A 72,089-nucleotide genomic window follows, 5' to 3' on the forward strand; every position below is an offset into this window, starting at 1 on the left:
AATAGGAAATAGCAAGCCGAAGTTAGGAAACCAGAAAATTAGAAAAGTCAACTACAAAGCTGGGTCGGTAACGAGAAAAACAAATGACTACTTCACAGTAAGCACTCTCGGGCACAATAAACCACGACAGGGCAATGATCTTCAGAAAGAGGAAAGTTTAAATAAGGAGAACAAAGATCTTATTAGACAACATCATCACTCTGCACCAAATCACACAAAGGGGTGTGACCTGTGAAAGGCAGATCATGTGTCTCAATAATATGACCTGTCACTTTAATGCTATAAAAAGCCTGCACCCCACAGGGTTCTGTAATTTCCAAGGACTCCTGTAGGTGGCGCAAGGCTGCCAAAAAGATCAGGAAGTCTTGCCAGAAGACACAAAATGCAGGGCTGCTCTGCACGTGGTGCAACCAAACACTGCATGGTGTTTACTGGCGTGGGACCGGAGACTTCGTGGCTGCTGCACAGCACCCCCTGGAAGCTGCATGTGCCGCGCCGCATACCGAGGTATGACAGAAATGTAGTAAAAAATAGCACCAGTTCTCACTGTGTTCTTCACAGACATGCACTGGTAGCTAAACATATTTCAATCTCACTTAAAACTGTGCTAGACCAATCAGTCCAGATTAGTAAAAAGTCGACCATTACCGTCACGACTATTGAAAATTATATTTGAATATATGGGTAGTCACCACTCTGCTCTTCAGAAGTCCGTTGGCTATCACGAGGTAAAGTCCTTGTTAGAATGTTTAAATTGGGTCAAGAGTTGTTTGCATATTTCCAGGATCATAAATTTGGATTATCTGATCGATTAACAAACACTCTGTGGTTATCTAAAGTAGCATATCTTGCAGACATATTCACAAAATAAATTACGTATGTTTATCACTCCAAGGAAAAACATTAAAAATTTTAATGCAAGAGATAAAATATTTTCACTGTCTCGGAAGTTGCCGTTTTGGACCTGATCTGTTGAGCAAAATAATTTGAACTCTTTGCCAACACTTAAGGATTTTCTTGAAAGATCAGAAATTGAACTTGAACATGAAATTCGCAACGAAATTGTGGATCATCTTCGCAATTTAGTCACGTCTATTAATCAGTATTTTCCATTCTTGAATGAAAACAATAATGACTACAATAATAAAAGACAAGCCAGCCAATTTTTCTGATGTAGATTTTGAGAATCTGATCGATATAACTTCTAACAGTCAACTAACCCAAAAATGTGAAGATTTTTTTCCTACTGCTTTTTGGGTTGATTTACACTAAGAATACCCAGAATTGTCCCAGCAGGCAATCAATCAAGGTTCTGTTGCCATTCACCAGCACGTACGCATGTGAAACTGGATTCTCGCTTTACTCTGCAGCAATAAAGAAGTATCGAAATCCACTTGACACAACTGCAGACAACGGGAAACCCTGTTCTAGCATTCCATGCTACGTTGTACTCGTTTTTGTTAAAGGAACACTATAGTCAGGGGTCAAGTCCTGGGGGGAAAAGTGTGGGAACTCACCCGAGATCCCTCCCCCCCCCAAAGATACACTTGTATGGATAGACGCGCGCACGCACACACACATACTGATGACATTCATGCGCACACACTCTGACAGGCTCAAACACAAATACACTCACAGACAAATACACACACACTCACAGACACACAGACAAACACACTCACAGAAAAACACTCACAGACAAAGATACATACACTCACAGACAAAGACACATACACACACTCACAGACACACACATACACTTCCAGACACTCACAGACAAACACTTCCAGACACACACACTTCCAGACACTCACACTCACAGACACACACACACTCCCAGAGAAAGATACATACACTCACAGACAAAGACACATACACACACTCACAGACACACACTTCCAGACAAACACTTCCAGACACACACACACTCACAAACACACTAACAGCCACACACACACACACATAAGCTCACACTCACAGACACACACACACTCCCAGAGAAAGATACATACACTCACAGACAAAGACACATACACACACTCACACTTGCATACACTAACAGACAAACACACACACTTCAAAAACACACACTCACAGACAAACACACTAACAGCCACACACACACACTCCCAGACACACACTCACAAACAAAGATACATACACTCACAGACAAAGACATACACACACAAACACACTCAGACACACACACACAAACACACACACTTCCTGACACACACACACACTCACAGACAAACAAACACACTAACAGACACACACACATAAACTCACACTCCCAGACACACACACACAAACACTCCCAGACACACACACACACACATACACTCACAAACATACATTTTTACAAAATGCTTAAATGTCCACCCAGCCTCCCTACCTGGAGAGCTGGCGTGGACTTGTCCCTGGGGTCCAGTGGGGCTAAAGCCCGGCGGGCGGCTGTGGTGGCTGATACACGCGGCGAGGCAGCTGCTGGTCTGTCTCATCTGCTCCCTTGCGGGCTGGGACGTCATATTCCGGCTTCTGTAGACAGCGCGCGAGGGAGCAGAGGAGACAGACCAGCAGCTGCCTCGCCGCGTGTATCAGCCACCACAGCCGCCCGCCGGGCTTTAGCCCCACTGGACCCCATAACAGGGGGAACACGGGGGTTTCTGTAGGAGCAACGGGAACGGCGTTCCCACTGTAAAAAAAGTGCAGGAACGCCGTTCCCACGTGTTCCTGCAGGACTCGAGCCCTGCACACACTCATTCATTGACAGAGAGACACACACAAACACACTGACAGACACACACTAATAGTCACACACACACTAAATGACAAACAGACTCTCATTGATTTGACAGACACTTACAAACATACACTAACAGAAGCACATACACGCAAACATGCACTAACAGAAGCACATACACACACACGTGCATACACTAACAGAAGCACATACACTCATACGCACACACACATGCATACACTAACAGAAGCACATACACTCATACACACACACGTACATACGCTAACAGACGTAAATACACTCATACATACACACACACTGACACAAACACACACATACACTAACAGACATAAACTAACAGACATACACACACATACATAGACTAACAGACATACACACACACACACACTAACAGACATACAATAACAGACACATACATACACTAACATACACTAACAGACACACACATACACTAACAGACATACACATACACTAACAGACATACACTTACAGACATAAACTAACAGACATACACACACATACATAGACTAACAGACATACACACACATCCACTAGCAGACATACACACACATACACTAACAGACATACACACACACATACACTAACAGACATACACACATACACTAGCAGACATACACACACACATACATACACATACACTAACAGACATACACACATACACTAACAGACATACACACACACATACACTAACAGACATACACACACACATACACTGACATACATATATAAAAATTACTAAAATTAACATTTCCCACCCACCCACCCACCCTCCCTACCTTTTAGGAAAGCTGGCATGGATGGGTCCCTGGGGTCCAGTGGGGCTGCAGTGAGGCGGGCTGCTCTCTCCCTGTCATGGGGGGGGCCACCTGATTGCCCCCCTCCTCCCCCCCCCCCGGCGGGCGGCTCTCTCCCTGTCACACGCGGCGAGGGAGCTGTGTCCTCTCTGCTCCCTCTCGGCGCGTGGGTTGTCTGCTGATGCAGGGAGCCGGAATATGACGTCATATTCCGGCTCCCTGCATCAGAAAACGGCACGCGGCGAGAGGGAGCAGAGAGGACACAGCTCCCTCGCCGCGTGTGACAGGGAGAGAGGCTGAGCCGCCCGCCAGGGGGAGGGGGGAGAGTCAGGTGGCCCCCCCATGACAGGGGGAACACAGGGAATTTGGGGGCGGCATTTTTTGCCGCCCCCTGAGTGCCTGCAGGGGGAACGGCGTTCCTCCTCTGAAAAAAGTGCAGGAACGCCGTTCCCACGCGTTCCTGCAGGACTCGAGCCCTGACTATAGTCACCTAAATTACTTTAGCTAAATAAAGCAGTTTTAGTGTATAGATCATTCCCCTGCAATTTCACTGCTCAATTCACTGTCATTTAGGAGTTAAATCACTTTGTTTCTGTTTATGCAGCCCTAGCCACACCTCCCCTGGCTATGATTGACAGAGCCTGCATGAAAAAAAAACTGGTTTCACTTTCAAACAGATATAATTTACCTTAAATAATTGTATCTCAATCTCTAAATTGAACTTTAATCACATACATGAGGCTCTTGCAGGGTCTAGCAAGCTATTAACATAGCAGGGGATAAGAAAATCTTAATTAAACAGAACTTGCAATAAAGAAAGCCTAAATAGGGCTCTCTTTACAGGAAGTGTGTATGGAAGGCTGTGCAAGTCACATGCAGGGAGGTGTGACTAGGGTTCATAAACAAAGGGATTTAACTCCTAAATGGCAGAGGATTGAGCAGTGAGGCTGCAGGGGCATGTTCTATACACCAAAACTGCTTCATTAAGCTAAAGTTGTTCAGGTGACTATAGTGTCCCTTTAATGTTCTTGATATATACAGACGGGTGATTCAGAGTTTAACTGATATCCAATGGCTCACTTTCACATACAACTTTGATTTCAATCCCCACATAAGGTATTTAAGGGGGTGCACATTTTTTATATTTTTAAAATCCATCTCACGCCTATAGTAATGTGTATTGACTCTCATCCACAGGGTACAGAAAATCCACAGATAATTCATCAACGCAAATTGTAACCCTGTACACATACAGCTACGTAAAATATGTTGATCTGCAAAGAGTTTATCAGAGTCATTTGAGGAGAAAATCAACGCAAAGTGCATAAATATAAAAAGCTAAAACAAGTCTAGCAAACCATGAAGATTTAAAAGCAATGCTTTGCCTGACCTTGGTGTATGCCAGCGTAAGATGTTAGAGACATAAATATTGTTTGCTTCTTAGAGGAGAAGAGATTGTGTTCCTGTATTTTCCCATAAAATGTACTAGCATTCATGGCTGTTTTATTAGCTCATACTTGTAAATGTAGTGGAATAATGCATAGATTGCTGAGATCTGTACCTTAGTAACACACAGGATAGGAAGCACACCTTAAAGGACCACTCTAGGCACCCAGACCACTTCAGCTTAATGAGGTGGTCTGGGTGCCAGGTCCTTCTAGGGTTAACCCATTTTTTCATAAACATAGCAGTTTCAGAGAAACTGCTATGTTTATGAATGGGCAAAGCCTTCCCCCTATGTCCTCTAGTGGCTGTCTCATTGACAGCCGCTAGAGGCGCTTGCGTGCTTCTCACTGTGATTTTCACAGTGAGAGCACGCCAGCGTCCATAGGAAAGCATTATGAATGCTTTCCTATGTGACCGGCTGAATGCGCGCGCAGCTCTTGCCGCGCGTGCGCATTCAGCCGACGGGGAGGAGAAGAGGAGGATCGGAGGAGGAGAGCAGGAGGAGATCTCTCCGCCCAGCGCTGGAAAAAGGTAAGATTTAACCCCTTTCCCCTTTCCAGAGCCGGGCGGGAGGGGGTCCCTGAGGGTGGGGGCACCCTCAGGGCACTCTAGTGCCAGGAAAACGAGTATGCTTTCCTGGCACTAGAGTGGTCCTTTAACCGTATTTCAATTCAGTATGTTCTCTTCTGTCATTTAATATGTATACACTTCAACATGAATGCCACAGCATTTAATATTTTATGGAATTAAAAGTACAATGATGATATAACAAAGATTGCATGCAATGGGTTCTCATTGACTACAAAATACTATTGGGGAGATTCAAACAATGAAACAGGAGATGGAACAGAGAAATTAAAATCTCCAATTCTTTACTTTTGTTTATTTTTTACTTTCAGAACACAAGAACAAAAAAACAACCTTGGGTCCTGGCATTCATGTGGATGTTACTTTGACACATACCACCTACCTAGAGATTGTTGCAGACCATGTACACCCTTTTAATGGCAAAGGTGGCTCCTTCGGGCAATGCATCTTTCAGCAGGACAATGCATCCTGCCACACTGCAAAAATTGTTCAGGAATGGTTTGAGAAACATGACAAAGAGTTCAAGGTATTGCCTTGGCCTCCAAATTTCCTAGATTTGAATCCAATTGAGCATCTGTAGGATGGGCTGGTGTGCAACCTTGCAAAACTTAAAGGACCTGTTGCTATCATCTTACACAATATTAGGCAGGGGGTTATAGTGTTGTGACTGCTCAGTGTATTTGGAAGTCCTGGCCAACTTCCTTGGTATGCTTCCTTGGTAAGTGGACTAACATCAGAAATGGGGTATATTGGTGTTGTGGCAGGCTTATGAGATGTATGATCATATACTGTAACTAAATACCCATCATTTTAGTCGATTGTTGTTTTTTTAAAATACTATAAAATTTTGTGAGCTGGTTAAAAAAAGAGGACACACTCTTCACAAACAAAGATTTTCAGCAAGCTAAAGTACTTTAGGGGTCTGGATTGTCCATTTAACCATGGTGGCCTGTCTCTGAGGCTGACATGGGTGACATATTGACAGGTCTTATTGGTCATGTTGGTAGAAAAAAGAAGTCACATAACAACATAGTTAAAAGGTATTCTAGATCTCTTTATGTTCTCGATTATTTATGAGCACCTAGAGCAGCAGGAGTCTATGATTTCTGATTTGTACCCATTTAGGCACACAGGGAGTCTATTGGTAAAATATCGTTCCATATTATTGGTGGCCTTCCACCACAATGGTGATTGAATGGTAGCTCAACAACTGTTGTAAACATATACCTCCCATGATGCTTCAGCAGCCTAAGGGTGGCAAAGCATCTTATAAGTTGTATTCACACAAAATCTGGAATTTTTGGCCACCTCTGATGTACCATTAACAGGGTGAAGATTAACTTGCAGAAAAAATGTAGATAATGTTATTATGTAAGAGTGCAAAGCCCTGCAGCAAATGTTCCATTTAATGCCCTATCGTCAGTCAGCAAATGGCTTGTTTTCACCTTTTATCGATACACGGGATTGCTATGGATTGGTATAGCAGACACCTGTGAGCTTTTTATTGCCGTTCCAGAGCTCTCCAAATATATCACCATCATTTCACTCTCAAAAAAATAAAAAAAATAATAAAAAGGTAGTCGTTAGTTAAGTGTAAAATGTACTATGCACTACTTTGGTCAGACATGTATTACAAACGTCCTGATTAACTTGCCTCTGCGCAGGCAATAAATGGCATTCCTACTCATGTAACTGATAACAGCGCCTCTGCGTAGGCGATTACCCGCTTAAAAACCAAACTAAGTTTGAAATGGAAGTTATGATGTGATAACAATAAACAAATATATCACCAGACTGTGCCTAATAAACCTGCCATTTGCTTTATGTCAGCAGACGTTTTGTGTGCACTTTATTTTAAAATACATTTATACAGAAACTTACAAAAGCAGAACTTGTGGATAATTATGCCCATTGTTCAGTAGGCTACACCTAACGCCCAGAACCAAACTATAAGCAGTAATTTTTCATGTTTTACTCATACAGGACATGGGGTTAGGTTAATCCTAAGATATTATCACAGCCCTGGCACATTATATAGGGTTAACTATAAAATTTCAGCAAAGCAAACACATGTGAGCAGGGTTAATTTTTGTGGTGAGTGGATGGGCTGTTGACAAGTTTCAACTTCAGATAACTTAAGATATTGTACATTTTTGTGTTAAACTCATCAAACATTTATTTATTATTTTTAAATACTGTAAGTCTGTAAGTGGAAAGAATTGGCTGTGATAGTGACTGGTGGTACTTAGTGGGAGTGAGAGTGGAGTAAAGGGAGGAAAAATGATGCGGAGACAGGGAAATAGTGGCAGGAGTGTACAGACAGAGAATTCTAGTTTAGTGGATCAGGGTGAAGCCTGCAAAAGGGTGCCGATATACTCAGACAGGTACATCTAGGCCCAGGCACATCAGCACTAGCTGGGTTCTAAAGCAGCTCTGGCACGTTCATGGTCTTTGCATACATTACAACAAAAAAAAAAACCTGACATGTACACTTAGTGTGGGGCAGCCCAGGGGAGACGTGAAATGGAGATATACTTGCCTGAAGCTTTTTTTCATGGGCACTAGCTGCCATCTTTCTTATGAGGACCTTCTCAGGCGCCTCTGGCACTGTTGTTGTCACAAGGGCTCTTGTCACTATTTCGGCATTATGTTATTGATAAGAGCATGCAGGACAGAGGAACTACATACACTATATGCAAGATTCACAGCCATTGCTAGCCAAAACTGCTGGGATTTGACCAACGTTGATGGAGGACCTTCTATTTTCGATGTCTCTAGGGCAAAGCCAAGGCTGACAAAACTTCAAGAAAAACAAATACAAAAAAAAAGCAGAACAGAAGTCAAAGTAACCTGAAGCAAAGAAAGAAAAATAATAGCAAAATAAAATAACAAAAAGTGATATAAGTGGAACAAAAAGAAAAGAAATCGGCAGAGCAAGTATAAAAAGGACTTAGAATGACAACCTGATATAAAAATACATGAAAGGATAAAAATGAAAGGAACACTATAGCGTTAGGAATACAAACTTGAATTCCTACTGTTTTAGTGTTCAGCCAACTGGTTAGATAAACGCCCCACTATGCAGTAAAAAAGAAATATTTAATTACCTTGTAGCTCTTGGCTCACTTTTGCCCTACCTCATTGGCCGAGATTATCAATCTTAATTATCTCAGCTAATCCAATACTTCCCCATAGAGAAGCAGTGACAGGCTATGCGCATGCACAGCAAATTGTCACACTGCGCTAATCAGCGTCTCCTCATACAGATGCAGCGAATCAATGCAAATTCTATGGGGAATGAGGAGATGCTGAATGTAGATCCGGCAAAGGTTGCAGGACTGTGTACAGGAAATTTCTCTACTGGCTGCCCGAGTGGCTGCCACTAAAGCGTGGACTTGGGCAGCTGGTAAACTTTTCCTATTCTCTGAAAGGCAGCTTTTACACGGCTGATCTTGCAGGTAGCGTCTATATACCCCTGAACCACTTCATTGAGCTGTATTGGTTCTGGTGAGTATAATGTCCTTTTAAGCAGGGCTCGAGTCCTGCAGGAATGCATGGGAACGGCGTTCCTGCACTTTTTCCAAAGCAGGAACGCCGTTCCTGTTTCCAGTCCTGCAGGACCTGCCCTGCTACCTGCACACAGGGACCATCACACGCTGTGTTCCCTCTCCGGCTCTAACTTTCGCGAGACCCGCTCCGCACAGGCTAGTCTCGCGAGAGTTAGAGCTGGAGAGGGAACACAGCGTATGATGGTCCCTGTGTGCAGCGGCTGGCTCCCTCCACCGGACCACCAGGCGATCTCCCCCTTCCCTGACAAGGTAAGAAGCAGGGAGGGGGGAATAAAAAAAAAAAAAAAAAAAACACATAACGTTAAAAAAAAAAATGCTTTACCCCCCTATCATCCAGCACACACACACATCATCCAGCACACACACACATCATCCAGCACACACACACATCATCCAGTACACACACACAATCATCCAGCACACACACACACGTCATCCAGCACACACACACATCATCCAGCACACACACACACACGTCATCCAGCACACACACACATCATCCAGCACACACACACACACATCATCTAGCACACACACACACATCATCCAGCACACAAACATCATCCAGCACACACACACACACAGCATCCAGCACACACACAGCATCCAGCACACACACATCATCCAGCACACACACATCATCCAGCACACTCACACACATCATCCAGCACACACACACACACCATCCAGCACACACACACACAGCATCCAACACACACACACACAGCATCAAACACACACACACATCATCCAGCACACACACACACACACACACCATCCAGCACACACACACACACACACACACCATCCAGCACACACACACACACATCATCCAGCACACACACATCATCCAGCACACACACATCATCCAGCACACACACATCATCCAGCACACACACCATCCAACACACACACACACACACACACCATCCAGCACACACACACACCATCCAGCCCACACACACACACCATCCAGCACACACACACACACCATCCAACACACACACACATAATCTAGCACACACATCATCTAGCACACACACACACACACCATCCAGCACACACACATAATCCAACACACACACATCATCCAGCACACACACATCATCCAACACACACACACATTATCCAACACACACATCATCCACACACATCATCCAGCACACACACATAATCCAACACACACACATCATCAAGCACACACACACACATCATCCAGCACACACACACACACACACACACACATCATCCAGCACACACACACCATCCAACACACACACACAGCATCCAGCACACACACATCATCCAGCACACTCACACACATCATCCAGCACACACACACACACCATCCAGCACACACACACACACACAGCATCCAACACACACACAGCATCCAACACACACACACATCATCCAGCACACACACACACACACACCATCCAGCACACACACACACACACCATCCAGCACACACACACACATCATCCAGCACACACACATCATCCAGCACACACACATCATCCAGCACACACACCATCCAACACACACACCATCCAACACACACACACACACACACACCATCCAGCACACACACACAGCATCCAACACACACACAGCATCCAACACACACACACATCATCCAGCACACACACACACACACCATCCAGCACACACACACACACACACCATCCAGCACACACACACACATCATCCAGCACACACACATCATCCAGCACACACACATCATCCAGCACACACACCATCCAACACACACACCATCCAACACACACACACACACACCATCCAACACACACACACACCATCCAGCACACACACACACACCATCCAACACACACACACACATAATCTAGCACACACATCATCTAGCACACACACACACCATCCAGCACACACACATAATCCAACACACACACATCATCCAGCACACACACATCATCCAACACACACACACATTATCCAACACACACATCATCCACACACATAATCCAGCACACACACATAATCCAAAACACACACACACACACATCATCCAGCACACACACACACACACACATCATCGAGCACACACACACATCATCCAGCACACACACACATCATCCAGCACACACACACATCTTCCAGCACACACACACACTTCATCCAGCACACACACTGCATTCATTATACACAATCTCCACTTCCTACAAACACACTACATTCATTATACACACTCTGCACTCATTACAAACACACTACATTCACTATACACACTCTGCATTCATTATACATACTCTGCACTCACTACATTCACTACACACACTGCATTCATTATACACACTCTGCACTCACTACAAACACACTACATTCACTATACACACTAAATTCACTACACACTACATTCACTATACACTACATTCACTACAAACACACTACATACACTGCATTCATTATACACACTGCACTCACTACAAACACACTGCATTCATTATACACACTCTGCACTGACTACAAACACACTACATTCATTATACACACTCTGCACTCACTACAAACACACTACATTCATTATACACACTCTGCACTCACTACAAACATACTACATTCATTATACACAGTCTGCACTCACTACAAACACACTACAATCATTATACACACCCTGCACTCACTACAAACACACTACTTTCATTATCCACACTCTGCACTTACTACAAACACACTACATTCACTATACACACTCTGCACTCACTACAAACATTAAATTCATTATACACACTCTGCACTCACTACAAACACTAAATTAATTGTACACACTCTGCACTCACTACAAAAACACTACATTTATTATACAGACTGCACTCACTACAGACACACTACATTCATTATACACACTCTGCACTCACTACAAACATACTACATTCATTATACACAGTCTGCACTCACTACAAACACACTACATTCATTATACACACTCTGCACTCACTACAAACACACTACATTCATTATCCACACTCTGCACTCACTACAAACACACTACATTCACTATACACACTCTGCACTCACTACAAACACTAAATTCATTATACACACTCTGCACTCACTACAAACACTAAATTCATTGTACACACTCTGCACTCACTACAAACACACTACATTCACTATACACACTCTGCACTCACTACAAACACTAAATTCATTATACACATTCTGCACTCACTACAAAAACACTACATTTATTATACAGACTGCCCTCACTACAAACACACTACATGCATTATACACACTCTGCACTCACTACAAACACGCTACATTCACTATACACACTCTGCACTCACTACAAACACTAAATTCATTATACACATTCTGCACTCACTACAAACACACTACATTCACTATACACACTCTGCACTCACTACAAACACTAAATTCATTATACACATTCTGCACTCACTACAAAAACACTACATTTATTATACAGACTGCCCTCACTACAAACACACTACATTCATTATACACACTCTGCACTCACTACAAACACACTACATTCATTATACACACCCTGCAATGCACTATATGCATAGGAGTGTAATTTTTTTTTTTTTTTTTAAGGGGGGCGGGGGGATGGGAATCATGGGTGAGTTCCCACGCTTTTTTCTCCAGGACTTGACCCCTGCTTTTAAGGGAGACAACTAGAAAGTTGAAAAGATTATTGCAGATTGACTGTATCCAGTAACCACTGCAAAATACCATGCGTAGTAGGTGTTAAACCATCCAGAAAGTGAATAAACCCAACTCAAGTGAAATCTGCAGATGTTTTGGGGAAACAAAATGTTAAGAACTACTTGCACCCCCTTGTCTCTCACTTCCACAAGAAGCAGGGAGATAGCTTGCAGAAAACATACAGCTTTATCCAGCAACCCCTGCTTAGCATTCTTAATTAGAGAGATTAAAATGCATGCATAGGCTTACACATATACAAACAAGAGCTGTTTGCATAGGTAAATGGAGACACAGATGTTAGAGAATACTGAGAATTGTAGTAAAACAATTGGAAGGCCAACAATGAGTAAACCTGCTCTAATATAATAAAATGGTTAAGGGATTGTTTACATGTTTTACATTTTATTTGTATTTATTTCTAATGTACACAATACAATTACCATTAAATGAAGAACCTGCAGATGTATGTAAATGAACGAATGAGCCTCTAGTGTAATATACAAATGAAAGAAAATGTATTCTATTGTTTTCAGGTTTCAGTAGACTCTCCTTTGCAATGATGACAATACTCTAATCACCAACAGATGTAAATAGACTCGATGCTGTTTGGAAGGTATTATCGATAGCTTTTACAGGAGAATTACTAACCAATGTCCAGCCAGCTTAACGTATACTGAAATGTAGGACTCTTGATGGACCTATGCCCAGGACCGGCGATACCACTAGTGAACTATGAAACTGCCTGCGACGCTCCAGCCTTGGGGCGTAGTCTCAGGGTGACCAGCTCCCCTCCTGCCGGTCACTGCATGTAGCATGGCTGAACGTACGGCGGGTAGAGGATCTTCGGTAGCCTGAACTTGGACTGACAGGAGGCTGCACAGGACAGAGAGTTTGTGTGTCACAGCCCCCGATCAGTGCGACCACACAGACAGGATAAAGAAATTACCTGTGCAGCAACGAGTCAGGAGTCGACCGGCTGAGGCATCCGCCCCCTCCACACGCGGGATCCAAGATGGCGCCGACCACGAGGTTGCGGCCATTTGTAACCACGCCTCCAAATCGACGCCCACGCACGTTCTGGGGTCAGAGGCAAAGCTCTGACCAATCACAGCCCAAGCAGGGGTATTAAACCCCTGAATTCCCTAGCTCATTGCCCTGTCGTGGTTTCCGTTCCTAGTATACGAGAGTGCGTTTTCGTGTTCTTTTATTTGATATTCCTGGTATTTGACTTTGGCTATTCCTGACTATTCTAATTTCTGGTTTCCCTGACTTGGCTTTCTAATCGACCTTGTGTATTTCTGGCTCCCTTGACTATTCTCTATATTTCCACATATTAACCGGCCATTCTAAGGACCGTTTTACGTTCTGTCTCTTTTTCTGTTCTATGTAGATGTTACATAGTTTTGCGTGTTGGATCATATAGTAGTCATGACAGTGTTTTGTTGTTTGCACGCAAGGCTGTTTTTTTATGCTGTTTTAGTGCTGGTGTTTGAATGCAGGGTTGTGTTTCTGTTTACTGTAGGCGTTTGAATGCAAGGGGTGTCTGTGTGTAGTTTAGTGTTTGAATGCAGCGATGCATTTCTGTGTAGTGTCAGCATTTGAATGCAGTGGGGCATTTCTGTGGATCAGCTTTTAAAATATGCCAATATCGATTAATTACCATATTTTGGTGCTTGCATGCATGTGCATGTTCACATATACACACACACATTGCCATACACATTTGATACACAGATGTACATTTCCGCCCAAAGATAAAGACACATACACTGCCACGCAGAGATGCACTCAAACACATATACACACAAATACACACTGTAAAGAATACATGCTGACACATACAGATTGACACACACGAACAGATAGAGTGACACACATGCACATATCCAGACCAGATTCCTATTGTGCTCATCAACCCACCCATCCACTGTGGGTGCCCCTTTGGAGGTGACCACATGAAAGCTTAAATTGAGGATTCTCTTGAAGCAGTCTATACTGCAAGTAAGTATTGAAAGATAGCATGCAAATCTCCCATGTTAAAATCAGTGTAGAACCCACCGATATTGGGGTACTGTGACGTAGTGGTGGGCTTAATACAATATGGACATATATTGGAACTGAATCCCCATATTTATTTGCTAAGATAGGTGATTGTATGTAGTCTTGTTAAATGTAAAACTGTATTTGTATTTGTGTGTGCGCTGTTCCTTTAACTGTATTTTGCACATGCACATATACACCCACTGACACACATGCACACACCAACACATATATACACACACTGACACATGCACATACTTACACATACATACTCACTGACCCATATTCACATAAAATACACATATATACTTAACTCACCCTTACTCAGAGTTTAGCCCAGGGTCAGTGTGACTGGGAAGGGCCCCAAATTGCCTGTGGGAGCAATTGGCACACATAGGAACCCTGACTGGCTGGGCACCTAGTTCACTCACACCAGCTGCCCCACCTGACCAGGACTTCTGCTCCTGCGGCTGGAAATGAAATCAGAGAAATCCCGTGAGTTTAAGGAAATTTTGTGCAAATATATTATTGCACTTGTAGGTCTACATACCGCATCTACACCGCCATTGCTAAAATGAACATCATGCACAAATTAATTCCATCAGTTTAACACAGGGATAGACAACGTTTGGTACTCCAGATGTTGTGGACTAAATCTACCATAATGCTCTTACAGCCATCATGCTGGTAAGGAATCAGGGGATATGTAGTCTACATCTCAGGTGCTGAAGACAAGCAGCATACCCTTAATGCCACAGGAGAAGATGGTCCATCACATTCCATTACGGCCCAGGGTATATAAAGCCACAAAGCAGCCGCGTGAAATAAGGTGGAATTGGCCTGTTATAGTAAATAATGTGTCTAATTTCAATGGAACAGTGGAGTTAATGTTGGTAAAGAACAAATTAAATGCTGACCATAATATTCCGCAGCTTGCTGAAATACATCATCACATTACTCAATGAGCAGCCAGTGAACCTTCTTTGCGTATAAAACAAGGACATGCTATAAATTCAGAGAACAAAATAATATATCCACATATTAATATGATTGAAAACCACTTAACACATTGATATATGCTTTGCTCTCTGTGCTAAATGTCTTGGTCTGTTTAATTATGAGGTTTTGAGCTGTGCAGTACTTTTTGTACAGAACGTCACATTTTATTATAGAGTTTACTCAGAGGGCACTTTATGCTAACCAGTCATTTTCTTTTCTAATCAGTGTCTAATGTATGAATTCCATAGGCTCGTCACTGCTGACTAATAATGCAAATCGGAAATGTTCTCTAAGAGACCCTGATTTACAGATAATTAAAGAGGCACTTAACTCTTCAAATAAAGCTGTAAATTGACAAAAAAACAAACGATAGAATGTGAAATTGTTAGCAAATGTATACATTTTTATATGAATGAAAAAAAATGTGTCTGTCCCCTCATGGGCCAGTCACTTGTCGGCATAAAGAAGCAGATGGCAGGGTGACAGGGGGAAGTAAAGAACCCTCCAAAAGGCAGTCCCCACGTTCTTCAAGACAGCAACTACAGCACATGCACTATGGTTGCTCTGAGCATTGATCTGGCAAGCTTGGTTTGCTGCACTGAAGTCAGCAAGTTAGTGTCTTCTGAAACAGGGTCGACAGAACAGGAAAGAGCCTGACAGAGGTGGGTGTCAGGGATTAGTGTTACATAAGTGTAATACCCTTAAGCCCTGGATAAGAGGTAAATCTGCGACATTAACATTTTGCTCTGGGGTAATAGCTCTGTCTGGGGACGTATATAAGTTGTCGACATACTGTTGGAGAAAGTCATGTTTTGGGGTTAATGTTGTAAGGCACTCTGTTGTCTGGAAGCTAATAAAATCATCCCCGGTTAATTGAATTATCCCAAGTCAAATGGGCACCATGGAGGGAACCAATTGTTAATGTTAATGACCTCCCGTTGTGATTGTCCTTAAATATTTGCCTGTTGTCCCAATAAAGAGTCGTCATTTTATCCTTCACCCAGTGTTGTCTGGTGTTTAGGAAAAGGGCCTTTAGTTACTTCAGCAGTTTCTTTTCCAGCAAGAGGGAACTTTGATGGACGTACTCAACCAGAGGACTGGAGCTCTGTCACACCAAAAGAAAACACATCTTAACAACTGCTCTGCAAAATGCTAAATTGTGCAATGATGCTAGATGTTATAGGTATTCTAAAATGTAGATGATTGCATGTGACCATCACAGCCTCAAAGTTTCACAAGTTTAAAAAAATACAACAAAATACAGCACTTAGCTAGCAGTACTGTGTAATTTTGACCACTTCACCATGATAGCCCAAGATTTTTGGAGGTTTCTGGATGTAACCTGGGAAACCCGGCTGGTTATCCCCCACTATTAATAATTGCCCAGACCCATTTCCCCCAGTAACTGGGAGATACCAACAGAAGGCAGGGACACACATGAGAACACATTACATACAGGGCGGTGAACTTTGGGGCTCGGCGCCCCGAGAAGGTCAAGATTTAGTTCTTTGTAAAATGTATTAATCTTCTTTAGGGTTGAAACTTATCTTGCTAAATAGCCCCAGGTCCCATCTGGGATACCTGCAAAAAGCACAGATCGGATGTACAGAGCCCGAGATATCAGTATCCAAAGTCTGGGGCTCGAGGCTCTGTGCATCCCCGAAATTGGTTCCATGGTGTTGCTTGGTTTAGTCCGGCGAATTCAAACTTCGCGCCCAAACCAAGCAACAACCGATCAGCTGAATCCGAAGAAAGGGCGCGAAACTCGGTTGCACCACTCGGTGTTCGGGGAGGAGATGGGTTTCGCGGACCAATCAGGAGAAATGGCGCAAAACTCAGTTGGAACGTGAATGGGCGCTCCTGCTCTGATTGGTCCCATGCGCCCTGCAGCAGCCAATCAGCGCTCACTCATGACGACCAACCAGGAGAATGGCGCTCTCAAGTGGATACCCCATGCTCTTCTGGGCAGCCACGAGCCTAGCCTCGTAGCTCCCAGGTAGGGGGGTTAGGGAGTGATTATTGCTCCGTCGGTAGTGGGTAGGACGATCCCCGACACGGGGATCAAAGACAGTGCACGCAGGCCGGTTCGGGATCCGAATGTTCCCCCTGGTTGCCATTCTGCTTACCGGGTCTGTAGTGAATAGTAAAGTCTTCCACAAATATGAAAAAGCAATTCACGGTTATGCAGCGGTCCTGCCACACTGCATACTTATATTCCATCCTAGTTTTATCTAATGATCTTCTCTTGATTACTGCCTGCCCTTACATCTCTAGTCTGTTTTCAATCATTGATCCTGAGCTTGTCTGCTTGTCCAGTTGGCTCCCTTGTTCCTGTTCAGGTCATGTTCATCTGTTAGTGTGATCCTACTGCTGATTTTGTATGTTCCTGACTATGCCATATATGTGACCTGTGTCTTTCTAGATGATTTGGACTGTTCTTGATTATGTACCTGTCTGACCTATAATTTGTCATTGCCGACCACATGGGTTATTTAAATTGTCCCAAGAAGCCAGCCTGTTTTTCTCTCCTCATTCAATTCCGATCCTTAAACATGTATGTTTTTCCCTACCATGGTCACACTAAACCTGCACAAGATAGTGTCCCTGAAAATAAGGCCAATGCGGGTCTTTAACAAAAATCTATTGCATTACAAGTGTAAGTAAAAGAATCCTGAAGTTCTATGACGTCATTTTCAGATGAATGAAAGAAACTTGTAAGAATGTAATTTTTGTGAATACCTTTCATGGCTCAGACATCTAAAAAGAATAAAACTGTCAAAATGTCTGCATTCGCACATAACACTAAGTACAGTTCATTTTTCAATGTCAAGATTTAGTTCTTTGAAAATGTACTAATCTTCTTAAACTGTGCTGTGTATGAATAGGCTCTTTTCTTGTGTGATGAGCCCCAAGAAACATCTAGACGTTCTTCACAAAGCTTTTACACAATTTCAATCACTTCTAAGTAGATACCAACAATATACACAAAGTGAACTGCTCATGTTAACAGTATGATCCATGCAATTGATACTACAGAATGGATTGCATCAGTCTGCAAAAGAATATTTGTGCCAGTGAAGAAAATGAACCGAGAAATAGCTTTTAACACTATGAATCGATTCCACAAAAAAATGGCAGTTAGAGATGTCTTTCTTGTGGATTTAAAACTTGCTGTGACTGTAATGGGAATAGAAGATTGAGGACATTGAGTTTTGTGGAAGTTGCTACATCCTAACTTAAACAGGATTTAACCATTCAAGCTATGGCTGTCTCTAGAGCTAATAAAAAGTGGTCAGCAGTTGAAAAAAATGAATAATCAGTTGGTAATAAGACAAAGAAAACAAGGATACAAATAAGAATACTAAATAGATGTTTAGTTCTTTACGTTAGTAAAAGCAATAGATCATAATCATGGCTTAATCGTAATGCTCAGAAATAAAAACTTCTAACCCATAGTAACTTAATACTCCCAGCCTGCTGTAGTGATTATGGTGTCAGGAGTGCTCTGGTGCCCTCCTAGGGTAAGCAATCAATCTATTTAAAGGAACATTGCCATTCCTATAACAAAAACTTAACATCATTCAAAGTGGCTCTGTCACCTCCTCCTCCCCCCAAATAAGTATTTCAAAGAGATAAGATCCAAATGAAGTACTTACATTGACTGCATTGGAATTTCACTGAAATTATATCGGCAAAATATATACTAAGACAAAGCAGGCACTACTTTGTCTTAGTATTTTTCCTCCACTTAACAATAAGGTGAATTTAAACCTTGTCAAAAATTATTAAGCCCCCAGACGTCATTAGTGACAGCTGTTCAGGAAAAACCTCTATCTAGGGGGGGATTCTGTGGTCTCACGCGATCCTCCTTATACTTCAGTGTTGTGCCTCACACAGCTCCTGGCAGCTGAAGCATCAGGGTATGGAATTGTTCTAGTAAGTATAACTCACCTTCCCTTGTACCCCTGGGCCCCCGGACAACCCAGCAGTGATGTTTCGGTTGCGGGTCTTTGCAAAATATATTAGTGGCATAGACTCAGTAACTGCAAATTTGTCTGCCTTAATAGATTTTCACCTACACAAATACGCCCAGCAAGCTTTATCATACACAAAGGACACTAAGTCATTCTTGCAAGAAATGGAATGGCTGGATAAGTACAGCTGGGCCACACTAGATGTGATCTCGCTGTATACGGTTATTAGCCATGATTTGGGATTGGAGGCAATAAACCATTTTATGAAACAGGACGTAGAGATTCACCAGGGCTTAAAATATTTTATTTTGACAGGAATCAGATTCATTTTGGAGCATAATAATTTTATTCTTTGAGGGCTTTTTTTATTTACAAATTATGGGCATCGCCATGGGTACCAGGTTCGCCCCCAGCTATACCAACACCTACATAAAAAGATGGGAAGATCTGTGTGTGGGGATGACAAGCTGCTATTCTCAGTCTGGTGACCTTTATATTTGTTCCCAATGAAAGCTTTAATTTAGGAAGAGGGTGAGGCAGAGAGAAACTGCAGCAGGAAGAGGAGTCTCTCTCCTAGAAAGCAAAAGCCACCATGAAAAGCAGTTCAGTAACTACTGCACACCCCTCCAGATCTCCAGCTAGTGGAGCCTTTCAGCTCCTCTCCGACATCAGCTTGACAGCTGACATGCCCCCTGACAGACCACGCCCCCTGACAGACCATGCCCCCTGACAGACCATGCGGTAGCTCTCTATGGTAGCCTCAACTCTTGGGTGTATATATATATATATATATATATATATATATATCCTATATGGCTATCTATCTATATATATAAACTGATCCTATCATTATACACACACTATGTGTCTCTCTATATACACACACACACACGAGTATATGAATCTCTTTATATAGACACATATTATATAGGTCTCTCTATATACACACATACTATATGGCTATCTCTATATGTAAAAGACTCACATCTATACATACATAGACTGGAAGATGGCACTGGCAAACTGTTTGTGGACATAGATGGATGTGGCAAGTTGTTTGGGTGTAAATATGTCACTGATACACTGTTTGAGGACAGAAATGGCACCGATAAGCTGGTTGGTAACAAAGCTTGCACTGTAAGGTTGTTTTGGGGCAAAGATGGTACTGGTGACCTGTTTGATGGCACAGATTGCTTTCACAAGCTGTTTGAGGTCAGAGATGAAGAGGTGGAGCTGAAAGAGGAAATTGTGGAGCCTAACTAGAATGAGAGGTGGTGGAGTTTACAGCAGAAGGGGTAGGTGTGGGACACATTTAGATTGTGTGTAGGGGGTGCATACGTTTAGTCATGCCTAGGGCAGCACAAAACCAAAATACACCACTGGTTGCCGCGGTTACCATGGCAATGCTCCAAATCTCGCGAGAGTGAGGCTGCTGGAGTTCACTCTCACCATCTAGACCACCAGGGCTTCCCCACCGGACCACCAGGGATTGCAGTAAATGTCCTCACTCCCAGGCAAAGGTCAGCAGGGAGGGGGGGATATCAAAATTATTATTATTATTTTTTTATTAACAATAATTTTATTACATTATATGGAGGGTAGATATTATTAATCTACTCTACAAACCCACAGACCCACAATCATTCTCCCCTATACACACACACACACACAGCCCCCCCATACACACACACACTGCCCCTTATACACACACATAAACTGCACCCCTCACACACACACAGTGCCCCTCACACATACCATTGTTTTTTATTTCTGGCTTACGCCGGTCCGAGAAATATTTCTCCTCTTTTCGCCAGGCCTCGGTGCTAAAAGGTTGCAGAACACTGATTTAAAGCACAAGAAAATGGCACTTGCACACAAAACTGGTGGAAACAGAAATGTGAAATGGACACATTTTACCAACAACCTGTTCTTCATTTTATCTTCATTCGCCCTTACTGCACTCACAAATTGTTTACTGATCCAATATTGTAGGTGAACCTACAGAGCTGCAAAAAATGTTTGCTGTTAAATGAATACATGATCCGAAAAAATTCTACAACTATGCAATAATCTCATACCTACCAACATTTCCAATGGACAAAGAGGGACACTTTAATTTTAGGGGTGTGAGTAGGGGCAGGGCTGGTCTGAGAAATATTAGGTTACAAACTACTAACACATTTATGCAACAAAACTGTAATTTAAAACAAGAACAATGTGTCAAATTTACACAGACTGATTTCTAAACACATTTTGTATATTAAAGACACATTACTGGGAGTATTATTGCTGTGGGCTCTGTTATACACTCAGACACATTACTGGGAGTATTATTGCCGTGGAGCTCTGTTATACAAACAGACACATTACTGGGAATATTATTGCTGTGGAGCTCTGTTATACAGACAGACACATTACTGGGAGTATTATTGCTGTGGAGCTCTGTTATACCATCAGACACATTACTAGGAGTATTATTGCTGTGGAACTCTGTTATACACTCAGACACATTACTGGGAGTATTATTGCTGTGGAGCTCTGTTATACACTCAGACACATTACTGGGAGTATTATTGCTGTGGAGCTCTGTTATACAGTCAGACACATTACTGGGAGTATTATTGCTGTGGAGCTCTGTTATACACTCAGACACATTACTGGGAGTATTATTGCTGTGGAGCTCTGTTATACACTCAGACACATTACTGGGAGTATTATTGCAGTGGAGCTCTGTTATACAGACAGACACATTACTGGGAGTATTATTGCTATGGAGCTCTGCTATACACTCAGACACATTAATGGGAGTATTATTGCTGTGGAGCTCTGTTATACACTCAGACACATTACTGGGAGTATTATTACTGTGGAGCTTTGTCATACACTCAGACACATTACTGTGAGTATTATTGCTGTGGAGCTCTGTTATACACTCAGACACATTAACAATAGGGACTTTGCTCCCCAAATAGCAAAATTGGTTTGCTCCCAAAATAGGAACTGTCCCTCCTAAACAGGGTCACTTGGGAGGCATGTAATATGTTTGGCAATTTTAGCCCAAAAGTATCCATTCAGAGTCTGAATTGTCAATAATGCATTGTGAATTTCACATTTGAAGTAAAAATTGCCATTAAAGTCTTTTTTTTTTTTTTTTTCACTTTGGTTATTTTGCTCTAAAAAATTTAATTTCCTGGCAATTCACATTTTAGTGAATAACGTTTTTTTTTAACTGTGATTTAAAAAGTCCAAAATCTCTTATTTATGAATTCCCTGCAGATCCCAGATTTAGTGAATATCCCCCTGTGATGATATCCTCCCCCCCCCCCCCCCCCTCTGTAATTATATCCTCTCCACATCAATGAGAATTTGCTTTCCTTCCACCACCAAGATGGCGCGTGCGTGCCGCCGGCGCGCACAGCGTAGTGAGACGCTCTATCGCCGTATGGACAGATGTCTATGGTGACGCCGCCGCCGCCGTTCGGCCAGACAAACCCTGCCATTTCATCAGTAAACATCCTGCGGATTTGAACGCGCGGTTTGGGCGGCAGGAAGAGGCGCGGCCGCCATTTTGTTTGTTTGAGTGGATCTGGCAGCCTCGGAGAGCAGGCAGGAGGGAGGCCAGCGGCGGGGGCGCCCTGAAGAGGGACCGACAGACGGTGCCAGCGCTTGGCGGTGAGTGGGGGGGGGCCGGGCAGGGCGGACCGGGGAGTCAGACTCCGCCGGGCGGGTAATCTTGCCTCCGGGGGAGGCCGGGCTAATATGGCGGGCCCCATGGAACAGCTGGCGGAGCAGGCCGCACTCCGTCACCGAGTTGGACTCTGCTCCCCGGCCGGACTGCGTGCAGGGCAGAGAGGGGGGAGCTCAGTGTCAGCGCCGCTCCCTCCCGGAGGCGGTCGGTGTGCCGGGCATGGCGCTGTCTGCAGCGGTAGACATGTATGTATGGCGGCAGCGGGGACGGAGATATCCCCGGGAGAAACTACCCCAATCACGGAGAAACTACCCCAATCACAGGGCCCACCACAATAAAACTACCCCAATCAGGGCCCTACCATAATAAAACCGAGGGCCCCCCCGGAGAAACTACCTCAATTGGAGAGCATGTCTGGTGAAACAACCCCCCACCCCACAAGAGGGCTCCTTGGAGAAATTACCCCAATAGTAGGTTATTACCCCAGAGGTTCTCTCTTGGTGAAACTACCTCCATAATAGGTCTACCCTGGTGTAACTAACCCACCTCCCCTTCCTCAATGGTTACCCGTGGCAATACTATACACCCTGAGAGGTTTTCCCCAGGTAAATGGCATTGTCCTCAGAGGGCAGGTGGGATGTGACTTTGCCCGGGCATGTGCTGAAAGTTAAGGATAGTCCAGTGACCAGCTAGAATTTGGCTCTAGCATGAGGTTTCTCGGACACACTGCTCCTTTCCCACTCATACAAACTATAACTCCCAGGAGGCTTTTCCAGCCTTGTAGGTGCAGATTCAACATATTACTGGAATATTAGAACTTATGGAAAAGTATAGTATATTGTTTTGGAATTTTTAAAACCTGTTTCCTGACAGTTTAAAATGCTGTAAATAAATGTGCAAGTAAATGCTTAGATATTTGTAACCAAAAGAGTAAATAACCAGACTAACCATTAATGCACCAAATGTAAATGATACTAGACTTAATGCTGTGTTGCTTAAGTTAAGATTCGTGATACATGTTATTGATGTATCCTATAGTCTATTGCTTCTTGTTTGAAATAGTTTGGTATGTTGTGGATTTACCTGTTGGTTTTATGTCAGGTGCAATTTTGTGTTTTAGGGCTGCTTTGACTTTTATAAAGTGAATATTTATATTTTTGTATGTGTCTTTTAAATGTATTTTATATAATTACGTTTTTCTCAATGTAATTGTGCCAGTAGGGTCATTCAATTTTTTTTTCAACCACGTTGGTTGTAAACATTTGATACACAATGTACTTCTACAAATGTGTATATTGGTCTTTACTTGATTTGTTCTGTCCTTTAAATTTTAAGCCATCCTTTTGTACAGAGTACTTTGTACCATGCAAACATCTGTATAATTGGCTCAAGTATGAACATTTTATGAAAGCTCTGTCTCTGTTTAATACACCCACCAATCCAGTAACTGGAATTCTAAATGCAAGTTTTTTTTGGGGGGGGGGTTGTGCTGTGTTTCAGGATGCTAAACTATTTTTTTAGACTGGCTCAGAGTAAGTAGAAATGTAGTCCAGTCCATATTGCAAGAGGTAACTTACACTTGCTGTATTGTAAATGCAAAATTCTTGCATAAACCTTATGTTTAAGTGTTTACAGATGAAAATGAAGGAAAGGGGGCATCAGTTAGGAAATATGCCAAATTAGTAATTTGTTACATGTGAGTTTACAGAAGAAGAGGTTCTATTTCAACTGTCAGAAGTACAGACAAATTAGTCGATGGGACCTGATGGAACACACCCAAAATGAATAAGAGCTTAGTGCTGTACTAGCAATACTGTTAACAGATTTATTTAACCAATCATTGTTAACAGGAGTAGTCCCAGAAGATTGGAAGTTAGCGAATGTTGTGCCCATTCACAAGAAAGGTAGTAGGGAGGAGTCGGGCAACTAGGCCAGTAAGCCTTACGTCAGTAGTGGAGAAAGTAATGGAAACCATATTATCATTTACATAGCGCCAACAGATTCTGTAGCGCTTTACAATATTATGAGAGGGGGGATTTAACTATAAATCGGACAATTACAAGAAAACTTACAGGAACGATGGGTTGAAGAGGACTCTGCTCAAACGAGCTTGCAGTCTATAGAAAGGATTGTTGAACATCTAAAATCACATGTATTTCAAGATCAGAGACAATATGGGTTTACTTCAGGGAGATCATGCCAAACTAATCTTATTTTTTTTTTATTGGGTAGCTAAAATAGTAGATCAGGGTGGTGCAGTAGACATTGCTTACTTAGATTTCAGTAAGACTTTTGACACTGTTGCACATAGAAGGCTTATCAGTAAACTGCACACTTTAATTTTTGGATTCCAATATTGTTGAATGGGTAAGGCAGTGGCTGAGTGACATGCAACAGAGGGTTGTAGTCAATGGAGTATATTCAAAGCATGGGCTTGTCACCAGTGGGGTACCTCAGGGATTTGTACTTGGATCCATTCTCTTTAATATTTTTATTAGTGATATTGCAGAAGTTCTTGATGGCAAGGTATGTTTTTTTGCTGATGATACTGTAACAGGGTTGATGTTCCAGGAGGGATAAGCCAAATGGCAAATGATTTAGGTAAACTAGAAAAATGGTCAGAGTTGTGGCAACTGACATTTAATGTAGATAAGTGCAAGCTAATGCATTTTGGACGTAAAAACCCAAGGGCAGAGTATATCATATTTGATACTGTCCTAACCTCAACATCTGAGGAAAGGGATTATGGGGTAATTATTTCTGATGACTTAAAGGTAAGCAGACAATGTAATAAAGAAGCAGGTTGGTTAGGGAGAAGTATTGGCAGTAGAAAGAGGGAAGTGCTCATGCCATTCTACAGAACACTGGTGAGACCTCACTTGGAGTATTGTACGCAGTACTGGAGACCGTATCTCCAGAAGGATATTGATATTTTAGACGGAGTTCAGAGAAAGGCTACTAAACGGATTCATGGATTGCAGGATAAAACTTACCAGGAAAGGTTAAATGATCTTAACATGTATAGCTTGGAGGAAAGACGAGGCAGTGGGATATGATAGAAACATTTAAATTCATAAAGGGAATCAACACAGTAAAGGAGGAGACTATATTTAAAAGAAGAAAAACTACCACAACAAGAGGACATAGTCTTAAATTAGACAAAGGACAAAGGTTTAAAAATAATATCAGGAAGTATTACTTTACTGAGAGGGTAGTGAATGCATGGCATAGCCTTCCAACTGAAGTGGTAGAGGTTAACACAGTAAAAGAGTTCAAGCATGGGTGGGATAGGCATAAGGCTATCCTAACTATAAGATAAAGCCAGGGACTAATGAAAGTATTTAGAAAATTGGGCAGACTAGATGGGCCGAATGGTTCTTATCTGCTGTCACATTCTATGTTTCTATAAGTTTTTTTTTTTTTTTGTCTGCAATATAAACTTTTCAACTCTCAATTAGTGTGCATGTATGAATGGCAATAATTTTACTTTTGAAGAAGTGAATGCTTGCACACATTGTATGCGCTTGATGTGTTTCAATGTCTTTATTTTTCTGTTACACGGGTACCACCATTAAACTGTAAAATACTGCATCAGTAATGTCCTTATGAAATGCTAAAACACATTTTTACATATTGAAATATACAAAAGTTAGTTCTTTCTCTAGAAAGTAAACAATTCCGTGTTAAAGTAATACTACTATAGGCACCAAAATGTTAGCTTTGAGGCAATTTTGATTTATGCATTATGCTCCTGCAGTCTCACTGCTCAATTCTCTGCCATTCAGGCGTTAAACTGCCATGACTACTACAGTAATTTGGAGTGAAAATAATGGAAACAGTATGTATGTGCAGTGTTTCTGCTTGAAACACTGCACATACTGGGAGATTGTGCTGGAGGCTGCACCTACAGCACACCTGACATTGACAGCACAGAACTTTGCATAGAATTGACATTAAGTCTGTTGTCACAGTGCACTTGCAACAGATGTTAATTTTTTTTTTTTATAGAAAGCTCCCCACAGCATCCGTATGTGCTCTAACCTGGTGAAAAGATCTAACTACAGTCTTCTCTGTGGACAGCCTGTCATTGGACCTTGCGAGGCCACTGTGACAGAGGAGGTGGCGTGAAAAAGCAGAGCTGGGAGCTACGCTTGGCACTTGGTCCGAGGTGAATGCTTATTTTGCAGCTTTTACTGAAAATCAGGTGGAATTCTATATTAAAATGGAAAGCTGCTGTAACCCTGTAATCCATGCAGCTTTAGCTACACCTGCCTGTGACACTCATTTTTATGGATGTTAACTTACTTTAGATGTTCTTAATCTACTCTTTTGTAAATTGAGCTTTAGTCACACACAAGAGGGTCATATATACATAGTCTACTATAAGTGCCGGAGATTCACATTTCTAAATTAAACAGTGCAATAAAGGGGGTTATACAAGATCTATTCTTACAGTAAATGTTTAGGAACGGTGTTAAAGTCACATGCATGGATGTGTGGCTAGGCTGCATAAAAAAGGTGATTTACTCCTAAATGGTAGGGAATTCTGCAGGTGCATGATTTATACACTAAACATGCCTCACTAAGCTAATTTTTTTTTAAGTCTATAGTATCACTTCAAATTGCATGAATGAGGACTTAAAGGGATCCTATACTGCCAGGAAAACAAACCAGTTTTCCTGGCACCATAGGTTCTTGGAGTGCCCCTCCTCCCACTTACCTTAACCCCTTAAGGACCAAACTTCTGGAATAAAAGGGAATCTTGACATGTCACACATGTCATGTGTCCTTAAGGGGTTAATCCAGGGCCGGGCTCCCTCGGTGCTGGTGACCTATCCTCCCTCGCCGGCGTCCCTTCCAGAGGCGCATGCACATTTAAACCCGCCCATAGGGGAAAGCCTTACTCTATGGGGATCTTATTTGACGCTGGACTCTGTGAGGACGTCCAGCGTAAAATAAGCACGATTTTCTCAGTGTAAATTCAGTGTTTTCCGCTGTACAGTTAAAACTAGGGGGACCTGGCACCCAGACCGCTTATTTGAGCTGAAGTGGTCAGGGTGCCTATAGTGGTCCTTTAAATAACAAATAGTGCAGCTGTAGCCTTTGTTTGTCTAGGTAGACATGTGTATATCTAGTTATCTAAACTGATAGTTTTATTATGCATATTTTATGTAGCAACATAGTTTTACATCTGTTTTTTGTGACTCACACATTGTGAACCTCCACAGACAGAGCCAGTTCCTTGCAATCGTCGCTGGGGATTGACACTTCTAGATGGCAGTAGCTCTGCCCAATGTCTAGAAGTGTCAGGTGTAGGAAAAATACATGTACATTTTTACTAATTTGTCTCCGTGTATCTTTTGACTGAGTTGGAATTTCCCAGAAATCCCGACAGTCAATATGTGTATTTCATAAAGATTTTTACTTTATGAAATACTCATTTTGCAGACGGGAGGTGACCGTGCCCCTTTAAAGATGGAGCTGGTCTCTAATTGCATCTTTTGTTGTGGCAACTTTGTGATGCAACTTCCCTGGAGCAGTACTTGTTTTCATAGGGATATATAGAATGAAACAGTAGAGCAGGTAGTTTTTCAGTTGCTGTTCTTTGGATTGATGGATGAAAGGTACATTTAAATACATGGTTCGTGCCTATATTTAAAAAAAAAAAAAAAAAAAAAAAAAAAAAGTTACCCAACTATTTGTGCTCTATTGATGTTGAAGACACTTTGTGTTGCAGTTTATTAGTCCAATGTCCACTTGAGCAAACTTGTGTGTGCATTTATAATTTTATTTTTATATGTAATTAAGTTGTCTTTTCACCAATTGCTATCGTTATGTCATTTATATTGCATCCATGCTTTAAAGTAAAACTTTACAAAATCATTTTCCTATTGCTGTGTAAGTTCAGAAAATAGTTTTTGGGGTTATTTTTTTCCCTACTGATCTTTTATCTGCATTCTCGCCTCCTTCCCAACGGATCCATCCTTTGGGCACCATCGTTCTTTTAGGTCTAGCTCAGTTGGGGAAGCATTTAATTACTTCCCTGTACCTAGCACAGCCTTGATGACTGATGCAGGGCATGAGAACACCCAAAAGGTTTCTCTTGCAGACAGACTTTTGTATATAGTCTGTGCCTATAGTGTTTCTGCCAGAAAGCAGGGGATGTTGATTTTAGTGCTCTTTTATAGAGAAATTTGGCTAGCACAACATGTAGTTAAAATCAAAAAAGGAATTAATTTCTGCTAAGTAAAAAGTGGCATGACGGGTACACTTTAAAGAGGAACTGTCATTTCTCTGGAAGTAACAGTTCCTGAGTCCCAGTAAAACATTGTTTACTGGGGTAAATAAAGTAGATGGGAAAGTGTTTTTAAAAAGATACTTCTGAATTGGGGTGACTTTGCCACTCTATGATGCTTGGGGTACACTAATATGCGCTAGGACATCTAAAAGAAATTCCATTTGTGTACTCAATTTATTTTATATAGCGGTGCAATACACCTGTGAGCCACCCCAACAGGGCAAGGTTAACTAATATACATACATTGGGGTTCTTTGTAAACTATAAAATAAGCAATAGCTAACTTAGCTGTGCTAAAATGGGTGAATCGACCGTTCCTCTGTAAAATAGATTCTTAATTTAAAACTCTCTTAGCACCATAACCACGACAGCCCACTAGCGGATGTGAGCTCTTGGTGGGACCCAGTGTTGTATGACAATGGTGGTGCTGCTTGTATTGAAGTTGGTGTAAAATTTATCACATAAACTGTAGGTGGTACTGATCATTTACACATGAGAACAATGATTGAAAATACCTGTTCGAGTATCCCGTGTTTCTCAGAGCACCATAACAATCTTTGGAATTAAGTTATGATGCCTGTAGATCCCTGGCACCAGTTTATCATCTGGGGCTAAACTTGTATTGAACTGTTTAACCCCAAAGTGTTGAATCCAGCACTCTTTAGTTCTGCCCATATCCTTCTGAATTCACAAAAAGAAATGAGAAATTAACATATATTTTCTTAGCTACTTATGGGCAGAGTGTCAGCAGTGCTTTTTTCCAAAGATTGTAGATTCAAAACTCAGACAGAAGTAGAAGAAGGTGGGCAGAGCTAAAGGACACTGGAGTCAACACTTTATTAAAGGACACATTGTTTGCTAACCGTTTAACCCCTGATGGTAAGGCAGTACCCGGGATCTCCTGTCACCATAACTTCAGTCTGATAAAGTTATGGTGCCCGGGGGATTATTTTTAAATTAAGGAAAAAAGTTACTGATAATTGATCTACATAAGGAGAACACTTTCTAACATTGTTCCTTTACTCCTTAAATGTGCAATCTGGAAACTATAATGGCTTCATCATAGTGAAGTGGTTATGGTCTGATTAGGTCTAGGCATTGTCTTACATAAACAGATTTAACTGTTACTTTCTTTTGCACTTACTATTCTTTTGTGATCTTGAAGTCCAGGTTTGTTGCTTTACTGGATCAGTTGGGTGAATGAGGGGATACATTGCTTAAAATAAGCTACTTGAGTTGGTTTGTGTCTGCACTTGCATCCTTTTACATTCATTATCTGAGTGAGAGAATTGGAGTACAGATAGGAAATATTCTGTGATGTGGTTAGAATGCTATCACATGAGAACTGCAAGGAAGGGGGTGGATATAATGATTAGTTATCTTGATGATTACAACAAGCATGATTGTGCTTGCTCAGATATACTTTGGTTTTTAATGACTTAATTATTCTTTTCATTATAGTTCCCTGTTTAGTGAGTAAACAAATACATGGTCTTTGTCCAGGCAGAATGCTCCAAGCACCATCACTACTTTAAAGGACCACTATAGGCACCCAGACCACTTCAGCTCAATGAAGTGGTCTGGGTGCCAGGTCCATCTAGGGTTAACCCTGCAGCTGTAAACATAGCAGTTTCAGAGAACCTGCTGTGTTTACCCTAGGGTTAATCCAGCATCTAGTGGCTGTCTCACTGTGAAAATCATTGAGAAATGCTTTCCTATGGACTGATTGCGCGCGTGGCTCTTGCTGCGCATGCGCATTCAGAGCTGACGAGGGAGGAGAGTTCCCCAGCGCCGAGGGAGCCTGGCGCTGGAGAAAGGTAAGAGTTTAACCCCTTCAGTCCCTTTGAGCCCAGCAGGAGGGGGGCCCTGAGGGGGGGGGGCTAAAGACCCTATAGTGCCAGGAAAACGAGTTTGTTTTCCTGGCACTGTAATGGTCCTTTTTAATGTTTTGAAGTCATAGTGCCCGGAGTCTGTATGTGCCTGCATCATTAGCCAGGGGTGAAAAGGGGAATCTATAGTGCCATTTATGCACTGACCGAATTATTAGCCAGCCTGCAACTTTGGAACTGGCCTGACTTATGATGCTGCTGGAGGTGGCACATCTGGCAGCGAAGGGCAACTGCCGATTGTGATGTGAACCAAAAAATAGAACGGAAATAAAGTGACTAACAGAAGGGGAAAAATGTGCTCTTTATGAGCAGAACATGAAAAGGAGAGTCTGATTGTGGCTTAAATTTAAAGATGTGTCAGTATAATACATTATAACTGTTTACCTGATAGACTTGGGATCACAAATTGTCTGTAGACATAAAAAGTCAATATCCCTATGGATATCTTGAAACTTAAAGTAACATAGTAAAACAAATGTAATAATTTGCATAACGTATGATTGCGCATGGAGGAACTTGCGAGGGTCAGGCGTGCAGAGACAAGCCCCTAGTAAATGTTATGGGTTTGAATTGTATACAGTGGTCGTAATGAAGGCAAAGTGAGGCCTCGGCATTTGATATGAAACCAGTGGGAAACTCTAGCTTACCATATGTTTTTTAGTAGACATGCTAATGGCTTTAAACCTGAATCTCAATTGTAGTGATTGACTTAGACGTGTTTGCTTGGTAGCCCAAAGCATGCATTTAATTCTCATTTTTTTCATTGGGGTATATCTAAACTCAGATTACAAAAGTAAAAAAAAAAAGAAACTCACGTCTGCATGCAGGCTTTCCAAGACCTACAATTCTAACCCAGCCCAGACTTTGTGTGGCTGTTCCATCAAATACTTCCCAATGCAGTTCAATGAGCACACTAGGCAAGGCAGGTGCTCTGGGCAATTGCTGCCTCTTGGGCTTTGCTCCACTGAGGAAATAACAGCCAGTGGGGTATAACCAGATTAATTTCTGAATGTGCCTATTTCTGTTGATATCTGCTCCTTTGTGTGTGTAAAAAAAAAAAAAAAGAGGTGGGACAGACACCTATTTGGCACCTAAACCATTTCTCCAAGCTAAAGAGACATGCCAGATCCCTTAAATCACTTCAAAGATGACATCGTCATAACTACCCATAATTTTTAAATAACTACTCTTATTTATGTAAAATTATTAATTTAGTTTTAATTTCAAATGTAAAGGAAACTCTAATCATTTTATCTTAACTTTTTTTTTTTTTTTTATCTTTAGGTCAATTCCTTGATTTGCAGAATAAAGTGGAGAAATGTTCTACGCACATTTTGTTCTAAGCAAGCGAGGGCCGCTAGCCAAAATTTGGCTAGCGGCCCACTGGGACAAGAAGCTGACCAAAGCTCATGTGTTTGAATGCAACCTGGAAAGCAGTGTGGAGAGTATTATTTCACCAAAGGTATGTCTGCTTTCATTTATTTAAATTTTTTTGTTTGTTTGTGATTCTCATGTTTATTATGATCTGCTTGTTTTACCTCTCTATCTTAATAGCATTATATATTTTGTGTGGCACAAACACTTGGCATTTGTCTTTTTATAAGTTGAAATGCTGCAAGCTTGTCAGTTGCTGTTTCTTCTTACTCGGTGCTTGGTGTTCATGCAGCTGTGCCCAGTGCATTCTTAGAAGATATTTGCATGATACACCTAAAGCATCCTAATTAAAGTATACCTTGATGCTTCAGATGTAATAACATGGTCTGTCAATTATAGGTAAAGATGGCGCTTCGAACCTCCGGACATCTTCTCCTGGGTGTTGTAAGAATCTACCACAGGAAAGCAAAGTATCTCCTTGCTGACTGTAATGAAGCTTTCATCAAAATTAAGATGGCTTTTCGCCCTGGTGAGCACTTTTTTTTTTTTTTTTTTTTTTTTTTAAGGATTTTATGTGCGTTATTTTGTAAGTGTGCAACGTTTTTCATAGTTATTGCTAGTGAGCTACGGAAAGCGGCAATCTGTTAAATATAATTTTTAACCTCTTTCTGTAGGGCTATATAATCCTTTACTAAATGTTAAAAAGACTTGTTCCATATGAATTTAGGGAATATTTGGACATTACCAGAAGTTACATGTTCCTTGTATTAGACTTTTTAGTCATATAACACATTTAATTTTTGTTAAATAGTCTTTGCAAAAGTGCATAGTTTTAATTAATTCACATTTAGTCTACTTCTAATTCCTAATTCTTTGGAAGCTCACGTCCCCTGTGAATTAAATTTGCAAGCTTGCACATTATGGGTAATTGACTAGAGATTTACACGTAAGCTGGTTCCTCATTTCAGTGATGGGAATAATGAGAATTTATTCTCTGGATGGTAGATGCCTACTATTACCCAGTTTGTGTGACAATGGAACATAGGTTTGTTCTTGCCTGCACGGTTTATACAAGGACTGTAAACACCTTACTTTGTGGAATAACCTAAAAGGGCTTTTCCCAGAACCTCTTTAGTTAATACCATGCATTTAACAGTAGTTAAAATATCTGGACTTGACATGACTACCTGAGTGGGAATAACTTTTCTCATCCATAAAATATTTTATTTCCATTCTTAGAAAGTTTAGCTTCTCATTATTGAAATCTGGTGTTGTTTTGCAAATACAGTTCCATCATTCTATGAGTATTACATGGGCGTTAACCCTTGACTTAATAATTTTTTAGGTGTTGTGGATTTACCGGAGGAAAATAGAGAAGCTGCTTACAACGCCATTACACTTCCAGAGGAGTTCCATGACTTTGACCAGCCTCTGCCAGATCTAGAGTAAGCAAAGAGCTACTTTTACTTAGTCCATTTTGTTTTGCCCATACTTACATGATTGGCATTGTTTATTTTGAGAGGGTAGTGGATGCATGGAATAGCCTTCCAGCTGAAGTGGTAGAGGTTAACACAGTAAAGGAGTTTAAGCATGCGTGGGATAGGCATAAGGCTATCCTAACTATAAGATAAGGCCAGGGACTAATGAAAGTATTTAGAAAACTGGGCAGACTAGATGGGCCGAATGGTTCTTATCTGCCGTCACATTCTATGTTTCTATGCAAAACTTATTTAGTTTTTCTTTTGAGACCCATAAAAGCAGTGTGAGTTTATTAACTGTTTTACATGTATCTATTAAAAGATTTAGCTGTGAGTAGAATATTTGCAGCTAATGCGCTGATTCTGATAGGGACCTAAAAAGCTAATACTCGGTTATTTAAAGGGCCAGTCTCCTGCCCAAATAAAAAAAATCACTGTTTGGCAAATACACCCCCAATAAAAACATGCATGCATTTAATAATGCATTTTTAAATTGTTGGTATATTTAAAAACTGCTTGCAAAATTACTTGTCTGAAGCCTTTGCAAGCCCTCCCTTTCTTCCCTTGCCCATACTTTCTGTGCCTGTCCAGTCAGACTTCCCAATGCAGATCAATGAAGTCTTGCAAGGCACATGCTCTGGGCAAGTGCTACTTCCTGGTAGTTTAGCTCAGTTGAGCCAAACACTGGATGCAACAGGACCTGTTGTCTGACAGCCCAGGGGGGTGTGACAAGGTTAATCTATACATTTGCAATTTCTACTGACATCTGTGCTTTTTGTAAAAAGAGGACACACTCTTCTTGCATAAAGCTTTAGATATTTGGAGTGCTCCGTTAAATTAAAATAAATACCTTTTTGGGGTTCTTTGAAAATGCATAGAAAAAGGTCTCTCAGCCCATGAATGGTCAGCTGGATCAGCATCGGGATCTGCAGAAGCTGGATGCAGGTCACAGCTAACCATAGAGGAGGAGATATGGTGCCCGGCAAGTCCAGAGAAGAGTAAAAACCCTTGCAAAATGGTTATCCCTATTACCTGGAAACATGCCAGTGTACTCCTAGTGTCAACCACTACAGCAAGCTGTGTATGTTTGTAGTAAACTGGTGCATTTCTGAGAAAGTTTAGTGTGGTGTGTAAAACAATACAAAGGTGTGTGATGGTAAGAGTCAGTGTGAGAAAATTTAGGCATATATGCACAAACCACAGGTGCATTGAGGGTCAGGTTTGTGGTACAGATGTATTGGGGGCTGTGTCAAGTGGCATTCTGAAATGTTCCACTTTTAGTTCCTTAAATTCAGACTTTTATAAATAACCTCCATTGTAGTGGGAAGAGGGGTATGCATAGGTAATTCAGCATTTGTGAAGGGGATTCTTGCCATAAGTCTGCAGTATTTAATATTGAATCACTATTTTTTTAAAGAACACAGTATTCTACAAATATTTGTTTTTGTGAAATTTTCAGTGTCTTTTTTGCATGTTGGCTGAAATATTCTATAGCTGTGCTGATTGTATCAGTGCCAGTTGCTGAACAAATATATGCCTGTATGGTATACTTTGCCTACTAGATAGGTAAGCCGTTTTCTTTCTCCATATCCAGTGGGCAGACTTCAAAGAAAAAAATCCTAGTCTTGTTCAAAGAAATCATTGCAAACCTTTTCCTTGATTCACCGCTGTCGCATCACCCATTCTACAGCTTGTTAGTGTATTGTTCTTTGAAATGTTTACACCTTATTGCAGCTTGAAAGGTTTCCTGTAAGTTGCTTCTAGTGTGCTCTGAACAAGTGGCATACATATGAGCACTGCAAACCTGCATTGAAGGTAAAAATAACCTTGTATCTAACATGCAACATTTTTTTTTTCTTGTTACAAGTGATATTGATGTGGCTCAGCAGTTCAGTCTGAATCAGAGCAGAGTAGAGGAGATCACAATGAGGGAAGAAGTTGGTAACATCAACATACTTCAGGATAATGACTTTGGTTGGTATTGGTTTTATATAAATGTGTACCTAATTTGGTGTGTTTTTAAGAAGTCTGTTTAACCCCTTAAGGACACATGACATGTGTGACATGTCATGATTCCCTTTTATTCCAGAAGTTTGGTCCTTAAGGGGTTAAGGATATTTGTATATTTCCAATCTAATTCAGGGTAGATATGCAGATCATGCCAAACATGCGCTGTGTATGGCATATTTCTTATTTTTTTCTTATTTTACAAAGCAGTGTTGGATAATTTTGCAAAAAGAAAGTTCAAAATGAAACATCATAGGATAACACTTATGTTTCATTTTTTAATAGTTTAAGTAAATAATTTAGCATTGAATCCCATGTGGTCATCAGCTCAAGACAAAAATGTACCTTTGCTTGCCTCTCCCCTGTCTAATGCAAACTTGAAAACTCTAAACACAATTTTGCTTGTGGATCACTAGTTTTCACATGTATGCCCCAGAGGGCTATGATGGTCCTAAATGTCATCTCATTTTTCCTATTGTCTTGACTGTATCCTCTTTAGCTCTTAACTGAAGTTCTAATGAATATCTACCTTCCTGACAGAATAGTATTGGTGTTTTATCCAGGTCGAGTGCTGCAGTCTGACACCCTGCTCTTGTTAAGGGTTAACAGGCTTCAGATATAACGTAGAGCTCTGCACCATATTTTGATTACAAAGAACTAATTGTTTTCTATTGTGTATAACTTGTTGGTTTAAATTAAATATATTCATGTTTTTCTTTGATTGTATTTGAATTATCTGTGGTTACAGGTGATTTTGGAATGGATGATCGTGAGATGATGCGAGAGGACAGCGCATTTGAGGATGATATGTTGGTGAGCACAAGCACTTCAAACCTCTTGTTAGAGCCGGAGCAAGGCACCAGTCAACTAAATGAGAAGACTAACCACCTGGAATACGATGACCAGTACAAAGATGACAATTTTGGCGAAGTGGCCGATGGTGGAATTTTAGGTATTTAGGAATCTATTGCTTACAAGGACTGTTCTGTGTAATTCGTGTACATGTTACATATTAGTGATGTATTACAACTTTCTGAACAACCAGAAAATGCTACAAGCAAGTAAACTGCAAATTTAGAATGCACGCTATAAATTGGTAATCTTGTAGCAAATCATAGTGTGTGTGTGTGTGTGTGTAGGGGAACATTAAAAAAAAAAAAATTTGGAGGGCACATGTACGGCTGACCTGATTTTAGAAGAAAGGTATAAACATTTATGTACAAAGTGGTAAGTCAAGCCTTGACATTTCTCTGTACCTCAGATCCACACAGCATTTTTTGTAATGCAGTATGGTCACACACACCCTGGCCCTGAAAAATTCGTATTTTATTACATACTCATGTTGATTATATTGGAATTTCACTGGAATTACAACCCAGTCAAGAGATATACTGAGACAAAGTGGGGACTACTTTGTCGCTGTTTATTTTGTGCGCCTCACACTTCTAAACACTGGGCAAAGCTATGCTGTCTAGAACAGTCATTGGTGCTGAAGATGGCCACGCCTGCAATAGTTTCAGGTAAGTAAAAATACACACCGCCCACCTCAGCGGCCATGTTACCATTGGAGGTATTTGTGAATTTTTCAAATCTCCAATGACAATGCTGCTTTAAATTAAGGCACGTATGTGACTTGCTGGTAGGTGAACCCAGGAGTATAGTCTATTCATTTGCACATAGGATCATTGTATGAATACACCTTTCAACTCTGTTACTAACCCACTACTTGTCCCCAGCCTACCAGGGCACATAGGAAGTGAACTATTTTGATATCTATGCTAAACATTTGAATTGTTAAGCATTTGTTTACGCAATACAGAGTAATTCAACATATTGACTGCAGTGCTTCAGCATAATCAGTTGCATAAATTAGTAAATGTCGTCTCTAAAATTGCAGACACCATAGATTGTCTGCCATGGTTTATGACTTTTGTCTTCTATTGTCATATCTTGAATAGTAGTGGTTATGGTAATGGCAGAGACCTTAATTACAATTTGTCCTTAGGCTTAAAATACTGTTTGTTTGAAATATTTACTATGTGCATAATCTTTTTCTTGCAGATGACAAACTTTTGAGCAATGACGGTGGAGGCATCTTTGATGATCCACCTGCTATTCCTGAAGAGGGTGTTGCTATGCCCGAGCAGCCTGCCCACGATGATGACTTGGATGATGATGATGATAATGTTTCTAGTGGCTATATTCCCTGTAAGCAAGTATAGCGAAAACAATGTGTCTTGTGTGTCTACAAAAGCCAGCTGTATTCAGTTTTTGGATACATTTGTAAGTGTTGAGCTTATTGATGGTGCATTATTTTATATTTTTTGCCTGAGTGATATTATTTTTTACAGTGGGAGGACCAGATAGCCCAGATTCTGTAGACCCAGTGGAACCCCTGCCAACCATGACAGACCAGACTACATTGGTTCCTAATGAAGAGGAAGCATTTGCCCTGGAACCAATTGACATCACAGGTAACTTTTTTTATTTCTCTTAACAAAAACATATTTATAATTCACATTTATATTTAAGTCACACTATATTTATTTTTTTTTTCCATTGTATCCATTTAGATAAATTTTGCTTTAACATCTGGCTCTTCAGCTTTTATGTAGTGCGTTCTTAAAATATATAATTGCTCTGCGCCTAGGTGTGACAATAGTAGCTTAGAAAGGGGGATTCAGCCTTGGATTACAGTGTTTATAATTTCTTTACCTTGTGGAGCCCCATGTTGCTACAACCAGCAACATATATGGTATTACAATTTTCAAACAAAACGTTGGAGGCAGTCTGAGCACCAAGTAACTTCCTAATGTTGTGTTTTGGTGTTTAGATGCCGACTTTTTACTCAAGGCAGTATAAAACTGAAAAGGGGCAGTGTTTATATTTGTCACTGCAGGACCTTCGTTTAAGACTATGACTGACCACCTGGCACCACGAATGGGTGCCTCAGCTAATCGCTGCTTCCTAGTATTCTGGAGTACTATAAGCACCGCACCAGACACCATACGCACCCCTTAACTGCCGTAGCTTGGCTAGGGCTCTCGCTGTCCTCCACCCACCCTGGACCCAAGCCCAGGATCCAGCTTCCAGTGTGTGAACCTCTCCTACTCCACAAAGTATAGCCAGTATAGCTGTGTAGCTCTTACAAGGCTGCACCACACAAACAATGCCATGTCAAATGACCGATATATATTCTCTGCATATTTAGCATAATCCAAATTCATATTGGCAAAACTTTTTTAAAAGGAAGATGTAAAAACAGTACTATAATTTTATTTTTTACATTTGTGTTTAACAGAAAAATCACTTTTCCTTCTCTTCAATTTTTAGTCAAGGAAACCAAGGCCAAGAGGAAAAGGAAGCTGATTGTGGATAGTGTAAAAGAGCTGGACAGCAAAACCATTCGTGCCCAACTAAGTGACTACTCTGACATTGTCACCACACTGGACCTTGCTCCACCTACAAAAAAATTAATGATGTGGAAGGAGACTGGTGGTGTTGAAAAGCTCTTTTCCTTGCCTGCTCAGCCATTGTGGAATATCAGGCTACTGAAGGTATTGGGATTCATGTTTCTTAACAAAATCTAATCACACTGCAGTTCAACTTGAGTGATGGCCAACATGTAGTCCAAACTGTTTTGTTGTTTGTATTGGGATGTGCATAAACATGTTGGGAGGATTACATATGTTTGTTAGAACTGGTGAAAACTGATAGAGCAAAAATCATGTAACCAATCGTAAGACTCACCTCCTTGTGCGTTTCTTTTGTGCTTAGCTTTTCACACGTTGCCTTACACCTCTTGTACCGGATGAACTTCGAAAGAGGAGGAAAGGTGGTGAAGCTGATAATCTGGATGAATTCCTTAAAGAATTTGAGAATCCTGAAGTTCCAAGAGAGGAGATAAGACAACAGGATGTCATTGGTTAGTATTTGTTACTGTAATGTTTTTCTCAATTGTCCTCCTCATTCATTTAAAAAGAAATAGGTGAAGTAAAATTGAAGCACAGAGCCCCTAACTCTCCTTCATTTGGATATATGCAAGTAATTGTGTTACTGCCTTGTAGACCAGCCTATTTTGGAAGAAGCTAGTCGTCTTCAGGAGTCTTTGATGGAGGGAAGTAGAACTCAGCTTGATGAGTCAGTAATGCCACCACCACAGCCACAGCAGGGAGTGAAACGCGATTCCCAGCAAATGGAACCAGAGCCTATTGTGCCGGTAAGACTTGTCTTTGAAGAAGTGACTAGCTGTTTTAAACATTTGAAAGTACCCAAAAGTTAATTTGGCTTAAAGTGGTACTGTCATTTCTCATTGGGTTTTTTCTTTTCTTTTATTCTTTTTTTACGAAAAATGTTTGTTGCGTTGCATTTTTGTTTAAATGGTTAAAAAAAATAATGCATGAAACTATAGACTAATTTATCTCATATGCCAGTCAATAAATGAATTTCCACTTGTCTACTCCTGCACCCATGACAGCTGATGGAGTGAAATGATCCTCTGATGCAGTATGCAGTTGATGCTTCATTGTGCATGCATGAGAAGATCTTTCATAGACCCTGTCTTTGTATTCTTGCATAAGGGCAAGTCACCTGAGGAGTACTAAAAACCGAAAGGGACACTACTGCTTTTCATTCATTCTCGATGCAAACAAAAGAATTGGAGTGGCACATACATGAACCTGGTGCCTCAAGGGCAAGGCAGCCAACTCCACTGCATACAAACAGAGGAATGTTTTGGTACATGTGAAAAATGTGGCTAGGAAACTTTATTTACCTACAGTGTTTAGCAACTGCTATACAGCGTTGGTTAAATAGGTTTTTCTTGCCATATATTTCCTAAATGCCTCACTCCTTACTTTGGGATAAAACAAATGTTTTTATATTTTGTTTGTAATAAGTAGAATTTAAGTATTACATTTCTCACTCTTAATTTTTGTGCATTAGGAACCAGAGCCGCAGATAGAATTGCCACCAGTGGAGCTTCCTCCAGAGGAGCCACAAAACATCGGAGACATGATCCCTGACCTCATACCCGAGAAGGAAAAGGATAAAGACAAAGAGGAGGAGGAAGAGGAGGAGGTACTGACATGTCTGCATTTAAGCTCACAAATAACTCATCTTATCTCTACATTACATTTACAGTTGTAAACCCAGCATTTTATCCAGTTATATATTTAATCTGCCTGCTGCTTTGTTGTACTTTGTAATTGCTGATTGATTTTTACACTTGTTTGTTTTGTATTCTACTTATCCATACTTACTCCCCCCACACATTAATAGAGACTGTCCCCAGTTGTCTTAAGCTGCTGCTTACCATTGTCTTATAGCACAATAGTACACTGTAATCTTTCCACCAAGCCAGCTTAAAACACCTGTGGCTTTTAACATCTCAATAAAGAATCTGCTATGTAAAATGTTTTTTCAGAATGAGACGCGAGACCCATTTACTGTGTACCAGACAGGCAGGTAGTTTAGTACGAGTGCCTGGTGCTCTTGGGACATTGAGAAATATGAATTAATTTTCTAGTTCAGTTGTTATCCCATGAATATTAATCAGGCCTCGCAGCTGGTTTTCTAACTGCTGTTTTTGTTGCTGCAGGAGGAAGATGCCACAGGGACTGAGCAGGATCAGGAGGAGAGACGATGGAATAAGAGGACTCAGCAGATGCTGCACGGGCTCCAGGTACTGTCGTTTTTAGCTTTTGTTGCTCATTTTCCTATTCATAAGCAGTACAACCAGTTCCCTAATGCAACAGTGTGACTTGTACATTATTGTCCTTTACAGTGCACCTTTCATGTAAAAACTACGCATTAAATTGAATAATAATTATTAAAGTTGTCTTGCAAGTTTCAGTATCGTTTAGCCATCAACCAGGCAACTTTTTGACTCTAGACAAGTCTGTTAAACCTCGCTTGACAAAGACTTGGCAAGAATGATTTCCCTTTGCCATAATTACAATGTAACTTTATATAACTTTTAAAGTCTCAGCTGGGTCTTGATCTACAGCTCTCTCTCTCTCTCTCTCTCTCTCTCCCTCCCTCCCTCCCTCCCTACTGGTGCTTTGCTCAATTTGATATCATGCAGTACATGGCTTTACCTGTCTTTTATCTCGTAATGCGTCATGTTACCAGGATTTTTGTGGCTTTGTTTTTTGTATGCATGTTTTTCCCTCTGCTCCGTAAAGAAGGAACATAAATGATGCTTTGGCAGTAGGTGATTACGTTCTCGCTTTAAAATTACCTATTGATGCTTTGCCATTTCTAATGCCGTAACTTCTTTTTTTGCAGAGAGTTCTGGCTAAAACTGGTGCAGAATCAATTAGTCTGCTAGAACTGTGCAGGAATACAAACCGCAAACAAGCTGCAGCAAAGTTTTACAGTTTCCTTGTCCTTAAAAAGCAGCAAGCTATCGAGCTGACTCAAGAGGAGCCTTACAGTGACATCATAGCCACTCCAGGACCAAGATTTCATGTTGTGTAACTTGATCGTCTTGAGCACATTACATCTGAATATCCCCATGAACCTTTTATATATGCTGGAGCCAGGTGCATAGCATGGCAGAGCACTGTAGTAAAAGCTTCTCCAACACCCTATGGTTAAAACCATTTGTTGGTAATATTGCTAATGGTCTTATTTTAATATGTACAAAGTTTTTTGTTTTAGTTTTTTCTCTCAAGTGTGACATCTATATTTTTATGGGATATAAATGTGGTATGGGTATATTTTTATTTTCTTCAGTCTCCTCCAGATTTTGCCCATAAATGCTTTTTGAGACGAAACTTGGTAACCTTAGGGACAGTTGCGCGCAGTATTGGTATTTCTAGAACCAATGTTCATGTAACGGAAGCTTGTCCACATCCTGGTTGAACCAGCTGCAGGACAACAGTTTGTATCCTGTGGGATCCAGGTTTTCTTTGCTATTTTCGTAGGGAAATCTATTTAGATGAACAGGTTTTACTTAATGCCTCCTAAATATTTTTCCAGTTGGATTGCATTTTTATACTGTATACATTTTAATGTGCTTTATTTTTATTTTATTTTAATTGCAAAGTAACACTTTTGAAAAGTAGTTTTAAATCTTTAAATATACATCCACTGTTCCAGAAAACGCTCTTGGGCAAGTGGAATACATAGTAAAGATTACTTCTCAAAACACATTTCAGAAGTTCTATGCCAGTGCTCTAAAAAAAAAAAAAAAAGTAACTGTAAAGTGAAGTTTTAATTTACTTTTTTATGTAAAGTTTCTTTATGAAACCCTCTCAGCATTTTTTTTTTCTCTTTGCTGTTTTCTAGATCTCTGTATATCTGTTACAATCATTTCCTGCAATTTTTGTTTGTCTCATTAAAAGCTTCTATAAGCAAAGCATAAAGGCTAAAGTCTTTGAGGTTAGTTTGGCAATGTTATATCACTTCCCTCTCAAGAATCATCATACTCCCTTGGTGGAAGTTCTGTTGTGTTCGTTCGTGCGTGAACCTTTTACATTGTTTAACCTTCCCTTCAAGCTTTTTTCATACTCTTATTTGCTAGCATACTCTGCCTCAGTATTCACTGCAATGGAGAATTCGGGGGTTTCCTAGATTGCCGAAAAATGTGTTGTCTCGTGTTCACAATACCTCACGTCCTGAAGCTATGTCTTTGTAAGTCTGCTGTTTGCTCTGAGCACTTCAGATCAGCAAACACACTGCTTCTTGCACACAGCTTGTTGGTTTATTTTTCTGCGGCAATGCATGTTGGTTTTATGTATGAAACTCAGTATTTGTAAACCACTGATTTGTTTCCTTGGCTTGTTTTTTATAACCTGATAGAAAGGGACATTTACAATGCTGAGAACATTTAAAGGTATAGCTTGTATGAGTGTCACCCATCTTTGTTTTTGGGAAAACTAATTGTACAGTAGATGCAGTATTTCTTCTTTGGAGCTGCAAATACTAAAAGTAAGCTTTATTCTTCTAAGAATTTCATCAGAAGGGATATTTTTCATTAAATGAAATGCTGTGGCATTTCATTTAAGTCCTGGCATATGATTACAAACTGCACAAACTGAATCTCTTGTTTAGAACTCAAATAAGCATGGCTGTAAAATGCATGCCTGCAGTCGCAAGTGTTGTGTCTTTAATACATGGGTGAGCCCAGCTAAATAAAATGGCTGAGCTGCAAGTTAATTCAAGTTAACTCTGCTCCAGTCTCCCCTAAAAGAACAGTGACCGTGTACGCAACAGATTTGTTTAGTGAAATAATTTATTTCTAATGTTTCACGTTAGTAGCCATATGTGGTGGGCGCAAACCAAATATTTGCAATACCATTAATGTTATAAAGGTTATCTCCTGTGAAGACTTTAAAAACAATTGTTCCCCTCACTGATGTTCATCATGTTGTAAATCTTCATCAGTGCCTTTAAAAGAATTAGCAGAATACACTTATCTGAAACAATAGTGTTGTGAAAAGCTGCACATCTTTTTTGTTATGCTTTGCCAATATTTACTTTAGTACACACACTGTCGGTAACGAGAGAAAAAAACCTGTCTCCGGATTAAATCTATTTTACATTTTCCAAAACTGCTCATTGACATCAGTTTTCAAAAATGTAGCGAACTCGAACCCAGTTCTTTTTACTTTTCCTCTGCTTAGAGAAGCAACAGCTGGTATATCTCAAGCTGTTTTTCATAAAAGGTAAGCCTGCATTTAGCTGATATAGAAAGCATATTTTGTAACACAATTGTGTTGTGATCGTATCAAACATGGTGCTAGAATGTGATCACGGAATAGGGTCTTGTTTTCTAGAATAGTGGCCACAGTCCTGTAGTGCTTGTTCTGTTCTCTTAAGATTTTTATGATTATTGTCCCCAGAAATTTTAATCATGGGTGGAACATTTTAAATAACTTTAAGCATAAAGATTTATTTTTATGAACCATGTATTTTGTAACATGGGCTTTGAAAAATTGGTACAACGCAGGTTTCCTGCACGCCATTTTGTTCCTGCTTATCGCACTTTGGTAGATGTTTGCGTTACATAATGGTTGGAATCATTCTCTCCAGCCAACAATTACAATGCATAAGATTATTTAAAGGAACACTATAGTGTTAGGATTGCAAACATATTCCTAACTATATTGTGGAGTACCTATTTAGGTCCCCCCACCAGTAGGAAGATGCTGTGGCTTGACGATCTCTTTCAATCCAGTGCTTTCCCATTGGAAAGCATTGGGAAGCTATTGCGCATGAACAACAAAACACTGCGCTGCGCCAAATCCGTATTGTTTTATAGAGATGCATTAGATCAATGCATCTCTATGAGGAACGTTCAGTGTCTCCATGTACAGCTTGCAACTGGCCAGTAATGTAAAACACTGCCTTTTTATTGCAGGGACATTTTAAAGACTCAAGAACAACTACAATAAGCTGTAGTGGTTCTTGTGACTGTAGTGTCCCTTTAACATACTGTTTTTTTGGATTTCTGATACTGCACGCTACTGTTCTTAAACCCTAAAAATGTTTTATTTTCATATACACATCTTCCCACTCACTAGTCTAATGATGGCACTTTCATGAACCATGTACAGTGAATTTTTTTTTTTTTTTTTTCCCCAACGCTATTACAGTGTAGTTCACTAGACAGAACAACCTATTGCATGATTTTAAAATGGCTGAAAACGAGCTGTGGTTTTGCTCTTTATCCTGATGACGATCATTCTCTTGTTTTATTCTGAGACTTGTTTAATCCAGTAAAACAAACTACTTGGTTATTATGCCAAACATTTTATTTATCGTTCCAATTGTGGATACAAAAAAGAAAAAATTGTTTTTAATCCTGAAAATGTAAAAAAATAATATGAATAAAAGCTTTACTTCTGCCATTCTATTTTCTATTTGTGCCTGGAAAACCAGTGTCCCCTTTGTATAAAGAGATATTGTAGATAACTTTGGATGTTTTAATTATAGAAATTAATCTGTTTCTTGTTACACATTTTAGCCAGTTTTCATTGCTTCTAAAGAATAATTGTTGATGAAAATAGTTGATGCTATTATGTATAACTTTTTTTTCTAATAAAAGCGTTGATAACCTATAATTCATGTGACCTCTTTCTTTACTCTAAAGCATTACTAGTATGCAGGGTGTGTGTTTACCTTATTGGTGCAGTGAGTTGCATCAGGCGAGGCTGTTTTGACAGGTTTTACATTATCCATTTTGATGTTCGCTTTAATGTAAACTTTGAAAGTTGTTTGTTTTTTCAGTCTAAAATGGTTTTAGAATTTTGTTGTACATGTGCTTTGTAAATTTCTGTTAAGAACACATTATTTTTCCAATTAATAGAAGGGGGAAGGGGGGGACAAAATTATCTCTAAATGCTCCCTTTACTGTCAACTAGCTAAATAAACTTTAGACATTTTTTCAGAACAAGTCTCTCACAGTTTTGAGTGATGTCTGTGTCCCATATAGAACAAAATTGTCATCCGCTGCTTAATGCTGATTTGTTAGATATGGTTCTTTTTCCATAAACCAATTAACAGATTGAGAAGATTTTTGTGCTAGCCTTGTTGTAACTTTACAGGCACAAGGTGTTTTCTGTGACCATATGAAAGATGGCAGCACACACCAAGAGGCTCAAGCTATGAGTTTTAAAACAAAAAGGAGGAAGAGTCTGCGCTAATTCAATTAAGCAGCAACCCTAAAAGGGAGATCCCTCGGGAAACCCTTTATTGAAAACAAGAAAATGCAAGAATGGGGGTCAAGGGCTGTGCTTGAACAAAAGAAGTAAAAAGTGTATAAAAATATATATAGATAAAATAAGCAATAATAATAAAATCAAGTAAAGTTCATCCGGATGTATAGAAAAATAAATATAAATGAAATTGAAACAGTCTCACTGGTGTGTAATGATACGGTAATAATCCTCAAGTGTTGCTCCGTCCGTATGGTAGGTAGTCCATATATGTGCAAATAAAAGAGAGAAGAAAAATCTGCCAATGGTGAAATATTGTATGTCCAGATGTGGTATATATTCAAAGGAAATGTATTTCACTCACATTTGTTGGAGCTTTAGCCAGCTCTAGGAGAAAAGACACTTAGTGGTTTGATCCCCACTATCGGATGTACTTGCTTGGTCCGTCTATCCGGCTTGGGATTCCTGTAGTGTAGGCTAGGACCTACTCAGATATGCGTTGTTCTTTAATGCTGGGGAGATAGGTCCGCCTTTCCGGTATTGGATGGTAGATGTCCACGGAATATATATAAAACAGCAAATAGTGCTCTGTGTGAACAACAAGGTAATATATTTAAAAGAGTTATACTTACAAGAATAGAGCAGACAGGTACTGCTCTATTGCCACAGCGCTGGTGGAATTATCCCCACCTAAGGATTTCTTTTGACGGGATACACTCAAAATAAAAAATAGAAGGATAAAAAGTAATAATAAAACTATAGTATGATAATATAAAAAATATATAAAAAATGCCAGGAGTAGAAAAAGTGTATAAAATACAATAAAAATAAGTATACAATTGGTCCTAGTATAAAAGGTAACCAAAAATAACTTTTATTGATTAAAATACCATATTATATTGATTATCATACTATAGTTTTATTACTTTTTATCCTTTTATTTTTTATTCGGAGTGTATCCCGTCAAAAGAAATCCTTAGGTGGGGATAATTCCACCAGCGCTGTGGCAATAGAGCAGTACCTGTCTGCTCTATTCTTGTAAGTATAACTCTTTTAAATATATTACCTTGTTGTTCACACTGAGAGCACTATTTGCTGTTTTATATATATATATATATATATATATATATATATATATATATTCCGTGGACATCTACCATCCAATACCGGAAAGGCGGACCTATCTCCCCAGCATTAAAGAACAACGCATATCTGAGTAGGTCCTAGCCTACACTACAGGAATCCCAAGCCGGATAGACGGACCAACCATCTAAGTACATCCGATAGTGGGGATACACCCACTAAGTGTCTTTTCTCCTAGAGCTGGCTAAAGCTCCAACAAATGTGAGTGAAATACATTTCCTTTGAATATATACCACATCTGGACATACAATATTTCACCATTGGCAGCTTTTTCTTTTCTCTTTTATTTTCACATATATGGACTACCTACCATACGGACGGAGCAACACTTGAGGATTATTACCGTATCATTACACACCAGTGAGACTGTTTCAATTTCATTTATATTTATTTTTCTATACATCCGGATGAACTTTACTTGATTTTATTATTATTGCTTATTTTATCTATATATATTTTTATACACTTTTTACTTCTTTTGTTCAAGCGCAGCCCTTGACCCCCATTCTTGCATTTTCAAGCTATGAGTTTACTTATCTGATACACATTTCAACATGGTGTTGCTTACTGACTTACAAAAGCTAGCTGCACATTTATCGCTGCCAGAGCCATATTTTAGTTTGTGATTGCCAGCGCTCTGTGATATTCTTGCCAATTTAATTTTTCCTTTCAGATTAGAGGCAGTGCTTACACCATAGGGATATCCAATCTGGAGGGAAAAACAGGCAGGCAAATCTCCAAACATTTTAACCCCTCCCCTAATTACCTCCTTTCCAATAAGTAGCAGCTCCTCCTGATCATACCCAGTTCTTTGCCTGCCTTCGGCAGGGGAGGTTATGCAGGAAGGTTCTCCAGGAAGCAGGTGAGAAGGGCTGAGGCTCGGGAGGCTCTGCTTCCTTGATGTTCAGGTAAGTAGCGTTTAACACGCCGGACGGTGTGGTCCCTCAGAATTTATTCCGTCTCTTGCCGTGCCAGGTGCCGGTCTGACGAAGGACGCAGGCGTGCGTCGGCTGGGAGGTCCTGTCGGTGGAACGCACACACAGGTTGCGTTGCGTTCCACCAGGGAGTCGCAGAGCGCTATGCACATGCGCAATGCGAACCTGGATTCAGGCGCCAAATTTGAACTGGGCGTTTTTGTTTGGTTACAGGACTTAAAAGGAGCATCCCCAGCAGCAACCTCTGTTTGCCAGGAGCTCTCAGAACGGTTTGCAATGTGTGTTTCTCACCTGCTCTCCAACACACTCTCGGGCAATTTAAGGTAAGACTGATTAAGTTTTTATTTAAATGGTTCTAGCCTGAATCTTTAGGGAAAAATTTTGTTTATTTTCCCTTGTTTGTTTTCTGTTCCCAGTATATAATCCTGAAAATTTGGATAAAGTTGCTGAGAAGGGGAAATGTACATCTAGCCAAGCATTAATGTGCTCTGTGTGTGGCCATCTTATGCCAGATGGTTGTAAAAAGAAAACTTTGCTCTGTGTGTTCAAAGAAGCTTCAGAGGAAGCACAAAGAACAGTAATGTCCACTTTATCAGCTGGTTGCAACAAAGTATGCAGCGAACAGTTGTGGATATGTGGTCAGCAGCATTCAGACAATCCAGGCTTCGGTTGCCCAGGATTCTCAGCTTGTAATACATGCTAACAAAAAGCCTAAGATCTTGGGAAGTTCCGATTCTAGTTTGGAACTAGTGGTTCTGAGTATGGCGATAATTCAGCAGTGCCTCATCAAATGAGGAATCTGCATTCCCAGTAGAATCCATTTGGGGAATTGATTAAAGAAGTGCAGTTGCATTTGAACTTGAAGAAACAGGGTAAAAGTCCTATAGGTTTCTTTTTCACCCACAGATTGGGGTATTGATTTAAAAGAATGAAAAATTCCCAGGTCACATGCTGGTTATTGGCTAGACAGTTTTTATTTCTCTCTTTCCATAGAAGCGGTACAAGACTGTATGCTGGATACTGTCCCTGTAGTGGGCGTTCCTATTGCTCAAATAGGTAAGAAAACTACATTACCAATTGGAGTTTCAAGCGGCCTCAAGGAGGTCATGGTTGAACGCATGGACTCCTCCTTAAAGATGTTGTTCATCTCTTCGGCAGCTCAAGCTAAAGCTTTGATTACGGGGTCATCCGTTGCCAAGGCCCATATTTCCTTGGTTGGAAGAACTAGAAAAGGAAGACCCGTTAAAGCTATTATAAAATATCAGTATGGCATCTGATTTTTAGTGGATGCCTCTGCAGAAAGCCTGAAATTTTCGGCCAAGAATATAGGTATTTCAACAGTCGCCAGAAGAGCACTTTGGCTTAGAAATTGGTCAGCAGATGCGACACCTGATAATTCACTGTGTGAACTATCTTTTGAACCTGGAAGACTTTTCGGTTCAAAGCTGGATGAGTTGTTGAAACAGGTGAAGGAAGGAAGGAATGCTTTACCAGTATCGTATGGGAAGCAGTTAGAAGCCGTAACGCAGAGACACTTCCCTCATTTAGAAGTTCCTCTCTTAGAAACTATTTCAAGGGTCAACAGAAAGAGCCTTTTGATTATAGGAAGAAGTATCGACTCTGTTACTAAAAGAGTGGTGGAAGAAGTTCCTCTAAAGGAAGACATCAAGGCACCTATTCAAGACTTTTCTTGGTGCCAAAACCAGATGGTTCGTTCGGACCTATCCTAGACCTAAAGGCCGTAAACAAGCGGATTATCATAAAGAAATTCCTCATGGAAACAGTAAAGTCGGCTGCTCTGCTTATGCACCCATAAAATTGGTTTGCTTCCCTGGATTTGAAAGATGCCTATCTTCATGTACCCATAGCAGAATCCAGCAAAAGTTTTCTACGGATGCGGTGTGCTGCCAATTGGTAACCATACATTACCAATTCAGAGCACTACCTTTCGGCCTGGCATCAGCGCCCAGAGTATTCACATAGCTTCGAGTAGTAGTTCAAGCTTTCTAAGAAGTATGGGCATCGCTGTCATTCCATATTTGGACGACTGGCTGTTGTTTGCAGAGTCCCAAGTTCAACTACAGTTAGACCTGGGGACAGCCATCAAATCGCTGGAAAAGCATGGCTGGCTAATAGATTTCAACATATCGGAACTAGTGCCAGTTCAAAGGATCCAGTTTCTTGGGTCTATTTTTGGATTCTATCGCGATGAAGTTATTCCTGCCAGAGGGGAAGATACTAAAAGATCAAGCGGTTAATCCGGAATCTCTGAGAAAAAAGTATGTTTTCAATCAGAGATGCCAGGTGCTTGCTGGGTCTGTTTACAGCCTCAATCCCGGCAGTCGCTTGGGCAATAGCCAGAATGAGACCTCTACAAAGTTGCATTCTGCAGATCTGGTATCGACAGGAACTCGGCCTAGATAGGCTGATGAGGTTTAACGATCTAATTTTGAAAAGTCTGCAGTGGTGGACATTTTCTCGATTCCTCCACGAGGGTCTGTCTTTCCGGATGAAGTCCTTTACTATCATATCAACAGACGCCTCTGCGCTGGCCTGGGGGGCCCATCTGGAAGACGTATAGAAGCAGGGGTCCTGGCAAGAGAAGGATATGAGAAGTTCCTCGAACTTCAGGGAATTAAAGGCCGTATGGATGGCACTCTTGGCGTTTCAGTTTCTCGTCAAAGTTCAACATATTCGAATTCGTTCAGACAATCGAACGACAGTGGCATATTTGAACATACAGGGAGGTACGAGATCAACAAGATTAGAAAGCCTTTGTTCAATAATCATGCTGTGGGCAGAAGTGCACCTGATGTCAATCTCTGCAGTTCACATTTTAGGAAAGTTCAATGTGGTGGCAGATGCCCTGTGCAGGCATCATTTGAAACAAGCAGTTTGGTCCCTGTCATGCAGAACTTTCAAGTTCAGCACAGTCCGCTTCGGTGTTCCGGAGATAGACCTGATGGCACCCAGAGTGAACAGGAAGACAAGACGTTTTGCATCCCTAACTCCAGCAGACAGGCCGGATTTCATAGATGCCCTGTCATTACCATGGAAGTTCAACCTGGCATATAGCTTCCCGCCAGTAGTGATTATTCCCAGAATACTTCAAAAAAGTAAGGTTGGGAAATGTAAGTATTATCCTAATCCGTCCAGGGTGGCCAAGAAGTAGTTGGTTCTCGGTTCTCCTGAACTTTCCGGGGGCCACCTTTTGGAAGCTTCCTCTTTTCAGGAGTAATTCTAGAGGACGCCATGGTGCCTCTTCCGGCCCTTCGGAGATTCCGATTGACGGCCTGGTTTCTGGACTCCAGATTTAGAGTGTAAAGGTCTGGATCCTGAAGTTATAAATATTTTTTGTTGGCATCTACTTCAAGGTTCTACGTTAGGATTTGGAAGTTTCAGCGATGTTGTAGGTTTGAAGTCAAACCTGTTTCCGCATCCATCCAGAAGATTCTATGCTTCCTTCAGATGAGATTGGCAAAGGTCTTAAACCTGCTTCATGTAGTTTACATGTTTCTGCTATCGGTTTCTTCTCCCTCAGATGTTTCACCTCGAATTTTCTGATTTCAAGGTTCTTCAGAGCTCTGACACGTTTGGTGCCCTTTGTTAGGGAAACCTGTCCTCCCTGGGATCTGAATTTGGTCCTTTCCGCGCTTTGAGTACCGCCTGTTGAACCATTGGAAGAAGTTCCCTGAAGATGTTTTCTTTGGATACCGTTTTCCTTTGATGGCTATTCGTCAGCTAAAAGAGTATGTGAGCTCCGAGCGCTTCGGGAGTATTTTCCCTTTTTGGTTTTCATCAGGACAAGGAGGTTCTGAAGCTCGATCCTTCAGGTATCACTAAAGTTTTTTCTGTTGCCAATGTCAACCGAGAAGTGGTTTTGCCGACCTTGTGTCGTAATCCGTCTAATGCCTTGGTAAGTAATTTTCTCTGCTTAGACGTAACGATAGGTCTTTGGCAATATCTAAAGCTACGGAATCCTTCCGTTAGGATATCGGTATGTTTGTCTTGTTCATAGGCACACAGAAAGGTATGTTGGTTTCGCAGAGTTCTCTGGCTAGATGACTGAAGGATTTTATTCTGTTATCTTATTCTAAGAGTGGCTCGGAATTTGCAGGCCCTATAAAGGAACATTCTACTAGAGCTGTTTCGCCGTCAGGGGCTCTGCGTGCAGCTACTTCTCCGTCTCGAATTTGTTCAGCTGCTAATCGGTCCTCTCTCCATACGTTCTTAGGACACTACAAGTGGGACATACTGGCCTCGGAGTATGCAGCTTTTGGGCGCAGGGTGCTTCAAGCAGTAGTGAACTGAAACCCGCCCTCAGGATCTGCTTTATTATATCCCTATGGTGTAAGCACTGCCTCTAATCTGAAAGGAAAAACATAAATTTTACTTACCGAAAATTTCTTTTTCCTGAAGATTAGAGGCAGTGCTACAATTCCCGCCCCTTTTTTCTAATAAACTAAGTAATTTTGCAGCTATTTGGCTTATGTATTGTCTGGGGATGATCAGGAGGAGCTGCTACTTATTGGAAAGGAGGTAATTAGGGGAGGGGTTAAAATGTTTGGAGATTTGCCTGCCTGTTTTTCCCTCCAGATTGGATATCCCTATGGTGTAAGCACTGCCTCTAATCTTCAGGAAAAAGAAATTTTCGGTAAGTAAAATTTATGTTTTTTCAATCATATTTTTGAGGCATAGTTAATGCAGTACAGACAGAAAACAAATCTGAGTTAATACATATGTTCACGTGATCGGGTATGATGTACAGAATGCAAAATGTAAACTAAATCTCTTATATTTTTTTATAAGTATACATATAAATGTGATACACGCTGACTAGACATCTAGTCATCTAGCTGTACTATTGGGCAAGGAGGGTATGCAATGTAGTTCCCATCCTCTAAGCTGTATTAGCCTATACACACTTTCAGGCAACGCATTTACGGTCCATCTCTGAACAAGGCTAATCTGCCATGTTAAGTGGATAGTTGGTTCCCTCTATATAGTGTTAAGTGCTGAATAATATACGATGTAGACATGACTGAGTGCCCAGGTATTGGTAACCAAAATATTAGGGATGCCCATCAGTATGCTGAACAATGTCTGAGCTAAGAGGAAACAAATTATTTAAGTATTACACAGGTTTTTGTGTATAATGGTATTTCTTGCGCCCTGTTTTTTGCTCTCCATAAGTTTAAAGGGTAATCCAGACGTGGACCCCTTGCTCACGGTGCCTAGAGAGAGATATCAGCTATGCCTCACTAATGCCTAACAAGGCTGAAACGATCGTCTGGGATTGCTGTGTGTCTCATGCAGTGGAAACTTGCTGGTATTTCGGATCTGGACTGCCGTATGGGTGGGACCAGTCTGATATGTTTCAGAGATGTTTTCTCTGTAATGGCACAACATGAGCTAAAACCATCTTGAGAACTGAGCCGAGACCCACCGAAGGGCAGACTATTTCAGCTGCTGCCTGTTCTCCGTATTCTCTTGCGCCCTGTTTTTTGCTCTCCATAGATTGGTATTTCAGCAAAGTGGTAACACATCTGGTAGGGGGTCATTGCTGACAATGTGTGCAATGCTAAGCTGATATTTATGTGTGACATGCTAGGTTTAGATAAACTAAAAACAAACTGCGACCACTCATGAAGAGCCACTAGATTCTAGGGCACTTATACAGTATTGCTGCTAGCATAATGTAAACAAAAATAACTCAAAATAATTTGCTTAATACACCATAGTCTGCTTTCACTGGTGCCGTGTGGGTATATAAATTAAGGCCGGACTGTTGGGACTTGCCTTACCATGCATACGTGTCACCCGACCCCCCGCTGTAGGGAAGCGCATGGGGCCTTAAGGTAGCGTAATGGGAGCTAGGAGGAAGGCTGGTATGCAGTCCAGCATCTGCAAACCACAGACTTAGGAAATCCATAGGGCCCAGTCCTAACCTTTAAGGGGATAGCAGGAAACTTTGGTGGTGATGGTCTTCCTCTTGTGTGACTGATACTTCGGTGCACAACCCGTTGGGGCCCGCACCCTGGGTGGGCTAGTACTATTGGCAATAGATGCTTGCGGGGTTGCTGTGCCCGGAGTAGGTCCTTTCCATACTGTCTTTTTGTTTATCCTCTGGGGGCACGTGTGGAGTTGCGGTGAGTTTCGCGCCCAGCCCAGAAGTGCGCAAAGATCTCCAGCCTCTGGATAGAGCCCACAGTTGAGCCATGCAGTGTCAGTTTCGGGTCATGCCCATGGTGTGAGGATGCATCCGCCATCTTGGCTGATTCCACACAGCAGGGATGATGAACAGCACGGAGAGTAAGTATGCTGATCCAGTGGAGACCGGAATGACCTACCGGTCTGAGAGTGGTGGGGGGAAACAGGGCTACAGGAGGTCTCTGTACTGAGGCTCTGCTGCAAGGAGCAGGAGAGTGGCCGCCTCTCACACTCAATGGCCTCACTTGGTGCTTCCGGAATAAATAACATCCGCTGATAGCAGGAGGTGGGTAAGTCCCAATGTAAACTGGATGAGGGTGCCCTCAGAGGGTATTACGTGAGATTGCAGAGGAGCACTGACAAAATGCATCTGGTGTTTCAGGTCAGTAAAATCTTATGCCTTTTTTGGGGCCTTAGAATAATGTCCAACGTACAAATAAAATAAGAGGTGGAAACCCTCTGATTGTTCTTAGATTACAAGGGGAAGTAAAGTTGGGGATGTCCGTCTGGCTCTGACTTTTGCTGTGCTGCAGTTACATAAAAGGTAAGGAAAGTTTTACTCAATGCACATGTTCATTACAAAACCAAAACAATACAAAAACTAATTCTCAACAAGGCATGCATGCACTGTGACCACTGTCGGTGCATTTGCAAAACATTCATGTATGCACACAGTACAGCCATCTGCCACTGGTGGTTACTGTGTCAGTGACATGCATGCTGTTTACAGCAACACTCAATAGACACGGCAAACAAAAATAATGCGGGCATTACTCGGTCAATGAGATTCTTCCGGCAGGTAAAAAGTTAACAAAGTCTTTGTACTGTGAATGTAACATTTAAAAGTGCCTCTCAAATATTGCCCAACCAACGCATAATGATTGAGAATCCATTTCACCATCCCACTTGTCCGGTATGATGGGCTTTCTCTCCAAGGAGTATCTTTCAGCAGCTGGACTCATAACGGGGGGTCATTTACTGAAGTGAAAATTCAGAAACTGATTCAAAGTGAATTTCAAATTCGAGGCCAGAGTAGCCAAACTGAAAGCATTTGGCTGACTTAGTATTTCCAATTCGATTATTTTGACCTCACATTTGAAACTTACTTTGAATTCACCTAGAATTCTCACTTCAGTGAATAACGACAAACTTGACACACAGACGGAGGTTGAAGACCGTTTGTGAAACCCATTTATACGTGGTGCATTTCTAAAATCCATGACAAAGCACTAACCTTAGCTAACTATTGTCATGCTCTCACTATGCACACAATTCCAGTTCATGTCATGCCAAGAGAGAAGAGGACACTTTAATTTCAATGTAGCAAACCAATTGTCATGGCCAGGGTGCATAATTTATTATTACCCTCTGGAATATTATCCTTTAACCCCTTAAGGACGAGTGACGGACAAGGTCCGTCACTCAGGGGATTGCCTTAACACAGAGTGACGGACCTCGTCCGTCACGCGGTAAAATTAACCCCAGATCGCCGCGATCGCGGCGTTAATGGTGCTCTGGTCTGCCTCTGTATTAGAGGCAGACCGGGAGCACCGGATCGGGCTGTCCCAGTACATGTGCCCGCTCTGACAGCATGTCAGAGCGGGCACATGTGCTCAGTATACTCACCTCCGCCTCCCTGCACTTCCGGGTTCAGTGTGAAGTGCAGGGAGACGGATCAGTGCTGATCCTGCCCCCTGGTGTGAAAAAAAAAAAAGTTTTTTTAAAATCCCACCCCCTTTACCATTTTAATAAAAAATTAACCCCATCCCTGCCAATTGATCACTGACTACAATTGGCAGGGATTACATTTTACTATGATCTGATTTTTTTTTTTTTTTTTTTAACACTCAGGGGTTAAATTTATTTTATTAATTAAGTATTTTAAAATGATATATTTAGCTAGCTGGGGAGGGTGGAAGTTAGTGGGGAATTGGGGGATTTGGTGTTAGGCTAACTAGGGGTTAACGTTAAAGTTTTAAAATAAGCTTTAAAAAGTTAAAAAAAGTTTTAATAACGTTTAAGTAAAAAAAAAAAAAAAAAACACCCCCCTTTACCCAGTCCAAATAAAAATTAACCCCTTCCCTGCCAGACGATCACTGCCTACAGTGATCAAAACACAGATCACAGTATTATACTGTGATCTAATTTTTTTTAACCCCTGACGATTAACTATTTATTTTTAAATCCTATGGGGTTCAATTTATTTAACTAATTTAAATATTGTATAATTAAATATTTTTTTCTAGGTGGGGTGGCTGGGAGTTATGGGAAAATGGGGAATTTACGGTTAGTGCTGCTTACTGCTAGTTAGGGGTTAACGGTAAAAAAAAAAGCTTAGAAAAATGTTAAATCTGTAAAAAAAAAAAAGTTTTAAAAAAGTTTAGGAACGTTTAAAAAAATTAATAAGCAAAACAAAAGTTTAAAAAATAGTTTTAAAAAGTTAAAAAAGTTAAATACATTTCAAAACGCTCATTACCACTACACCTAGAACAAACTAGAGAAAAAATGATCCAACGCTAAGGTTCAAAATATGCCTTTTGAATTACCCCAGGGTGTTTTCTTTAATAAATAGTATGTGTTTGTGGGGAAGTTTCAATAACCAACCATCTAAACTACTCCAAATTGGAACATGGACACAGCGTAAAACTTCAAAGTTAGAAAAAAAACTGGAATGACTGTCCCAAATGTGCCCCTCCGATGTCCACATATACCTGGCAAAGGTACATATGGGGGTATTTTTGTACTCAGCTGACATAGCTGAGCAACATATGAAGTATTATACAGTCGTAGCACACATAAGGTTTGCAAAATATACTGTGCAAACTCACTTTGTGTGTCAAAAAGGCAGAAAAAACGCTTATTACCACTACACCTGGTACAAGCTAGCGGAAAAATTATCCCACGCTAAGGTTCAAAATATGCCTTTTGGTATGTAGGTACAACAAAATATGTATATGGGGGGGGCGTGTCCGGCAGCCGGAGAACATGGCCGCATAATCCCACAGCTCCTCGTGGCACCCGTGATTAACCGCAACCAATTGCTCACCCTGTACACCAACGAGACAACAGATGGGTCGCAAACGTGTGGCAGACGCTGCCGGTACCCTGGGAACGTCGAGACCGGGAGGCGACCAAACTATCCGGGCCTTCCTACACACCGCGGCCCGCGACAGAACACCGCAGCGCGAAATGGAGGCCGCAAGCCAGACCAGGGACTCCACGCCGTCTACCCCACTGAGGCTCTCACCATCACCCTCCCCGATACCGGAGCAACCCCCGCAACAGGATGGTGAGTGGAGGGCGATACTGCCCAATCTACTTACTAAAATGGACTTTGAGGCCCTCTCAGACCGCCTGGGCCGCGTGGTCTGGGAAGAAGTGGCCCAATTGAGAGCAGACCTGACAAATGTGGAGGCACGGATGTCTGTGGCGGAGGCCGAAACCAGGGCACTGCGCACAGACTTAGAGCAAGCCAATACCGCAGTAACAACCCAAGAAGCTGACATAGCCCACCTGACCACGTGGGTAGACGATTTAGATAACCGCGGTCGCAGGATGAACCTGCAAGTCCGTGGAGTCAGAGAGGGGGGCCCGGCTGAAAATATCCCAGAGCTCCTGAGACAGATCTTTAGCCAGGTATTGGGCAATCAGAATATGCCCAGAATAGGCCTAGTCAGGGCACACCGAGCAATAAGACCACCACCAGCACCAGAAGATCAGCCCAGAGACATAGTGTGCTGCCTAGATAACTTCCAACTAAAATAAGAAATTTTGGGCACAGCACGGCGCTTGGGCACCATTCGCTTGGAAGGCCAGACCATTGCTATCTTTCAAGACCTATCCCGCTACACATTACAGGCCAGACGAGCCCTACGCCCGATCACCACCGCCCTGCAACACGCTGGCATACAATACCGCTGGGGATACTCCCTCTCAGCCCGACACGGCCCGGACTACCTGACAATACGGAAACCAGATGACGTCCTCCCGTTTATGCGCACTCTAGGACTCCCATCGGTCACGGTCCCCAACTGGCTGGCGAGGTCGTTCCTCTCACAACCCAACCACCGCAAGGAAGAGACCCGGGCCAGCAACGACCCCAGCCACAACGCCACCGTGAGGGACGTCCTGGCCAAATCGGATACGAGATGTAAACCAACACCGCACCGTGCAGCCTTGGCGGTAAGACAAAGACCCACCACATAGCAGACAACTACGACAGACCGTGAGTACCCTAGCAAGGGGCGAGTTACAGTTCTTGAACTTAACTTTTGGGGGCTGGGGTGGGGGCGAGGGGGGAGGGGAGGCGGAATGCACGAGTCACAGAACACACTCCAAGGATGAGCCTTAATACTGGCCCCGCACATCACAAAGGGGGACCCCAACAGCTCTTATTTTTGGGTGGGGGATGGGACGCAATACTCACCTTCCAGGAACGGACAAACAGGGGTGGGACGATGGGACAAGGGGGGGGGGGGTGAAGGCTGATATGGGAGGGGGGGAGGGAAAGCGGGGATACCAGGACGATCTACCTAGGACTGCCAAAGAAAGAAAGCTAACGTGAGAACTGGACACACACCACTTGCATGACACTGCCAGCTACTCGCACACACCAAAAGCCAAATACACACAGCCTAGAGCCTCCAACACTAGCCCGAACACACGTGTTATCCTGCAGATTCACCACGCAAACGGGGAGGGAGGGGGGAGGGAGGGAGAGGGAGGGTGGAGGTGGGGGGAGGTAGGGGAGGGAGGGAGAATACCAGCCCGAACTTAAGCCCCCCAATAGAAAGACGCCACCATTGCCGATTCTAAACCCCACACAGCTACGGGCACAGCCCTACCCTAGTGTCCCACCACATACGTAGACTTAGCAAAGACGCAAAGACAAAAGCACAACTACTCAGACGCACGACACCACACAGACTCAAGGGGTTGGGACCGGACCCCATAGATGGAGGGCAGGATATAGGCGCAGATAGCCGCAGACGGCGAGTCGGTCCCATGGCACCATACAACGCCACCAGGGCCGCACACGATGACTCGGGACCACCCCAAGAGCCAAGAGACAAACCACGCCCGGACTAACCCACGCAGCGCCCTACCACCCACACCACACAGAGCCAACCAACAAGGGGGCACCTCCGCAGGCCCTCCGCACACAGCACACCGGAACAAAAGCAGAAACCGATACCTAGCACCCACCCCCAACGAAAGGCTGATGGCCCACACCCCGAAACCACTCACGAGAACTCCAAGAGACACAGACACCGCCAAGGCTGGCAAATGCGTACCAAACCAGACCCGTTGCCAAGTAACAGGCCATATGTAATAGACGACCCACGCAAACACCAATATAGCAGGGACAGCAGCCCACTCAAATCCTAAGCCACATAGGAGACGGATCCCCAACCTCAACAAACCACAGACAAACCTATCGGACGGGCCCACAGCTCAGCAGACTACACCACAACAGAACAGGACAGGATCCATCGGCCCATCCCGACTACCCACCGCCCCCACAGGAACAGGACATAACGCTACCCCACATAGGAGGTACAACGTCCCTCCCGGATCAGACCCAAGCCCGACACACGGCGGGTGGGGGGTACTTGACACTGGGACTCTTGTCCACTATCCTTACTAAAATCAGGTTCCAACGATACAGCAGGAACCACGACTACCTTGGCACCACGCACACGGATACAACCACAACACCACACGAACACTCACACCCACCGTCCCTAGCCGGACTAACCCACCTTCCCCCTCATCCCCACGAAACACCATATAGCCCCCCCTGGCTGCTCCGGAGATGCAGGCCCAGGGGTCGAGCCGATTCGCCCGAGAGGACCTCACCGTAGTCTCATACAACGTACACGGCCTCAACGTACGTGAGAAACGAACTAGGCTCCTGCGAGATCTCAAACACCATAAGGCATCCATAGCCTTTCTTCAGGAAACACATTTCCAGGAAGGTAGAGCCCCAGCACTGAAAGACCGCTACTATCGCCAGGGATACTTCAGCAACAACCCAGACAGACGAACGTTAGGAGTTGGCATTCTCTTCTCCAGCCAGATTCCTTATATTGAACGAGCCACGCCCAGATGCAAACAGGGCAGATATGTCTTCACGAAAGGCACCATACTAGACCAGACCTACACCTTCGCCAGCCTCTATTCCCCAAACTCGAAGCAACACCAATTCATACGCAATACACTAAACACACTTACGAACTTCACGGAAGGCACCTTGATCATCGGCGGTGATCTAAACCTGGCGCTGCACCCTGGTCAAGATTCGACAACCAAACAAGGACCTACACCGGATAACAGACACGCCAACACACTACGCACCATCCACTACCATCAACTCACAGACTGCTGGCGGGCGCTCCACCCCGCGTCCCGCGACTACACTTTTTACTCCGCGACTCACTCCTCATACTCGAGATTAGACTATTTCCTAATACCCCACCGAGACCTCACCTTGCTCAAGGAGGCGGAAATATTGCCCATGACATGGTCGGACCACTGCCCTATCCGTATAAAACTACAATCACCCCTGTACAGGCCGAGACAAACCTCCTGGAGATTGAATGAATCAATCCTCTCCGATGCGCTACTAGTAGACAAGACCAGACAATCCATACAAGACTACTTCACGGACAACGAGCGGGGGGAGACGACGCCCCTGATGTGTTGGGAGGCCCACAAAGCAGTGATCCGAGGCCAGCTGATAACAGCGTGCTCCACCCGTAAGAGGGAAGCAAAACAGGCTATGATAACCCTCAGCAGGGAGATCGCAACCCTGGAAGCCACCCACAAACGCACATTGGACGCGGAGGTCTACAAAAGGGACCAGCTCTCCTCGCATCTGAACCGCTCGATACAGCGCTCCTACCAACACTTCAAGCACGTAATATTAGAACACGGGAACAAGTGTGGGAGACTACTAGCGAACCTCCTAAAACAACGCAGGACCCAGCTATACATCCCAAAAATCAAAGGCCCGCAACAACAGCACCTGCACCTCCCGGACCAGATCTCGTCCGCGTTCCTCTCTTACTACCAAGGACTATACCACCTGCGCCGAGACGCACCAGGGGAATCACACCGCCAAAAACTCGATGAGATCCGGTGATACCTGGACACCACAAACGGACCAAGACTGGAAAACGCTGACCAGGAGAACCTGGAAACACTCATCACGACCGAAGAACTGGCACACGCTCTCAAAAGAGCAAAAACAGGCAAGGCACCGGGACCCGATGGCTTCCCCCTCACCTACTATAAGACCTTCTCCACGGACCTCCTCCCGAAACTGCAAGCGGCCCTCAACTCCATTCTAGAAGGAGCTGCGCCAACGGCCCAGTTCACAGCCGCGAACATCACCCTTCTACCTAAGGAGGGGAAGGACCCTACGCTATGCCCAAGCTACCGCCCGATCTCCGTATTAAACTCGGACCTTAAACTCTTAGCAAGCGTCCTGGCGGCACGCCTTGCCCCCCTACTACCCTCAACAATCCACCCGGATCAAACGGGATTCATCCCAGGGAGAGAGGTGAGGGACAACACCATCAGAGCCCTGAACATCATAGCGCACGCCAGATCACTGAAGACCCCAACGCTCCTCCTATCCACGGACGCAGAAAAAGCGTTTGACCGGGTGGACTGGGACCTCATGTTCGGCACACTCCAGGCTCTGGGCGTGGGACCACACTACCTCTCCTGGGTAAAGGCATTATACACACGCCCAACCGCCCGCATTCGGATCAACGGAGCACTAACGGACCGATTCCAGATCCACAACGGAACCAGGCAAGGCTGCCCGCTATCACCCCTGCTCTTCGCACTGACACTGGAACCCTTCCTGAACAGAATAAGACAAAATGACGGCATACGAGGGATAACAATAGGACGGACCCACCACAAGACCCTAGCATACGCAGACGACCTCCTACTTATAGTCACAACCCCAGATCTGACCCTACAAGCCATCCAGTCGGAATTTGAAACATACGGCAGAGTTTCGAATCTCCAAATCAATTCAACGAAGTCAGAAATCCTAGGACTGTCAATACATCACGCTCTCAGGCAGACACTCCAGCGAAAGTACCCATATCGCTGGTGCAACCAGCACATGCGATACCTGGGAGTCTGGCTAACACCAAACCCAGCAGACCTATATACCCAAAACTATATCCCCATCCTCAAGAAGGCGGTTGAGGAACTACAAACGTGGAACACATGCTATATCTCTTGGCTAGGAAGGGTGAACGCAGTCAAGATGACGCTACTACCTAAGCTTCTTTTCATATTCCAGACGGTGCCTATATTGGCCGCGGATTCCTTCTTCTCGACCCTGAAATCGGAGGTTCGCAGGTTTGTATGGAAGGGCAGGTCCCCGCGCATAGCCCATTCTCAACTGACACTGCCCAAACTCCGAGGGGGACTGGGGCTCCCCGATTTCGGAAAATATTATCAGGCGACACACCTTAACAGGCTCTTGAGCTGGACAACGGAGAGATGCACGAAAATATGGGCCCAACTGGAATCAGAAATAACCAACTGCAACCTACGTGCCCTGCCATGGATTACGAAAACCGCGTACCGCCGCTTGCGAATACAGAACCCATTCGTAACGGCGACTATGCAGGTCTGGCACAGACACGGCACGAAACAATACTTGACAACGGACCCAGGTCCACTACTCCCACTGACAGGCAACCCGGATTTTCCGGCCGGGGACCAGAGCCAGCTGCCCGGCCTGACCAAACACATCCCAACCCTGCGTATCAAAGACGTACTCAGTCGACCATTCGCAGTTCGCCCGACGACTGAACTCTTCCCCGACCATCCACTCACATTCACGCATACCCTAGCGCGGGCGCAGATCGTGCAATACATTCGATCAATTCCGCAAAGACCCTGCCTACAACGAGAGCTGACGCAGTTTGAAACGTTATGCATGCAGGACCAGGAACCGACCCGGGCCGTATCCCAAATCTACTCAGCTATCGTAGTGAACAGATATATTCTGGCACCACCATGCTTCAGACGCTGGGAGGAGGACATTAACGAGTCCCTAACTGACGCAGACTGGGACAAGATCATCACCCACGTACAGAAAACACCGGGCTCGGCGAGATTACAGGAGAATTCTTACAAAATCCTAACCAGGTGGTACATTACCCCATCGAGCCTCCACGCTAGAGACAGCCAGATCCCCGACACATGCTGGCGATGCGAAACAGAGACGGGCACCTTTACCCATATCTGGTGGGAATGCGCTCGTATTCGGCCCTTCTGGGAAGCGATCCGCAAAGCGATACGGGACATAACGGACGAGACCCTACCGCGGACACCAGCCGCCTTCCTCCTCCATCATACTACCATGCCGACGCCGGCTTACACCAGATCAGTCATCCCGAGACTCCTTAACGCGGCCAAGGCCACGATCCCCACGTTTTGGAAACAGACAAGCACGCCACCCTTGAGAAGATGGGTAGAGGAAATGGAGGACATAAGAAAATACGAGGACATGAAGGCAACTACCCCGAAACAGAGGGAGAACTACACAAACCGTTGGTTCTACTGGCTACGCCACATTAACTCGGACGACTTTCTACCACATCTTGCAGAACCGTAAGCAGGAACGCGAAGAGTGCCATGGAGGCCCAGAGGACCCCCGAATGCGGCCCCGGGGAGCGGCAGCTCTGGGGCGGCGATGGGGGGCATTACCCTTCCCTACCCCATGGAACCCTCCTCCCCCACCCGAACAGACACACGACGTAAAGGACACCACTCACGACCACTCAATATAACCCAGACACACCACGGCACTACCCCGACTACACCTCGGCGGACCAGATCACTGAGCAGACACGCATCGTCCACAGACGATCCACAGGCCACCGAAGCCGAGACATATATACCCAAGACCCGAGGTCGACCACATCACCACACATACACCTACTAAACAGCCCATACACCCACGAGAGACTCAGGTCGGCATTGGACCCACAAAAGAAATGAATGACACCCAGCCACTCAGACCAGGCGACACGGACACACCAAAATACCCCGCGCACAAAGCCCAAGCACCACACATGGTGCGGGAGCAAACACAGGACCAACCCCAAGACAGCTACTCTTTTACACAACACGAGAGACACAGCCCCGCACACACGACCGATACCCACCTCCTTAGCGATGGGACAGTGCCACACAGCAACTCTCGACACCATACTAGATACCATCCCCCCACAGACAGCGGAACGCGGGAGAGAGGGGTAGCCATGCACACGAATATACTCCCCCCCCCCCCCCAAAAAAAAATTGCACGGCACCCACTAACGACACCCACAAAGAGAGCCACGCAACGGACCAGCCACACACTGCCCAGCTACGGACCTGGCCACGACCCAAACTACAATGGGACGAGACACTGACCGACGCCCAACCGACCACACAATACACCGTGACACACAAAGTCACAAACCCCCACACACGGCCAGCATAACCCACACCGTTTATCGACCCTGATGATGCCGACACCCCGGACTGATGCATTTCACCCACCAGGGACCCCTGAAAGGGATCGAACCTAATGTACTACACAACTTCAGAAGGAGACCCCGTGGCCGCATACCCTCCATACAGCGGACCCCAAACACCGTGAACACACACTTAAACACATAAGAGCCGACCACAGTACATGCAGACATAGGCCAAGGCCACAAACAACCAAACCGATTCGCAGATAACACACACAATGATACAAAACTGAGAAGTATTGCTATAAGTTAGCCTCTGTGTAGGCGTAATGTTAGTTACCTTTGTTATACAAGCAGAGCCTCTACATAGGCGTTTTTCTTTTGATTATATTTTGCCATAACAAGCAGAGCCTCTGCGTAGGCGCATTTCCAAGTTCTTGTGATATACAAGCAGAGCCTCTGCGTAGGCGGTTTTCTTTTGATTATATTTTGCCATACCAAACAGAGCCTCTGCGTAGGCACATTCCCAAGTACCTGTGATATACGAGCAGAGCCTCTGCGTAGGCAATGATGCTGTTGTAGAATTATTAACCCCTTATAACCTATATCCATTATTAGGCCCCTTATAAACTATATAATCCTTACTGGGCCCCTTTTAATACTATATTCTCATATTCAGCTCTCATGCCTCGTAGTTTAAACTTTACAAGATTCCTTTGTTCGTAGAAACAGCATGTCAGCAGAAAATGCTAGAATCTTCTGATTCAAAGAACACACTGTAGCAGATAGTATTGATAGAGTGTATAATTGCCAAAGAGGCCTTGAGAATACTGAGGATCAGGGCCGGACTGGCCCACCGGGATACCGGGAATTTTCCCGGTGGGCCGCAGCACCTGGGGCCGGCAGGAAGCCCTAATGTTTTATTTAAATAATTTTTCCCTCGGACTGTAACAGCTTCTGTCAGTCCGAGGGAATTCAGGAGGCAGGTGCTGGGGGCTGGTGCCAGACGCAGGGAGCACTGAGTCTCCCTTCCCAGCACCTTTCTTAGCACTTACCGGCCCAGCATGGTACCTCCGCCCCCACGTTGTAGCTCCGCCCCCGCATGGAAGCCCCGCCTCCTGCACACAAGCAGTGGACCTTGCTGCAGGAACAGGCATAAGAGTGTGGCCTCCCAGAGAATACTCCAGTGCCAGGTAAGGATTAAATACTGTGAGTGTGTCTGTCTGTAGTGAGTGTTGGTAGTAAGTGTGTGTGTAGTGAGTTTCAGTAAGCCGAGGGAGGGGGGTATTAATGGAGTGAAGGGGGGGTATTAATGGAGTGAAGGGGGGGTGTTAATGGTGTGAGGGGGGTATTAATGGAGTGAAGGGGGTATTAATGGAGTGAAGGGGGTATTAATGGAGTGAAGGGGGGTATTAATGGAGTGAAGGGGGTATTAATGGAGTGAAGGGGGGTATTAATGGAGTGAAGGGGGGTATTAATGGAGTGAAGGGGGTATTAATGGTGTGAGGGGGTATTAATGGTGTGAGGGGGGGTATTAATGGAGTAAAGGGGGTATTAATGGAGTGAAGGGGGGTATTAATGGAGTAAAGGGGGGTATTAATGGAGTAAAGGGGGTATTAATGGAGTAAAGGGGGGTATTAATGGAGTAAAGGGGGTATTAATGGAGTAAAGGGGGGTATTAATGGTGTAAGGGGGTATTAATGGAGTAAAGGGGGGTATTAATGGAGTAAAGGGGGGTATACATGGAGTAAAGGGGGTATTAATGGAGTAAAGGGGGGTATTAATGGTGTAAGGGGGGTATTAATGGTGTAAGGGGGGTATTAATGGAGTAAAGGGGGGTATTAATGGAGTAAAGGGGGGTATACATGGAGTAAAGGGGGTATTAATGGAGTAAAGGGGGGTATTAATGGTGTAAGGGGGGTATTAATGGTGTAAGGGGGGTTTAATAGAGTGAAGGGGGTATTAATGGTGTGAGGGGGTATTGATGGAGTGAATGGTCTGCAGCTCTGCACATTGTGGAGTTGCAGACCTGTGTCTGCGATTGGCGCTCTCTGGCCATGCAGACTGGAGGGGCTCACAACCAGCGGCATACAGAGCAAGCCACCGGGGCCACTGCTGGTGTCGGGTCCTCGGTCACTGATCGAGGACCTAACACAGTCTGCCCTAAGGTGATTTAGGTGGCTGCGAGGCCCCAGGCAACGCAAGGCCTTAGGCAGCTGCCTAAATCGCCTAGAGAGCCGCCTCTGACCACAGTCTAGCACCCGGTATTAAAACAGTGATTATATTAAAGCAGGAGTGCAAGGCAAGATTGAACGGTGTATATATATATATATATATATATATATATATATATTTATTTACACACACACACACACACACATACAGTGGCGTACACACAACCCATGGGTCCCCGGTTCAAAACTGATCCATGGGGCCCCCCTCTAACTCCCTCCCCCGACAGGCACACACACACACACATACAGAGACACACACAAAGACAGACCGATACATACAGACACATACATATAAACAGACAGGCACACATACATACAAACAGACAGGCACACACTTACACAAGATACATACATAAAAACAGACACACACACACACATGAAAAACAGACACACACACACAGACACACACACACACATACATACAAACAGACAGGCACACATACATAAATACAGACAGACACATACATACATACATACATACATACAAACACACATAATATTTAAGTCACCCTCCTGTTTCCTACCTTTTAAGTGCAGGAGGGTGACCTTCCCTGGGTTCCTACTCTGACTCCCTCTGCTTCCTCCCGTGCGGGCTCTCAGTGATAGCTGGGATGAGTGACGGGGAGTCACTTCCTCCCAGCTTGTGATCTCAAAACGATGCAGCGCTGACCGGGCCCCCTGAAAATCCATACCCATCATAAGTTGCCCATCGGGTGGCCCATGCTATAAGGGCCACTCGATGGGCACCTTAAAATGCGGCCGCGGCGGTTTGCCGCGCGGGCTGGGGCCGCAAATGATGATGGCGGGCACCTGGTAGCGGGGGTCTGCAGAGCGGCCGGGCCCCCTGGAGTGACAGGCCCGGTCACAGCTGCGACCCCTGCGACCGCTATATGTACGCCAGTGTACACATACACATTACGTGGCACAAGAACTTATGGGGCTGGCATACATTTTTTTTCCAGGGCTGCTTTGAATTCCCAGTCCGGCCCTGCTGAGGATACTAACCTTGAAAGACTAAAGGTACCAGCTACTCTTTGTGGATAGCTGCCAAAATGCCCCCTCCCATCGAGAGAACTCCTCGTGCTAGCAAGATGGCGCTGAAATCTGGAGGAGAACTTTATGACGTCAGTTATGATGTAAGACGTAACACCCAACAGGGAGGGCATTTAACTAACCACTTCTTCTCTTAGCCAATCGACAATGTTTATTTGCTTATATCTTGATTTTTACAATGATGTAATTCTACCTTTAAAAAGGGCTTGCAAGCCTGCTTTGTTCAGATGCCATTAAATTTTCTGAAGTTATTTCAACCTGAACTACATGTGTCAGTGTGAATTACTTCTGCGTATACACAATTTAATCATCTCAGATTTGGACAGGAACAGATAGTCATTCAAACATATTTGTTTGCTTAAAAGAATCCTTTATCAATGCCACGAAAGTTTACATACATGCTTTGTGAATGTTTAACATAAGAGAACGTAATATAAACAATTTACCACAAAATATGCCTTTTGAAATACTCTGGGGTGTCTACTTTAAGAAATGGTAGGCCTTTGTGGGGTAGTTTAAATTTAAAACCTGCGAAGATGCTTGGAAATTGCACATAGGCCCAGTGTCAAAATTCAAAGTTCTGTAAAAACTGATATGGCTCGGTCTCCTATATGGCACTGTAGCTTCACAAAATAGTGCCAAAGACATTCATTGGGGATGTCTTTTTACTCAGAAGACTTAGCTGAGCATAATTTGGGGGTTTTGAACTTAGTGGCACATATGAAATATACAAAATGCCCAGCAAAAATGCAATCCTTATGTAAAAAAATGACCCAAATTATTTTTTACCACATACTTTGGCATATATTGGTGAAAACATGGGGGCATGCTAAGGCACAATATGCACCTTATGATATACCCTGGAGTGTCTACTTTTACAAATGGTAGGCCTTTGTGTTTTTTTTTTTGAACAGACAAACTGTTATAATACCCCAAATGGAAGCATAGGCTCATTAAATCCGTCTCTCAAAATTCTACTGTGAATACTGAAAAGGACAGGTCTCCTGTATGGCACTGTAGCTTCACGAAATAGTGCCATAGACATACAATGGGGGTGTACTTTTACTCAGAAGACTTAGCTGAGCATAATTTGGGGGGTTTGAACTTAGTGGCACATATGAAATATACAAAATGCCCAGCAAAAATGCAATCCGTATGTAAAAAAATGCACAAAATTATTTTTTACCACATACTTTGGCATGTAATGGTAAAAGAATGGGGGCATGTTAAGGCACAATATGCACCTTATGAGATACCCTGGAGTGTCTACTTTTACAAATGGTAGGCCTTTGTGGGTTTTTTTTGAACAGTCAAACTGTTATAATACCCCAAATGGAAGCAAAGGCTCATTAAATCCGTCTCTCAAAATTCTACTGTGAATACTGAAAAAGACAGGTCTCCTATATGGCACTGTAGCTTCACGAAATAGTGCAAAAGACATACAATGGGGGTACCGTTGTACTTAGCAGAAGTAACTGAACACATAATAAAACTTTGTACAGGAATAGCACACACCAACTTTACAAAATACACATGAGAAGTTCTTTGTTATAAGTTTGTGTGCGAAAACCCCCCAAAAACACAATTTTACTCCAATATTTAGCAGAGGTTGGCGGTAAAATGGCTACGTAGAAAGTGTCAAAACAACCTTAGGTAAATAGCCTGTGGTGTCTACTTTATATAAATATATACTTTTGTGTGGCAATTTTGTTTTCTTTTATGGCTATTAAGCTTACAAGACAAACATACCAAATTCTAAAATCGCTCCACATTAAAAGTTTATTTTACTCCTTGTGCTTTGTGACCTGTAACTACCAAAAAAAACTTAAAATCCCAGACACATTATATATTCTGTAAATCAGAACAACTAAATGAATTTATTTTTAATTACTTTCCTTAACCTGCACTAATTGTGCACACATTATTATTGCAAAAACTGTAAAAAAAAAACTAATTTTTAATTTTTTTTGCATTTTTCTGTATTTATTTATAATAAATAAGCATGTATATATATATATATATATATATATGTTACATCAAATTAAAGCCCTTTCTGTCCTTTAAAAAACGGTATATAAGGGGGCGTGGCTGACCACGGAGGAAGATGGCCGCTTGAGCCCTTAGCTCTGCACCACGAGCTTGGCGAATTTGCACAATAGCGAGTCCCCTGCGGAGGAATAAGTGCCATAACTAAGATGTCGCAATCTAAATCAAGAAGACAACAAGAAAAACCTGAAAGATCAACTTTCTTCTCGCAGAAAAAGGCGACAGCTCTGGCTGTGCAGTACGCGGCCGCGGATCTGCAAGATGGCGCCGAAAACTCTGATGGCGGCAGCCCGAGATCGGGGACAGAATCGCCGCGAGATGGAGGGCCACTTACTATTACCACCCTGAAACAAGCCTTGGAGGAACAATCTCAAAGGCTGATTACAACCTGGCAATCAAGTGTTGCAGAATTAAAACGCGACATATAAGACATCGGCTCCCGTACAACGCACGTGGAAGCTAAAATGGAGGATTTGATTGATGCGCACAATGCATCCACAGAACAAATTAAATCCCTCACCTCCCAATTACAACAGTGCGAGACGAAGATCATGGACCTAGAGGACAGGTCCAGGAGAAGTAACATCAGACTGAGAGGTATACCGGAGACAGTCCTCCAAGCAGATCTCCCCAGCTACGTACAGGGATTCTTTAAAGCT

At 42.7% G+C, this 72,089-nt stretch overlaps 1 protein-coding gene across 1 annotated transcript; it reads left to right on the forward strand.

Annotated features, from left to right (window-relative positions):
- The first annotated feature begins 23,406 nt into the window (after positions 1–23,406).
- On the forward strand, positions 23,407–46,477 carry RAD21 (RAD21 cohesin complex component). Its single transcript, XM_063451123.1, has 14 exons — positions 23,407–23,584; positions 33,072–33,249; positions 33,561–33,690; positions 34,507–34,606; positions 36,507–36,613; positions 37,395–37,598; positions 38,708–38,854; positions 38,998–39,120; positions 39,980–40,203; positions 40,424–40,571; positions 40,714–40,865; positions 41,591–41,725; positions 42,246–42,329; positions 42,935–46,477. The coding sequence occupies exons 2-14, from the start codon at positions 33,106–33,108 to the stop codon at positions 43,124–43,126; spliced, it is 1,890 nt and encodes a 629-aa protein (XP_063307193.1). The 5' UTR covers positions 23,407–23,584; positions 33,072–33,105; the 3' UTR covers positions 43,127–46,477.
- Positions 46,478–72,089: the final 25,612 nt, after the last annotated feature.

Source organism: Pelobates fuscus, chromosome 4 (assembly GCF_036172605.1).
Source record: "Pelobates fuscus isolate aPelFus1 chromosome 4, aPelFus1.pri, whole genome shotgun sequence".
Taxonomy (NCBI): Eukaryota; Metazoa; Chordata; class Amphibia; order Anura; family Pelobatidae; genus Pelobates; species Pelobates fuscus.

What these genes read in the sequence shown, in the direction of transcription:
- RAD21 (XM_063451123.1), top strand. Translation starts at nt 33,106, where the DNA reads ATGTTCTACGCACATTTTGTTCTAAGCAAGCGAGGGCCGCTAGCCAAA. An exon ending in AAGACAACAGGATGTCATTG is followed by an intron (nt 40,572 to 40,713) that starts GTTAGTATTTGT and finishes ACTGCCTTGTAG; the next exon opens with ACCAGCCTATTTTGGAAGAA. An exon ending in AACCAGAGCCTATTGTGCCG is followed by an intron (nt 40,866 to 41,590) that starts GTAAGACTTGTC and finishes TTTGTGCATTAG; the next exon opens with GAACCAGAGCCGCAGATAGA.